Below are 72089 nucleotides of genomic sequence, written 5' to 3' on the forward strand. Positions count from 1 at the left end.
AATTCGCTACATGCAGAACACCTAAAACATCATTTTCCTTCATATCCATCACATTTCAAGTTATTCTGAGTAACAAATTTGTTTGTCAACATGAACTTCACGTTAAATCAAACTTCATGACTCCTCTGCACTTCAGATGGTTGTGCTGTGCTGAAATGCACAGTTTGGTCTAATATGCTGTTCATGCAATTCCTTACATAAACAACACCTTAAACATCATCTGCCTTCATATTTATCACATTTCAAGTCATACTCATGAAGAAATTTGTGAGTCAACATGGACTTCACGTGAATGCTTGTTCATCCGATTCCTTCAAACCAAGTCAACTCAAACATCATTTGCCTTCCTACTGATCACATTTGAAATCATTCTGAAGAAGAAATTTGTGTGTCAACATGAAATTCACGTTAAATCAAAACTTCATGACTCTTCTGCACTTCAAATGCTGTTTCTGAGCTGAAATGCACAGTTTGGTCTAATATGCTGTTCATGCAATTCCTTACATAAACAACACCTTAAACATCATCTGCCTTCATACTGATCACATTTCAAGTCATACTGATGAAGAAATTTGTGAGTCAACATGAAATTCGAGTTAATGTAGCCTTCATGACTTGTCTGCTCTTCAAATGCTGTTTCTGAGCTCAAATTGACATTTTGCTCCAATAATGTTGTCCCTGCAAATCGTTACATCCAGAACACCTAAAACATCATCTGCCTTCACACTGATCACATTTCAAGTCATTCTGAAGAAGAACTTTGTGTGTCAACATGAACTTCACATCAATGTTGCCTTCCTGATTTTCCAGCTCTTCAAATGCTGTTTCTGACCTGAAATGCACAGCTTGGTCAAATATGCTGTTCATGCAATTCGCTAGATGCAGAACACCTAAAACATCATCTGCCTTCATACTGATCACATTTCAAGTCATTGTGAAGAAGAACTTTGTGAGTCAACATGAAATTCACGTCAATGTTGCCTTCCTGATTTTCCTGCTCTTCAAATCCTGTTTCTGAGCTGAAATGCATAGTTTGGTCAAATATGCTGTTCATGCAATTCCGTACTTACACCTTGAACATAATTTTCCTTCATATTTATCACATTTCAAGTCATTCTGAGTTACAAATTTGTTTGTCAACATGAACTTCACGTTAAATCAAACTTCATGACTCTTCTGCACTTCAAATGGTTGTGCTGTGCTGAAATGCACAGTTTGGTCTAATATGCTGCTCATGCAATTCCTTACATAAACAACACCTTAAACATCATCTGCCTTCATATTTATCACATTTCAAGTCATACTGATGAAGAAATTTGTGAGTCAACATGGACTTCACGTGAATGCTTGTTCATGCGATTCCTTCAAACCAAGTCAACTCAAACATCATTTGCCTTCCTACTGATCACATTTGAAATCATTCTGAAGAGGAAATTTGTGTGTCAACATGAAATTCGCGTTAATGTAGCCTTCATGACTTGTCTGCGCTTCAAATGCTGTTTCTGAGCTCAAATTGACATTTTGCTCCAATAATGTTGTCCCCGCAATTCGTTACATCCAGAACACTTAAAACATCATTTTCCTTCATATTTATCACATTTCAAGTCATACTCATGAAGAAATTTGTGAGTCAACATGGACTTCACGTGAATGCTTGTTCATGCGATTCCTTCAAACCAAGTCAACTCAAACATCATTTGCCTTCCTACTGATCACATTTGAAATCATTCTGAAGAAGAAATTTGTGTGTCAACATGAAATTCACGTTAAATCAAAACTTCATGACTCTTCTGCACTTCAAATGCTGTTTCTGAACTGAAATGCACAGTTTGGTCTAATATGCTGTTCATGCAATTCCTTACATAAACAACACCTTAAACATCATCTGCCTTCATACTGATCACATTTCAAGTCATACTGATGAAGAAATTTGTGAGTCAACATGAAATTCGAGTTAATGTAGCCTTCATGACTTGTCTGCTCTTCAAATGCTGTTTCTGAGCTCAAATTGACATTTTGCTCCAATAATGTTGTCCCTGCAAATCGTTACATCCAGAACACCTAAAACATCATCTGCCTTCATACTGATCACATTTCAAGTCATTGTGAAGAAGAACTTTGTGAGTCAACATGAAATTCACGTCAATGTTGCCTTCCTGATTTTCCTGCTCTTCAAATCCTGTTTCTGAGCTGAAATGCATAGTTTGGTCAAATATGCTGTTCATGCAATTCCTTACTTACACCTTGAATATAATTTTCCTTCATATTTATCACATTTCAAGTCATTCTGAGTTACAAATTTGTTTGTCAACATGAACTTCACGTTAAATCAAACTTCATGACTCTTCTGCACTTCAAATGGTTGTGCTGTGCTGAAATGCACAGTTTGGTCTAATATGCTGTTCATGCAATTCCTTACATAAACAACACCTTAAACATCATCTGCCTTCATATTTATCACATTTCAAGTCATACTGATGAAGAAATTTGTGAGTCAACATGGACTTCACGTGAATGCTTGTTCATGCGATTCCTTCAAACCAAGTCAACTCAAACATCATTTGCCTTCCTACTGATCACATATGAAATCATTCTGAAGAAGAAATTTGTGTGTCAACATGAAATTCGCGTTAATGTAGCCTTCATGACTTGTCTGCGCTTCAAATGCTGTTTCTGAGCTCAAATTGACATTTTGCTCCAATAATGTTGTCCCCGCAATTCGTTACATCCAGAACACTTAAAACATCATTTTCCTTCATATTTATCACATTTCAAGTCACTCCGAAGAAGAACTTTGTGTGTCAACATGAACTTCACATCAATGTTGCCTTCATGATTTTCCAGCGCTTCAAATGATGTTTCTGAGCTGAAATGCACAGTTTGGTCAAATATGCTGTTCATGCAATTCCTTACATAAACAACACCTTAAACATCATTTTCTTTCATATTCATCACATTTCAAGTCATTCTGAGAAACAAATTTGTCTGTCAACATGAACTTCACGTGAATGTGTGTTCATGCCATTCCTTCAAACCAAGTCAACTCAAACATCATTTGCCTTCCTACTGATCACCTTTGAAATCATTCTGAAGAAGAAATTTGTGTGTCAACATGAAATTCGCGTTAATGTAGCCTTCATGACTTGTCTGCACTTCAAATGCTGTTTCTGAGCTCAAATTGACATTTTGCTCAAATATGTTGTCCCTGCATTTCGTTACATCCAGAAGACCGAAAAGATCATTTTCCTTCATATTTATTACAGTTCAAGTCATTCTGAGTAAGAAATTTGTTTGTCAACATGAATTTCACGTTAAATCAAACTTCATGACTCTTCTGCGCTTCAAATGGTGGTGCTGTGCTGAAATGCACAGTTTGGTCTAATATGCTGCTCATGCAATTCCTTACATAAACAACACCTTAAACATCATCTGCCTTCATATTTATCACATTTCAAGTCATACTGAAGAGGAACTTAGAGAGTCAACATGAAATTCACGTCAATGTTGCCTTCCTGATTATTCTGCGCTTCAAATGCTGTTTCTGAGCTGAAATGCACAGTTTGGTCACAGATGTTGTTCATGCAATTCGCTACATGCAGAACACCTAAAACATCATTTTCCTTCATATCTATCACATTTCAAGTTATTCTGAGTAACAAATTTGTTTGTCAACATGAACTTCACGTTAAATCAAACTTCATGACTCCTCTGCACTTCAAATGCTGTTTCTGAGCTGAAATGCACAGTTTGGTCTAATATGCTGTTCATGCAATTCCTTACATAAACAACACCTTAAACATCATCTGCCTTCATATTTATCACATTTCAAGTCATACTCATGAAGAAATTTGTGAGTCAACATGGACTTCACGTGAATGCTTGTTCATGCGATTCCTTCAAACCAAGTCAACTCAAACATCATTTGCCTTCCTACTGATCACATTTGAAATCATTCTGAAGAAGAAATTTGTGTGTCAACATGAAATTCACGTTAAATCAAAACTTCATGACTCTTCTGCACTTCAAATGCTGTTTCTGAGCTGAAATGCACAGTTTGGTCAAATATGCTGTTCATGCAATTCCTTACATAAACAACACCTTAAACATCATTTTCCTTCATATTTATCACAGTTCAAGTCATTCTGAGTAAGAAATTTGTTTGTCAACATGAATTTCACGTTAAATCAAACTTCATGACTCTTCTGCGCTTCAAATGGTGGTGCTGTGCTGAAATGCACAGTTTGGTCTAATATGCTGCTCATGCAATTCGCTACATGCAGAACACCTAAAACATCATTTTCCTTCATATCTATGACATTTCAAGGCATTCTGAAGAAGAACTTTGTGTGTCAACATGAAAGTCAGGTCAATGTTACCTTTCTGATTATCCTGCGCTTCAAATGCAGTTTGAACTTAAATCAAAACTTCATGACTCGTCTGCGCTTCAAATGGTGGTGCTGTGCTGAAATGCACAGTTTGGTCTAATATGCTGCTCATGCAATTCCTTACATAAACAACATCTTAAACATCATCTGCCTTAATATTTATCACATTTCAAGTCATACTGATGAAGAAATTTGTGAGTCAACATGGACTTCACGTGAATGCTTGTTCATGCGATTCCTTCAAACCAAGTCGACTCAAACATCATTTGCCTTCCTACTGATCGCATTTGAAATCATTCTGAAGAAGAAATTTGTGTGTCAACATGAAATTCGCGTTAATGTAGCCTTCATGACTTGTCTGCGCATCAAATGCTGTTTCTGAGCTAAAAATTGATATTTTGCTCCAATAATGTTGTCCCTGCAATTCGTTACATCCAGAACACTTAAAACATAATTTTCCTTCATATTTATCACAGTTCAAGTCATTCTGAAGAAGAACTTTGTTTGTCAACATGAACTTCACGTTAACTCAAACTTCATGACTCTTCTGCGCTTCAAGTGGTCGTGCTGTGCTGAAATGCACAGTTTGGTCAAATATGCTGTTCATGCAATTCCTTACATAAACAACACCTTAAACATCATCTGCCTTCATACTGATCACATTTCAAGTCATTCTGAAGAAGAACTTTGTGTGTCAACATGAAATTCACGTCAATGTTGCCTTCCTGATTTTCCTGCGCTTCAAATGCTGTTTCTGAGCTGAAATGCACAGTTTGGTCAAATATGCTGTTCATGCAATTCCTTACATAAACAACACCTTAAACATCATCTGCCTTCATACTGATCACATTTCAAGTCATTCTGAAGAAGAACTTTGTGTGTCAACATGAAATTCACGTTAAATCAAACTTCATGACTCTTCTGCGCTTCAAATGGTGGTGCTGTGCTGAAATGCACAGTTTGGTGAAATATACTGTTCATGCAATTCTCTACATGCAGAACACCTAAAACATCATCTGTCTTCATATTTATCACATTTCAAGTCATTCTGAAGAAGAACTTTGTGTGTCAACATGAAATTCAGGTCAATGTTACCTTCCTGATTTTTCTGCGCTTCAAATGCTGTTTCTGAGCTGAAATGCACAGTTTGGTCTAATATCCTGTTCATGCAATTCCTTACATAAACAACACCTTAAACATCATCTGCCTTCATACTGATCACATTTCAAGTCATTCTGAAGAAGAACTTTGTGTGTCAACATGAACTGCACATCAATGTTGCCTTCCTGATTTTCCTGCGCTTCAAATGCTGTTTCTGAGCTGAAATGCACAGTTTGGTCAAATATGCTGTTCATGCAATTCGCTACATGCAGAACACCTAAAACATCATTTTCCTTCATATTCATCACATTCAAGTCATTCTGAGGAAGAAATTTGTTTGTCAACATGAACTTCACGTTAAATCAAATTTCATGACTCTTCTGCACTTCAAATGGTTGTGCTGTGCTGAAATTCACAGTTTGGTCTAATATGCTGTTCATGCAATTCCTTACATAAACAACACCTTAAACATCATCTGCCTTCATATTTATCACATTTCAAGTCATACTGATGAAGAAATTTGTGAGTCAACATGGACTTCACGTGAATGCTTGTTCATGCGATTCCTTCAAACCAAGTCAACTCAAACATCATTTGCCTTCCTCCTGATCACATTTGAAATCATTCTGAGGAAGAAATTTGTGTATCAACATCAATTTCACGTTAATGTAGCGTTCATGACTTGTCTGCTCTTCAAATGCTGTTTCTGAGCTCAAATTGACATTTTGCTCCAATAATGTTGTCCCTGCAATTCGTTACATCCAGAACACTTAAAACATCATTTTTCTTCATATTTATCACATTTCAAGTCATTCTGAAGAAGAACTTTGTGTGTCAACATGAACTTCACGTCAATGTTGCCTCCCTGATTTTCCTGCGCTTTGTTCGCCAGTCTAGCCTTTTTAACCCTTGCCTCAGGTTAAAATTGGTCCAGCTCTCCGTTTAAAGGGTTAGATTCTATCTGCCTATTAGTATTTCTCCTAACAAGTTTCAGCAGAATAAATTAAGCTGGAATCGAGAGACACTCGCCCAGGTTCTAACTGCCTTGCATCCGAATGTCTCACCCCTCTTATCTGATAAATGCTATCCCACCAAGCAGCCTTTCTAAGTAGTAGAATTGATCTATCATTCACATTCGTTATCGGTCAGCTTCTCTCTTAATGACTTGCCTGCACTTGGTGCTATTCCTGGGTTCGTTTTAGAGGTTTGGAAAGAACTAACCTCAGGGGTAATGTTTAAACACTCTCACTTTGGACTAAGTAACCTTTAAGAACCATTGGTTTGAATGCACACAATCAACTTAACTTTTTACCACTATGCAGATTTTCAGTGGTTTATAATAATTTCATTAGGCTTCTCTTTAAATGCAATACAGCGTTTTATTAAGCAAATTTTAGCAAGAGCACAGCATCAATTCTTGATTAAAATAATTAATTATTTCTGATTAAAAATGAGACTAAAGTAAATAAATTGAGCGTACCTGACAATCTTCTCTAATTATTAAATTTAGGAGAGAGAGCGAACAGCGTGGCCACTACCGTATCACTCGGTCTTGTCTTGCGTCTGGGAAAAGCACTCAGTTGTCCAGAGGACTCGGTACGATGTCTTCTTTGTGAACAAAAGAATCTTATCCCTCGGCAGGGGGGAGCGGAGGGGTCCTGTAAGCCAATCGTAGTCTGGCAGTTATCTTGGGAATCGGCTGGAACGTTAGTGCTTACGCCCCAGCTGTCTTCTCTGTGGTATGGTGGTGATGGAAAACCCTCGTCTGTTCAGGCTGTAGTGGGTCACTGGTCTCCCAGCCCCGGGGAGGGGAACAGCCCAGTGCTGTTGCCTCCTTTGCCTCTTCGGGTGTAGTCGGATCTTCCCTCTATTGGTTTCTTCTGGATAACTGCAGAACCTCTTAGGACTCTCCGTTTGGCAGAGTGTGGTCTTCGCTTGTTGAACAAAGTCAGAAAAAGACTTTGCTTCCAACGATGTCCTCAGCGATCTCTGGAGCCTAAGTCCCGCGTCGTCTTCCCGTCTCTCGGGCAAAAGAGGAAGGTGAAGATTCTTCAGAACTCTGGCCAAGTTCCCTTTGCAGCGCTTCTTAGCAGCTCCGGCGAACGACTCCCCGATAATGTCTCTGCTCTCCCATTCTTATACTTTCTCCAGACACACAAAACTGGCTAGGTACGCCCTCTGACACCGTCTAACTTATGCAATCAACTTTGTCATCACATACAGCAGTAATACAGAAGTCATGTTGTTACAGCAAATACACAGTGTCCACATTCTGTTCAACACACACACATTTCAGCCCACCCTTTTGGGTTTTTCCCAAACTTCCCTTTTTTTCTGAGGAGGCTGCAATGTCATTGTGGCTGCCGAGTCATGGTGACTGTTGTTTACTGCACTTCTGCTTTCTTAAGGCCTGGACACACAAGCTTATGAGGCCTGTACGCACACACAGAGCCTAAACAAGGATTACTTCACACAGAATCACTTCTTAAATCATTCTTCTCAATCTGAACATAATAAATCATCTGAATCATTACTTCAATCAAATCAACACTTCAAAAAAATATATATGTATTTTAGCAAGCATAATCATATGGTTAACTTATAATGTTTCTTCTTAAGACCTTTATTTGTCTGCTTCAGAACCTTTGTTACCTTAGGGCCATAATGAGCCTGAGTCCTCTCTGAGACCTCAACTTCTGCATCTTACTTGACAGCTTCAAATGCTGTTTCTGAGCTGAAATGCACAGTTTGGTAAAAAAAATGCTGTTCATGCAATTCGCTACATGCAGAACACCTAAAAAATCATCTGCCTTCATACTGATCACATTTCAAGTCATTGTGAAGAAGAACTTTGTGAGTCAACATGAAATTCACGTCAATGTTGCCTTCCTGATTTTCCTGCGCTTCAAATGCTGTTTCTGAGCTGAAATGCACAGTTTGGTCAAATATGCTGTTCATGCAATTCGCTACATGCAGAACACCTAAAACATCATTTTCCTTCATGTTTATCACATTTCAAGTCATTCTGAAGAAGAACTTTGTGTGTCAACATGAAATTCACGTCAATGTTGCCTTCCTGATTTTCCTGCGCTTCAAATGCTGTTTCTGAGCTCAAATTGACATTTTGCTCAAATATGTTGTCCCTGCAATTCGTTACATCCAGAACACCTAAAACATCATTTTCCTTCATATTTAACACATTTCAAGTCATTCTGAGGAAGAAATTTGTTTGTCAACATGAACTTCACGTGAAATCAAACTTCATGATTCTTCTTCACTTCAAATGGTGGTGCTGTGTTGAAATTCACAGTTTGGTCTAATATGCTGTTCATGCAATTCCTTACATAAACAACACCTTAAACATCATCTGCCTTCATATTTATCACATTTCAAGTCATTCTGAGTAACAAAATTGTCTGTCAACATGAATTTCACGTGAATGTGTGTTCATGCCATTCCTTCAAACCAAGTCAACTCAAACATCATTTGCCTTCCTACCGATCACATTTCAAATCATTCTGAAGAAGAAATTTTTGTGTCAACATGAAATTCACGTCAATGTTGCCTTCCTGATTTTCCTGTGCTTCAAATGCTGTTTCTGAGCTGAAATGCACAGTTTGGTCAAATATGCTGTTCATGCAATTCGCTACATGCAGAACACCTAAAACATCATTTTCCTTCATGTTTATCACATTTCAAGTCATTCTGAAGAAGAACTTTGTGTGTCAACATGAAATTCACGTCAATGTTGCCTTCCTGATTTTCCTGCGCTTCAAATGCTGTTTCTGAGCTCAAATTGACATTTTGCTCAAATATGTTGTCCCTGCAATTCGTTACATCCAGAACACCTAAAACATCATTTTCCTTCATATTTAACACAGTTCAAGTCATTCTGAGAAACAAATTTGTCTGTCAACATGAACTTCACGTGAATATGTGTTCATGCCATTCCTTCAAACCAAGTCAACTCAAACATCATTTGCCTTCCTACCGATCACATTTCAAATCATTCTGAAGAAGAAATTTGTGTGTCAACATGAAATTCGCGTTAATGTAGCCTTCATGACTTGTCTGCGCTTCAAATGCTGTTTCTGAGCTCAAATTGACATTTTGCTCAAATATGTTGTCCCTGCAATTCGTTACATCCAGAAGACCGAAAACATCATTTTCCTTCATATTTATCACAGTTCAAGTCATTCTGAGTAAGAAATTTGTTTGTCAACATGAATTTCACGTTAAATCAAACTTCATGACTCTTCTGCGCTTCAAATGGTGGTGCTGTGCTGAAATGACAGTTTGGTCTAATATGCTGCTCATGCAATTCGCTACATGCAGAACACTTAAAACATCATTTTCCTTCATATCTATCACATTTCAAGGCATTCTGAAGAAGAACTTTGTGAGTCAACATGGACTTCACGTTAAATCAAACTTCATGACTCTTCTGCGCTTCAAGTGGTCGTGTTGTGCTGAAATGCAGAGTTTGGTGAAATATGCTGTTCATGCAATTCCTTACATAAACAACACCTTAAACATCATCTGCCTTCATACTGATCACATTTCAAGTCATTCTGAAGAAGAACTTTGTGTGTCAACATGAAATTCACGTCAATGTTGCCTTCCTGATTTTCCTGCGCTTCAAATGCTGTTTCTGAGCTGAAATGCACAGTTTGGTCAAATATGCTGTTCATGCAATTCGCTACATGCAGAACACCTAAAACATCATCTGTCTTCATATTTGTCACATTTCAAGTCATTCTGAAGAAGAACTTTGTGTGTCAACATGAAATTCAGGTCAATGTTACCTTCCTAATTTTCCTGCACTTCAAATGCTGTTTCTGAGCTGAAATGCACAGTTTGGTGAAATATGCTGTTCATGCAATTCCTTACATAAACAACACCTTAAACATCATCTGCCTTCATACTGATCACATTTCAAGTAATTCTGAAGAAGAACTTTGTGTGTCAACATGAAATTCACGTTAATGTTGCCTTTTTCATTTTCCTGCGCTTCAAATGCTGTTTCTGAGCTGAAATGCACAGTTTGGTCAAATAATGTTGTCCCTGCAATTCGTTACATCCAGAGCACTTAAAACATCATTTTTCTTCATATTTATCACATTTCAAATCATTCTGAAGGAGAACTTTGTGTGTCAACATGAACTTCACGTCAATGTTGCCTTCCTGATTTTCCTGCGCTTCAAATGCTGTTTCTGAGCTGAAATGCACAGTTTGGTCAAATATGCTGTTCATGCAATTCCTCACATAGACAACACCTTAAACATCATCTGCCTTCAGACTGATCACACTTCAAGTCATTGTGAAGAAGAACTTTGTGTGTCAACATGAAATTCACGTTAAATCAAACTTCATGACTCTTCTGCGCTTCAAATGGTGGTGCTGTGCTGAAATGCACAGTTTGGTGAAATATACTGTTCATGCAATTCTCTACATGCAGAACACCTAAAACATCATCTGTCTTCATATTTGTCACATTTCAAGTCATTCTGAAGAAGAACTTTGTGTGTCAACATGAAATTCAGGTCAATGTTACCTTCCTAATTTTCCTGCACTTCAAATGCTGTTTCTGAGCTGAAATGCACAGTTTGGTGAAATATGCTGTTCATGCAATTCCTTACATAAACAACACCTTAAACATCATCTGCCTTCATACTGATCACATTTCAAGTAATTCTGAAGAAGAACTTTGTGTGTCAACATGAAATTCACGTTAATGTTGCCTTTTTCATTTTCCTGCGCTTCAAATGGTGGTGCTGTGCTGAAATGCACAGATTGGTGAAATATGCTGTTTATGCAATTCCTTACATAAACAACACCTTGAACATCATCTGCCTTCATACGGATCACATTTCAAGTCATTCTGAAGAACTTTCTGAGTCAACATGAAATTCACGTCAATGTTGCCTTCCTGATTTTCCTGCGCTTCAAATGCTGTTTCTGAGCTGAAATGCACAGTTTGGTGAAATACGCTGTTCATGCAATTCGCGACATGCAGAACACATAAAACATCATTTTCCTTCATATTCATCACAGTTCAAGTCATTCTGAGGAAGAAATTTGGTTGTCAACATGAACTTCACGTTAAATCAAACTTCATGACTCTTCTGCGCTTCAAATGGTGGTGCTGTGCTGAAATGCACAGTTTGGTGAAATATGCTGTTTATGCAATTTCTTACTTAAACAACACCTTAAACATCATCTGCCTTCATATTTATCACATTTCAAGTCATTCTGAGTAACAAATTTGTCTGTCAATATGAACTTCACGTGAATGTGTGTTCATGCCATTCCTTCAAACCAAGTCAACTCAAACATCATTTGCCTTCCTACCGATCACATTTCAAATCATTCGGAAGAAGAAATTTTTTTGTCAACATGAAATTCGCGTTAATGTAGCCTTCATGACTTGTCTGCGCTTCAAATGCTGTTTCTGAGCTCAAATTGACATTTTGCTCAAATATGCTGTTCATGCAATTCCTTACATAAACAACACCTTAAACATCATCTGCCTTCATACTGGTCACATTTCAAGTCATTCTGAAGAAGAACTTTGTGAGTCAACATTAAATTCACGTCAATGTTGCCTTCCTGATTTTCCTGCGCTTCAAATGCTATTTCTGAGCTGAAATGCACAGTTTGGTGAAATATGCTGTTCATGCAATTCGCTACATGCAGAACACCTAAAACATCATTTTCCTTCATATTCATCACATTTCAAGTCATTCTGAAGAAGAACTTTGTGTGTCAACATGAAATTCACGTTAATGTTGCCTTCTTTATTTTACTGCGCTTCAAATGCTGTTTCTGAGCTGAAATGCACAGTTTGGTCAAATATGCTGTTCATGCAATTCCTTACATAAACAACACCTTAAAGATCATTTTCTTTCATATTCATCACATTTCAAGTCATTCTGAGTAACAAAATTGTCTGTCAACATGAATTTCACGTGAATGTGTGTTCATGCCATTCCTTCAAACCAAGTCAACTCAAACATCATTTGCCTTCCTACCGATCACATTTCAAATCATTCTGAAGAAGAAATTTTTGTGTCAACATGAAATTCACGTCAATGTTGCCTTCCTGATTTTCCTGTGCTTCAAATGCTGTTTCTGAGCTGAAATGCACAGTTTGGTCAAATATGCTGTTCATGCAATTCCTCACATAGACAACACCTTAAACATCATCTGCCTTCATACTGATCACATTTCAAGTCATTCTGAAGAAGAACTTTGTGAGTCAACATGAAATTCACGTCAATGTTACCTTCCTGATTTTCCTGCGCTTCAAATGCTGTTTCTTAGCTGAAATGCACAGTTTGGTCAAATATGCTGTTCATGCAATTCGCTACATGCAGAACACCTAAAACATCATTTTCCTTCATGTTTATCACATTTCAAGTCATTCTGAAGAAGAACTTTGTGTGTCAACATGAAATTCACGTCAATGTTGCCTTCCTGATTTTCCTGCGCTTCAAATGCTGTTTCTGAGCTCAAATTGACATTTTGCTCAAATATGTTGTCCCTGCAATTCGTTACATCCAGAACACCTAAAACATCATTTTCCTTCATATTTAACACAGTTCAAGTCATTCTGAGAAACAAATTTGTCTGTCAACATGAACTTCACGTGAATATGTGTTCATGCCATTCCTTCAAACCAAGTCAACTCAAACATCATTTGCCTTCCTACCGATCACATTTCAAATCATTCTGAAGAAGAAATTTGTGTGTCAACATGAAATTCGCGTTAATGTAGCCTTCATGACTTGTCTGCGCTTCAAATGCTGTTTCTGAGCTCAAATTGACATTTTGCTCAAATATGTTGTCCCTGCAATTCGTTACATCCAGAAGACCGAAAACATCATTTTCCTTCATATTTATCACAGTTCAAGTCATTCTGAGTAAGAAATTTGTTTGTCAACATGAATTTCACGTTAAATCAAACTTCATGACTCTTCTGCGCTTCAAATGGTGGTGCTGTGCTGAAATGACAGTTTGGTCTAATATGCTGCTCATGCAATTCGCTACATGCAGAACACTTAAAACATCATTTTCCTTCATATCTATCACATTTCAAGGCATTCTGAAGAAGAACTTTGTGAGTCAACATGGACTTCACGTTAAATCAAACTTCATGACTCTTCTGCGCTTCAAGTGGTCGTGTTGTGCTGAAATGCAGAGTTTGGTGAAATATGCTGTTCATGCAATTCCTTACATAAACAACACCTTAAACATCATCTGCCTTCATACTGATCACATTTCAAGTCATTCTGAAGAAGAACTTTGTGTGTCAACATGAAATTCAGGTCAATGTTACCTTCCTAATTTTCCTGCACTTCAAATGCTGTTTCTGAGCTGAAATGCACAGTTTGGTGAAATATGCTGTTCATGCAATTCCTTACATAAACAACACCTTAAACATCATCTGCCTTCATACTGATCACATTTCAAGTAATTCTGAAGAAGAACTTTGTGTGTCAACATGAAATTCACGTTAATGTTGCCTTTTTCATTTTCCTGCGCTTCAAATGCTGTTTCTGAGCTGAAATGCACAGTTTGGTCAAATATGCTGTTCATGCAATTCCTTACATAAACAACACCTTGAACATCATCTGCCTTCATACGGATCACATTTCAAGTCATTCTGAAGAACTTTGTGAGTCAACATGAAATTCACGTCAATGTTGCATTCCTGATTTTCCTGCGCTTCAAATGCTGTTTCTGAGCTGAAATGCACAGTTTGGTCAAATACGCTGTTCATGCAATTCGCTACATGCAGAACACATAAAACATCATTTTCCTTCATATTCATCACAGTTCAAGTCATTCTGAGGAAGAAATTTGTTTGTCAACATGAACTTCACGTTAAATCAAACTTCATGACTCTTCTGCGCTTCAAATGGTGGTGCTGTGCTGAAATGCACAGTTTGGTGAAATATGCTGTTTATGCAATTCCTTACATAAACAACACCTTAAACATCATCTGCCTTCATATTTATCACATTTCAAGTCATTCTGAAGAAGAACTTTGTGTGTCAACATGAACTTCACGTCAATGTTGCCTTCCTGATTTTCCTGCGCTTCAAATGCTGTTTCTGAGCTGAAATGCACAGTTAGGTCAAATATGCTGTTCACGCAATTCCTTACATAAACAACACCTTAAACATCATCTGCCTTCATATTCATCACATTTCAAGTCATTCTGAGAAACAAATTTGTCTGTCAACATGAACTTCACGTGAATATGTGTTCATGCCATTCCTTCAAACCAAGTCAACTCAAACATCATTTGCCTTCCTACCGATCACATTTCAAATCATTCTGAAGAAGAAATTTGTGTGTCAACATGAAATTCGCGTTAATGTAGCCTTCATGACTTGTCTGCGCTTCAAATGCTGTTTCTGAGCTCAAATTGACATTTTGCTCAAATATGTTGTCCCTGCAATTCGTTACATCCAGAAGACCGAAAACATCATTTTCCTTCATATTTATCACAGTTCAAGTCATTCTGAGTAAGAAATTTGTTTGTCAACATGAATTTCACGTTAAATCAAACTTCATGACTCTTCTGCGCTTCAAATGGTGGTGCTGTGCTGAAATGACAGTTTGGTCTAATATGCTGCTCATGCAATTCGCTACATGCAGAACACTTAAAACATCATTTTCCTTCATATCTATCACATTTCAAGGCATTCTGAAGAAGAACTTTGTGAGTCAACATGGACTTCACGTTAAATCAAACTTCATGACTCTTCTGCGCTTCAAGTGGTCGTGTTGTGCTGAAATGCAGAGTTTGGTGAAATATGCTGTTCATGCAATTCCTTACATAAACAACACCTTAAACATCATCTGCCTTCATACTGATCACATTTCAAGTCATTCTGAAGAAGAACTTTGTGTGTCAACATGAAATTCACGTCAATGTTGCCTTCCTGATTTTCCTGCGCTTCAAATGCTGTTTCTGAGCTGAAATGCACAGTTTGGTCAAATATGCTGTTCATGCAATTCGCTACATGCAGAACACCTAAAACATCATCTGCCTTCATATTTATCACATTTCAAGTCATTCGGAAGAAGAAATTTGTTTGTCAACATGAACTTCACGTTAAATCAAACTTCATGACTCTTCTGCGCTTCAAATGGTGGTGCTGTGCTGAAATGCACAGTTTGGTCAAATATGCTGTTCATGCAATTCCTTACATAAACAACACCTTAAACATCATTTTCTGTCATATTTATCACATTTCAAGTCATTCTGAGTAACAAATTTGTCTGTCAATATGAACTTCACGTGAATGTGTGTTCATGCCATTCCTTCAAACCAAGTCAACTCAAACATCATTTGCCTTCCTACCGATCACATTTCAAATCATTCGGAAGAAGAAATTTTTGTGTCAACATGAAATTCGCATTAATGTAGCCTTCATGACTTGTCTGCGCTTCAAATGCTGTTTCTGAGCTCAAATTGACATTTTGCTCAAATATGCTGTTCATGCAATTCCTTACATAAACAACACCTTAAACATCATCTGCCTTCATACTGGTCACATTTCAAGTCATTCTGAAGAAGAACTTTGTGAGTCAACATTAAATTCACGTCAATGTTGCCTTCCTGATTTTCCTGCGCTTCAAATGCTATTTCTGAGCTGAAATGCACAGTTTGGTGAAATATGCTGTTCATGCAATTCGCTACATGCAGAACACCTAAAACATCATTTTCCTTCATATTCATCACATTTCGAGTCATTCTGAAGAAGAACTTTGTGTGTCAACATGAAGTTCACGTTAATGTTGCCTTCTTTATTTTACTGCGCTTCAAATGCTGTTTCTGAGCTGAAATGCACAGTTTGGTCAAATATGCTGTTCATGCAATTCCTTACATAAACAACACCTTAAAGATCATTTTCTTTCATATTCATCACATTTCAAGTCATTCTGAGTAACAAAATTGTCTGTCAACATGAATTTCACGTGAATGTGTGTTCATGCCATTCCTTCAAACCAAGTCAACTCAAACATCATTTGCCTTCCTACCGATCACATTTCAAATCATTCTGAAGAAGAAATTTTTGTGTCAACATGAAATTCACGTCAATGTTGCCTTCCTGATTTTCCTGTGCTTCAAATGCTGTTTCTGAGCTGAAATGCACAGTTTGGTCAAATATGCTGTTCATGCAATTCCTCACATAGACAACACCTTAAACATCATCTGCCTTCATACTGATCACATTTCAAGTCATTCTGAAGAAGAACTTTGTGTGTCAACATGAAATTCACGTCAATGTTGCCTTCCTGATTTTCCTGCGCTTCAAATGCTGTGTCTGAGCTGAAATGCACAGTTTGGTAAAAAATGCTGTTCATGCAATTCGCGACATGCAGAACACCTAAAACATCATTTTCCTTCATGTTTATCACATTTCAAGTCATTCTGAAGAAGAACTTTGTGTGTCAACATGAAATTCACGTCAATGTTGCCTTCCTGATTTTCCTGCGCTTCAAATGCTGTTTCTGAGCTCAAATTGACATTTTGCTCAAATATGTTGTCCCTGCAATTCGTTACATCCAGAACACCTAAAACATCATTTTCCTTCATATTTAACACAGTTCAAGTCATTCTGAGGAAGAAATTTGTTTGTCAACATGAACTTCACGTGAAATCAAACTTCATGACTCTTCTTCACTTCAAATGGTGGTGCTGTGTTGAAATTCACAGTTTGGTCTAATATGCTGTTCATGCAATTCCTTACATAAACAACACCTTAAACATCATCTGCCTTCATATTTATCACATTTCAAGTCATACTGATGAAGAAATTTGTGAGTCAACATGGACTTCACGTGAATGCTTGTTCATGCGATTCCTTCAAACCAAGTCAACTCAAACATCATTTGCCTTCCTACTGATCACATTTGAAATCATTCTGAAGAAGAAATTTGTGTGTCAACATGAAATTCGCGTTAATGTAGCCTTCATGACTTGTCTGCGCTTCAAATGCTGTTTCTGAGCTCAAATTGACATTTTGCTCCAATAATGTTGTCCCTGCAATTCGTTACATCCAGAGCACTTAAAACATCATTTTTCTTCATATTTATCACATTTCAAATCATTCTGAAGGAGAACTTTGTGTGTCAACATGAACTTCACGTCAATGTTGCCTTCCTGATTTTCCTGCGCTTCAAATGCTGTTTCTGAGCTGAAATGCACAGTTTGGTCAAATATGCTGTTCATGCAATTCCTCACATAGACAACACCTTAAACATCATCTGCCTTCAGACTGATCACACTTCAAGTCATTGTGAAGAAGAACTTTGTGTGTCAACATGAAATTCACGTTAAATCAAACTTCATGACTCTTCTGCGCTTCAAATGGTGGTGCTGTGCTGAAATGCACAGTTTGGTGAAATATACTGTTCATGCAATTCTCTACATGCAGAACACCTAAAACATCATCTGTCTTCATATTTATCACAGTTCAAGTCATTCTGAGGAAGAAATTTGTTTGTCAACATGAACTTCACGTTAAATCAAACTTCATGACTCTTCTGCGCTTCAAATGGTGGTGCTGTGCTGAAATGCACAGTTTGGTGAAATATGCTGTTTATGCAATTCCTTACATAAACAACACCTTAAACATCATTTTCCTTCATATTTATCACATTTCAAGTCATTCTGAAGAAGAACTTTGTGTCTCAAAATGAACTTCACGTCAATGTTGCCTTCCTGATTTTCCTGCGCTTCAAATGCTGTTTCTGAGCTGAAATGCACAGTTTGGTCAAATATGCTGTTCATGCAATTCGCTACATGCAGAACACATAAAACATCATTTTCCTTCATATTCATCACATTTCAAGGCATTCTGAAGAAGAACTTTGTGTGTCAACATGAAAGTCAGGTCAATGTTACCTTTCTGATTATCCTGCGCTTCAAATGCAGTTTGAACTTAAATCAAAACTTCATGACTCGTCTGCGCTTCAAATGGTGGTGCTGTGCTGAAATGCACAGTTTGGTCTAATATGCTGCTCATGCAATTCCTTACATAAACAACATCTTAAACATCATCTGCCTTGATATTTATCACATTTCAAGTCATACTGATGAAGAAATTTGTGAGTCAACATGGACTTCACGTGAATGCTTGTTCATGCGATTCCTTCAAACCAAGTCAACTCAAACATCATTTGCTTTCCTACTGATCACATTTGAAATCATTCTGAAGAAGAAATTTGTGTGTCAACATGAAATTCGCGTTAATGTCGCCTTCATGACTTGTCTGCGCATCAAGTGCTGTTTCTGAGCTAAAAATTGACATTTTGCTCCAATTATGTTGTCCCTGCAATTCGTTACATCCAGAACACTTAAAACATCATTTTCCTTCATATTTATCACATTTCAAGTCATTCAGAAGAAGAACTTTGTGTGTCAACATGAAATTCACGTTAATGTTGCCTTCCTGATTTTCCTGCGCTTCAAATGCTGTTTCTGAACTGAAATGCACAGTTTGGTCAAATATGTTGTTCAAGCAATTCGCTAAATGCAGAACACCGAAAACATCATTTTCCTTCATATTCATCACAGTTCAAGTCATTCTGAGGAAGAAATTTGTTTGTCAACATGAACTTCACGTTAAATCAAACTTCATGACTCTTCTGCGCTTCAAGTGGTCGTGTTGTGCTGAAATGCAGAGTTTGGTGAAATATAATGTTCATGCAATTCCTTACATAAACAACACCTGAAACATCATCTGCCTTCATCCTGATCACATTTCAAGTCATTCTGAAGAAGAACTTTGTGTGTCAACATGAAATTCACGTCAATGTTGCCTTCCTGATTTTCCTGCGCTTCAAATGCTGTTTCTGTGCTGAAATGCACAGTTTGGTGAAATATGCTGTTCATGCAATTCCTTACATAAACAACACCTTAAACATCATCTGCCTTCATACTGATCACATTTCAAGTAATTCTGAAGAAGAACTTTGTGTGTCAACATGAAATTCACGTTAATGTTGCCTTTTTCATTTTCCTGCGCTTCAAATGCTGTTTCTGAGCTGAAATGCACAGTTTGGTCAAATATGCTGTTCATGCAATTCCTTACATAAACAACACCTTGAACATCATCTGCCTTCATACGGATCACATTTCAAGTCATTCTGAAGAACTTTGTGAGTCAACATGAAATTCACGTCAATGTTGCCTTCCTGATTTTCCTGCGCTTCAAATGCTGTTTCTGAGCTGAAATGCACAGTTTGGTCAAATACGCTGTTCATGCAATTCGCTACATGCAGAACACATAAAACATCATTTTCCTTCATATTCATCACAGTTCAAGTCATTCTGAGGAAGAAATTTGTTTGTCAACATGAACTTCACGTTAAATCAAACTTCATGACTCTTCTGCGCTTCAAATGGTGGTGCTGTGCTGAAATGCACAGTTTGGTGAAATATGCTGTTTATGCAATTACTTACATAAACAACACCTTAAACATCATCTGCCTTCATATTTATCACATTTCAAGTCATTCTGAAGAAGAACTTTGTGTCTCAAAATGAACTTCACGTCAATGTTGCCTTCCTGATTTTCCTGCGCTTCAAATGCTGTTTCTGAGCTGAAATGCACAGTTTGGTCAAATATGCTGTTCATGCAATTCGCTACATGCAGAACACATAAAACATCATTTTCCTTCATATTCATCACAGTTCAAGTCATTCTGAGGAAGAAATTTGTTTGTCAACATGAACTTCACGTTAAATCAAACTTCATGACTCTTCTGCGCTTCAAATGGTAGTGCTGTGCTGAAATGCACAGTTTGGTGAAATATGCTGTTTATGCAATTCCTTACATAAACAACACCTTAAACATCATCTGCCTTCATATTTATCACATTTCAAGTCATTCTGAAGAAGAACTTTGTGTGTCAACATGAACTTCACGTCAATGTTGCCTTCCTGGTTTTCCTGCGCTTCAAATGCTGTTTCTGAGCTGAAATGCAGTTAGGTCAAATATGCTGTTCACGCAATTCCTTACATAAACAACACCTTAAACATCATCTGCCTTCATATTTATCACATTTCAAGTCATTCTACAGAAGAAGAACTTTGTGTCTCAACATGAACTTCACGTCAATGTTGCCTTCCTGATTTTCCTGCGCTTCAAATGCTGTTTCTGAGCTGAAATGCACAGTTTGGTCAAATATGCTGTTCATGCAATTCCTTACATAAACAACACCTTAAACATCATTTTCTTTCATATTCATCACATTTCAAGTCATTCTGAGAAACAAATTTGTCTGTCAACATGAACTTCACGTGAATGTGTGTTCATGCCATTCCTTCAAACCAAGTCAACTCAAACATCATTTGCCTTCCTACCGATCACATTTCAAATCATTCTGAAGAAGAAATTTGTGTGTCAACATGAAATTCGCGTTAATGTAGCCTTCATGACTTGTCTGCGCTTCAAATGCTGTTTCTGAGCTCAAATTGACATTTTGCTCAAATATGTTGTCCCTGCAATTCGTTACATCCAGAAGACCGAAAACATCATTTTCCTTCATATTTATCACAGTTCAAGTCATTCTGAGTAAGAAATTTGTTTGTCAACATGAATTTCACGTTAAATCAAACTTCATGACTCTTCTGCGCTTCAAATGGTGGTGCTGTGCTGAAATGCACAGTTTGGTCTAATATGCTGCTCATGCAATTCGCTACATGCAGAACACTTAAAACATCATTTTCCTTCATATCTATCACATTTCAAGGCATTCTCAAGAACTTTGTGTGTCAACATGAAAGTCAGGTCAATGTTACCTTTCTGATTATCCTGCGCTTCAAATGCAGTTTGAACTTAAATCAAACTTCATGACTCTTCTGCGCTTCAAATAGTGGTGCTGTGCTGAAATGCACAGTTTGGTCTAATATGCTGCTCATGCAATTCCTTACATAAACAACACCTTAAACATCATCTACCTTCATATTTATCACATTTCAAGTCATACTGATGAAGAAATTTGTGAGTCAACATGGACTTCACGTGCATGCTTGTTCATGCGATTCCTTCAAACCAAGTCAACTCAAACATCATTTGCCTTCCTACTGATCACATTTGAAATCATTCTGAAGAAGAAATTTGTGTGTCAACATGAAATTCGCGTTAATGTAGCCTTCATGACTTGTCTGCGCATCGAATGCTGTTTCTGAGCTAAAAATTGACATTTTGCTCCAATAATGTTGTCCCTGCAATTCGTTACATCCAGAACACTTAAAACATCATTTTCCTTCATATTTATCACATTTCAAGTCATTCTGAAGAAGAACTTTGTGTGTCAACATGAAATTCAGGTCAATGTTACCTTCCTGATTTTCCTGCCCTTCAAATGCTGTTTCTGAACTGAAATGCACAGTTTGGTCAAATATGTTGTTCAAGCAATTCGCTAAATGCAGAACACCGAAAACATCATTTTCCTTCATATTCATCACAGTTCAAGTCATTCTGAGGAAGAAATTTGTTTGTCAACATGAACTTCACGTTAAATCAAACTTCATGACTCTTCTGCGCTTCAAGTGGTCGTGTTGTGCTGAAATGCAGAGTTTGGTGAAATATGCTGTTCATGCAATTCCTTACATAAACAACACCTTAAACATCATCTGCCTTCATACTGATCACATTTCAAGTCATTCTTAAGAAGAACTTTGTGTGTCAACATGAAATTCACGTCAATGTTGCCTTCCTGATTTTCCTGCGCTTCAAATGCTGTTTCTGAGATGAAATGCACAGTTTGGTCAAATATGCTGTTCATGCAATTCCTTACATAAACAACACCTTAAAGATCATTTTCTTTCATATTCATCACATTTCAAGTCATTCTGAGTAACAAAATTGTCTGTCAACATGAATTTCACGTGAATGTGTGTTCATGCCATTCCTTCAAACCAAGTCAACTCAAACATCATTTGCCTTCCTACCGATCACAATTCAAATCATTCTGAAGAAGAAATTTTTGTGTCAACATGAAATTCACGTCAATGTTGCCTTCCTGATTTTCCTGTGCTTCAAATGCTGTTTCTGAGCTGAAATGCACAGTTTGGTAAAAAATGCTGTTCATGCAATTCGCGACATGCAGAACACCTAAAACATCATTTTCCTTCATATTCATCACATTTCAAGTCATTCTGAAGAAGAACTTTGTGAGTCAACATGAAATTCACGTCAATGTTACCTTCCTGATTTTCCTGCGCTTCAAATGCTGTTTCTGAGCTGAAATGCACAGTTTGGTCAAATACACACGTGGACAAAATTGTTGGTACCCCTCAGTTAAAGAAGGAAAAACCCACAATTCTCACTGAAATCACTTGAAACTCACAAAAGTAACAATAAATAAAAATTTATTGAAAATTAAATAATCAAAATCAGCCATCACCTTTGAATTGTTGATTAACATATTTATTTTAAAAAACAAACTAATGAAATAGGGCTGGACAAAAATGATGGTACCCATAACTTAATATTTTGTTGCACAACCTTTTGAGGCAATCACTGCAATTAAACGATTTCTGTATTTGTCAATGAGCGTTCTGCAGCTGTCAACAGGTATTTTGGCCCACTCCTCATGAGCAAACAGCTCCAGTTGTCTCAGGTTTGATGGGTGTCTTCTCCAAATGGCATGTTTCAGCTCCTTCCACATATGTTCAATGGGATTCAGATCTGGGCTCATAGAAGGCCACTTTAGAATAGTCCAACGCTTTTCTCTCAGCCATTCTTGGGTGTTTTTGGCTGTGTGTTTTGGATGGTTGTCCTGTTGGAAGACCCATGACCTGCGACTGAGACCAAGCTTTCTGACACTAGGCAGCACATTTCTCTCCAGAATGCCTTGATAGTCTTCAGATTTCATCGTACCTTGCACACTTTCAAGACACCCTGTGCCAGATGCAGCAAAGCAGCCCCAAAACATTACTGAGCCTCCTCCATGTTTCACCGTAGGGACAGTGTTCTTTTCTTCGTATGCTTGGTTTTTGAGTCTATGAACATAGAGTTGATGTGCCTTACCATAAAGCTCCAGTTTGGTCTCATCTGTCCAAAGGACATTCTCCCAGAAGCTTTGTGGCTTGTCAACATGCATTTTTGCAAATTCCAGTCTGGCTTTTTTATGAGTTTTTTTCAGCAGTGGTGTCCTCCTTGGTCGTCTCCCATGAAGTCCACTTTGGCTCAAACAACGACGAATGGTGCGATCTGACACTGATGTACCTTGGCCTTGGAGTTCACCTTTAATTTCTTTGGAGGTTGCTCTGGGCTCTTTGGATACAATTCCAACGATCCGTCTCTTCAATTTGTCATCAATTTTCCTCTTGCGGCCACGTTCAGGGAGGTTGGCTACTGTCCCGTGGGTCTTGAACTTCTGAATAATATGAGCCACTGTTGTCACAGGAACTTCATGCTGTTTAGAGATGGTCTTATAGCCTTTACCTTTAAGATGTTTGTCTATAATTTTTTTTCGGATGTCCTGGGACAATTCTCTCCTTCGCTTTCTGTTGTCCATGTTCAGTGTGGTACACACCTTTTCACCAAACAGCAGGGTGACTACTTGTCTCCCTTTAAATAGGCAGACTGACTGATTATGAGTTTGGAAACACCTGTGATGTCAATTAAATGACACACCTGAGTTAATCATGTCACTCTGGTCAAATAGTTTTCAATCTTTTATAGAGGTACCATCATTTTTGTCCAGGCCTGTTTCATTAGTTTGTTTTTTTAAATAATTATCTTAATCAACAATTCAAAAGTAATGGCTGTTTTTGATTATTTAATTTTCAATAAATTTTTATTTATTGTTACTTTTGTGAGTTTCAAGTGATTTCAGTGAGAATTGTGGGTTTTTCCTTCTTTAACTGAGGGGTACCAACAATTTTGTCCACGTGTGTATGCTGTTCATGCAATTCGCTACATGCAGAACACCTAAAACATCATTTTCCTTCATGTTTATCACATTTCAAGTCATTCTGAAGAAGAACTTTGTGTGTCAACATGAAATTCACGTCAATGTTGCCTTCCTGATTTTCCTGCGCTTCAAATGCTGTTTCTGAGCTCAAATTGACATTTTGCTCAAATATGTTGTCCCTGCAATTCGTTACATCCAGAACACCTAAAACATCATTTTCCTTCATATTTAACACATTTCAAGTCATTCTGAGGAAGAAATTTGTTTGTCAACATGAACTTCACGTGAAATCAAACTTCATGACTCTTCTTCACTTCAAACGGTGGTGCTGTGTTGAAATTCACAGTTTGGTCTAATATGCTGTTCATGCAATTCCTTACATAAACAACACCTTAAACATCATCTGCCTTCATATTTATCACATTTCAAGTCATACTGATGAAGAAATTTGTGAGTCAACATGGACTTCACGTGAATGCTTGTTCATGCGATTCCTTCAAACCAAGTCAACTCAAACATCATTTGCCTTCCTACTGATCACATTTGAAATCATTCTGAAGAAGAAATTTGTGTGTCAACATGAAATTCGCGTTAATGTAGCCTTCATGACTTGTCTGCGCTTCAAATGCTGTTTCTGAGCTCAAATTGACATTTTGCTCCAATAATGTTGTCCCTGCAATTCGTAACATCCAGAGCACTTAAAACATCATTTTTCTTCATATTTATCACATTTCAAATCATTCTGAAGGAGAACTTTGTGTGTCAACATGAACTTCACGTCAATGTTGCCTTCCTGATTTTCCTGCGCTTCAAATGCTGTTTCTGAGCTGAAATGCACAGTTTGGTCAAATATGCTGTTCATGCAATTCCTCACATAGACAACACCTTAAACATCATCTGCCTTCAGACTGATCACACTTCAAGTCATTGTGAAGAAGAACTTTGTGTGTCAACATGAAATTCACGTTAAATCAAACTTCATGACTCTTCTGCGCTTCAAATGGTGGTGCTGTGCTGAAATGCACAGTTTGGTGAAATATACTGTTCATGCAATTCTCTACATGCAGAACACCTAAAACATCATCTGTCTTCATATTTGTCACATTTCAAGTCATTCTGAAGAAGAACTTTGTGTGTCAACATGAAATTCAGGTCAATGTTACCTTCCTAATTTTCCTGCACTTCAAATGCTGTTTCTGAGCTGAAATGCACAGTTTGGTGAAATATGCTGTTCATGCAATTCCTTACATAAACAACACCTGAAACATCATCTGCCTTCATACTGATCACATTTCAAGTAATTCTGAAGAAGAACTTTGTGTGTCAACATGAAATTCACGTCAATGTTGCCATCCTGATTTTCCTGCGCTTCAAATGCTGTTTCTGAGCTGAAATGCACAGTTTGGTCAAATACGCTGTTCATGCAATTCGCTACATGCAGAACACATAAAACATAATTTTCCTTCATATTCATCACAGTTCAAGTCATTCTGAGGAAGAAATTTGTGTGTCAACATGAAATTCACGTTAATGTTGCCTTCTTTATTTTACTGCGCTTCAAATGCTGTTTCTGAGCTGAAATGCACAGTTTGGTCAAATATGCTGTTCATGCAATTCCTTACATAAACAACACCTTAAAGATCATTTTCTTTCATATTCATCACATTTCAAGTCATTCTGAATAACAAAATTGTCTGTCAACATGAATTTCACGTGAATGTGTGTTCATGCCATTCCTTCAAACCAAGTCAACTCAAACATCATTTGCCTTCCTACCGATCACATTTCAAGTCATTCTGAAGAAGAACTTTGTGTGTCAACATGAAATTCACGTCAATGTTGCCTTCCTGATTTTCCTGCGCTTCAAATGCTGTTTCTGAGCTCAAATTGACATTTTGCTCAAATATGTTGTCCCTGCAATTCGTTACATCCAGAACACCTAAAACATCATTTTCCTTCATATTTAACACAGTTCAAGTCATTCTGAGGAAGAAATTTGTTTGTCAACATGAACTTCACGTGAAATCAAACTTCATGACTCTTCTTCACTTCAAATGGTGGTGCTGTGTTGAAATTCACAGTTTGGTCTAATATGCTGTTCATGCAATTCCTTACATAAACAACACCTTAAACATCATCTGCCTTCATATTTATCACATTTCAAGTCATACTGATGAAGAAATTTGTGAGTCAACATGGACTTCACGTGAATGCTTGTTCATGCGATTCCTTCAAACCAAGTCAACTCAAACATCATTTGCCTTCCTACTGATCACATTTGAAATCATTCTGAAGAAGAAATTTGTGTGTCAACATGAAATTCGCGTTAATGTAGCCTTCATGACTTGTCTACGCTTCAAATGCTGTTTCTGAGCTCAAATTGACATTTTGCTCCAATAATGTTGTCCCTGCAATTCGTTACATCCAGAGCACTTAAAACATCATTTTTCTTCATATTTATCACATTTCAAATCATTCTGAAGGAGAACTTTGTGTGTCAACATGAACTTCACGTCAATGTTGCCTTCCTGATTTTCCTGCGCTTCAAATGCTGTTTCTGAGCTGAAATGCACAGTTTGGTCAAATATGCTGTTCATGCAATTCCTCACATAGACAACACCTTAAACATCATCTGCCTTCAGACTGATCACACTTCAAGTCATTGTGAAGAAGAACTTTGTGTGTCAACATGAAATTCACGTTAAATCAAACTTCATGACTCTTCTGCGCTTCAAATGGTGGTGCTGTGCTGAAATGCACAGTTTGGTGAAATATACTGTTCATGCAATTCTCTACATGCAGAACACCTAAAACATCATCTGTCTTCATATTTGTCACATTTCAAGTCATTCTGAAGAAGAACTTTGTGTGTCAACATGAAATTCAGGTCAATGTTACCTTCCTAATTTTCCTGCACTTCAAATGCTGTTTCTGAGCTGAAATGCACAGTTTGGTGAAATATGCTGTTCATGCAATTCCTTACATAAACAACACCTTAAACATCATCTGCCTTCATACTGATCACATTTCAAGTAATTCTGAAGAAGAACTTTGTGTGTCAACATGAAATTCACGTTAATGTTGCCTTTTTCATTTTCCTGCGCTTCAAATGGTGGTGCTGTGCTGAAATGCACAGATTGGTGAAATATGCTGTTTATGCAATTCCTTACATAAACAACACCTTGAACATCATCTGCCTTCATACGGATCACATTTCAAGTCATTCTGAAGAACTTTCTGAGTCAACATGAAATTCACGTCAATGTTGCCTTCCTGATTTTCCTGCGCTTCAAATGCTGTTTCTGAGCTGAAATGCACAGTTTGGTGAAATACGCTGTTCATGCAATTCGCGACATGCAGAACACACAAAACATCATTTTCCTTCATATTCATCACAGTTCAAGTCATTCTGAGGAAGAAATTTGGTTGTCAACATGAACTTCACGTTAAATCAAACTTCATGACTCTTCTGCGCTTCAAATGGTGGTGCTGTGCTGAAATGCACAGTTTGGTGAAATATGCTGTTTATGCAATTCCTTACTTAAACAACACCTTAAACATCATCTGCCTTCATATTTATCACATTTCAAGTCATTCTGAAGAAGAACTTTGTGTGTCAACATGAACTTCACGTCAATGTTGCCTTCCTGATTTTCCTGCGCTTCAAATGCTGTTTCTGAGCTGAAATGCACAGTTAGGTCAAATATGCTGTTCACGCAATTCCTTACATAAACAACACCTTAAACATCATCTGCCTTCATATTTATCACATTTCAAGTCATTCTGAAGAAGAACTTTGTGTGTCAACATGAACTTCACGTCAATGTTGCCTTCCTGATTTTCCTGCGCTTCAAATGCTGTTTCTGAGCTGAAATGCACAGTTAGGTCAAATATGCTGTTCACGCAATTCCTTACATAAACAACACCTTAAACATCATCTGCCTTCATATTTATCACATTTCAAGTCATTCTGAAGAAGAACTTTGTGTCTCAACATGAACTTCACGTCAATGTTGCCTTCCTGATTTTCCTGCGCTTCAAATGCTGTTTCTGAGCTGAAATGCACAGTTTGGTCAAATATGCTGTTCATGCAATTCCTTACATAAACAACACCTTAAACATCATTTTCTTTCATATTCATCACATTTCAAGTCATTCTGAGAAACAAATTTGTCTGTCAACATGAACTTCACGTGAATGTGTGTTCATGCCATTCCTTCAAACCAAGTCAACTCAAACATCATTTGCCTTCCTACCGATCACATTTCAAATCATTCTGAAGAAGAAATTTGTGTGTCAACATGAAATTCGCGTTAATGTAGCCTTCATGACTTGTCTGCGCTTCAAATGCTGTTTCTGAGCTCAAATTGACATTTTGCTCAAATATGTTGTCCCTGCAATTCGTTACATCCAGAAGACCGAAAACATCATTTTCCTTCATATTTATCACAGTTCAAGTCATTCTGAGTAAGAAATTTGTTTGTCAACATGAATTTCACGTTAAATCAAACTTCATGACTCTTCTGCGCTTCAAATGGTGGTGCTGTGCTGAAATGACAGTTTGGTCTAATATGCTGCTCATGCAATTCGCTACATGCAGAACACTTAAAACATCATTTTCCTTCATATCTATCACATTTCAAGGCATTCTGAAGAAGAACTTTGTGAGTCAACATGGACTTCACGTTAAATCAAACTTCATGACTCTTCTGCGCTTCAAGTGGTCGTGTTGTGCTGAAATGCAGAGTTTGGTGAAATATGCTGTTCATGCAATTCCTTACATAAACAACACCTTAAACATCATCTGCCTTCATACTGCTCACATTTCAAGTCATTCTGAAGAAGAACTTTGTGTGTCAACATGAAATTCACGTCAATGTTGCCTTCCTGATTTTCCTGCGCTTCAAATGCTGTTTCTGAGCTGAAATGCACAGTTTGGTCAAATATGCTGTTCATGCAATTCGCTACATGCAGAACACCTAAAACATCATTTTCCTTCATATTTATCACATTTCAAGTCATTCGGAAGAAGAAATTTGTTTGTCAACATGAACTTCACGTTAAATCAAACTTCATGACTCTTCTGCGCTTCAAATGGTGGTGCTGTGCTGAAATGCACAGTTTGGTCAAATATGCTGTTCATGCAATTCCTTACATAAACAACACCTTAAACATCATTTTCTGTCATATTTATCACATTTCAAGTCATTCTGAGTAACAAATTTGTCTGTCAATATGAACTTCACGTGAATGTGTGTTCATGCCATTCCTTCAAACCAAGTCAACTCAAACATCATTTGCCTTCCTACCGATCACATTTCAAATCATTCGGAAGAAGAAATTTTTGTGTCAACATGAAATTCGCGTTAATGTAGCCTTCATGACTTGTCTGCGCTTCAAATGCTGTTTCTGAGCTCAAATTGACATTTTGCTCAAATATGCTGTTCATGCAATTCCTTACATAAACAACACCTTAAACATCATCTGCCTTCATACTGGTCACATTTCAAGTCATTCTGAAGAAGAACTTTGTGAGTCAACATTAAATTCACGTCAGTGTTGCCTTCCTGATTTTCCTGCGCTTCAAATGCTATTTCTGAGCTGAAATGCACAGTTTGGTGAAATATGCTGTTCATGCAATTCGCTACATGCAGAACACCTAAAACATCATTTTCCTTCATATTCATCACATTTCAAGTCATTCTGAAGAAGAACTTTGTGTGTCAACATGAAATTCACGTTAATGTTGCCTTCTTTATTTTACTGCGCTTCAAATGCTGTTTCTGAGCTGAAATGCACAGTTTGGTCAAATATGCTGTTCATGCAATTCCTTACATAAACAACACCTTAAAGATCATTTTCTTTCATATTCATCACATTTCAAGTCATTCTGAGTAACAAAATTGTCTGTCAACATGAATTTCACGTGAATGTGTGTTCATGCCATTCCTTCAAACCAAGTCAACTCAAACATCATTTGCCTTCCTACCGATCACATTTCAAATCATTCTGAAGAAGAAATTTTTGTGTCAACATGAAATTCACGTCAATGTTGCCTTCCTGATTTTCCTGTGCTTCAAATGCTGTTTCTGAGCTGAAATGCACAGTTTGGTCAAATATGCTGTTCATGCAATTCCTCACATAGACAACACCTTAAACATCATCTGCCTTCATACTGATCACATTTCAAGTCATTCTGAAGAAGAACTTTGTGAGTCAACATGAAATTCACGTCAATGTTACCTTCCTGATTTTCCTGCGCTTCAAATGCTGTTTCTTAGCTGAAATGCACAGTTTGGTCAAATATGCTGTTCATGCAATTCGCTACATGCAGAACACCTAAAACATCATTTTCCTTCATGTTTATCACATTTCAAGTCATTCTGAAGAAGAACTTTGTGTGTCAACATGAAATTCACGTTAATGTTTCCTTCCTGATTTTCCTGCGCTTCAAATGCTGTTTCTGAGCTCAAATTGACATTTTGCTCAAATATGTTGTCCCTGCAATTCGTTACATCCAGAACACCTAAAACATCATTTTCCTTCATATTTAACACAGTTCAAGTCATTCTGAGGAAGAAATTTGTTTGTCAACATGAACTTCACGTGAAATCAAACTTCATGACTCTTCTTCACTTCAAATGGTGGTGCTGTGTTGAAATTCACAGTTTGGTCTAATATGCGGTTCATGCAATTCCTTACATAAACAACACCTTAAACATCATCTGCCTTCATATTTATCACATTTCAAGTCATACTGATGAAGAAATTTGTGAGTCAACATGGACTTCACGTGAATGCTTGTTCATGCGATTCCTTCAAACCAAGTCAACTCAAACATCATTTGCCTTCCTACTGATCACATTTGAAATCATTCTGAAGAAGAAATTTGTGTGTCAACATGAAATTCGCGTTAATGTAGCCTTCATGACTTGTCTGCGCTTCAAATGCTGTTTCTGAGCTCAAATTGACATTTTGCTCCAATAATGTTGTCCCTGCAATTCGTTACATCCAGAGCACTTAAAACATCATTTTTCTTCATATTTATCACATTTCAAATCATTCTGAAGGAGAACTTTGTGTGTCAACATGAAAGTCAGGTCAATGTTACCTTTCTGATTATCCTGCGCTTAAAATGCAGTTTGAACTTAAATCACAACTTCATGACTCGTCTGCGCTTCAAATGGTGGTGCTGTGCTGAAATGCACAGTTTGGTCTAATATGCTGCTCATGCAATTCCTTACATAAACAACACCTTAAACATCATCTGCCTTCATATTTATCACATTTCAAGTCATACTGATGAAGAAATTTGTGAGTCAACATGGACTTCACGTGAATGCTTGTTCATGCGATTCCTTCAAACCAAGTCAACTCAAACATCATTTGCCTTCCTGCTGATCACATTTGAAATCATTCTGAAGAAGAAATTTGTGTGTCACCATGAAATTCAGGTCAATGTTACCTTCCTGGTTTTCCTGCGCTTCAAATGCTGTTTCTGAACTGAAATGCACAGTTTGGTCAAATATGTTGTTCAAGCAATTCGCTAAATGCAGAACACCGAAAACATCATTTTCCTTCATATTCATCACAGTTCAAGTCATTCTGAGGAAGAAATTTGTTTGTCAACATGAACTTCACGTTAAATCAAACTTCATGACTCTTCTGCGCTTCAAGTGGTCGTGTTGTGCTGAAATGCAGAGTTTGGTGAAATATGCTGTTCATGCAATTCCTTACATAAACAACACCTTAAACATCATCTGCCTTCATACTGATCACATTTCAAGTCATTCGGAAGAAGAACTTAGTGAGTCAACATGAAATTCACGTCAATGTTGCCTTCGTGATTTTCCTGCGCTTCAAATGCTGTTTCTGAGCTGAAATGCACAGTTTGGTCAAATATGCTGTTCATGCAATTCCTTACATAAACAACACCTTAAACATCATCTGCCTTCATACTGATCACATTTCAAGTCATTCGGAAGAAGAACTTAGTGAGTCAACATGAAATTCACGTCAATGTTGCCTTCGTGATTATTCTGCGCTTCAAACGCTGTTTCTGAGCTGAAATGCACAGTTTGGTCAAATATGCTGTTCATGCAATTCGCTACATGCAGAACACCTAAAACATCATTTTCCTTCATATCTATCACATTTCAAGTCATTCTGAAGAAGAACTTTGTGTGTCAACATGAAATTCAGGTCAATGTTGCCTTCCTGATTATCCTGCGCTTCAAATGCTGTTTCTGAGCTGAAATGCACAGTTTGGTCAAATATGCTGTTCATGCAATTCGCTCCATACAGAACACCTAAAACATCATCTGCCTTCATATTTATCACATTTCAAGTCATTCTGAAGAAGAACTTTGTGTGTCAACATGAACTTCAAGTCAATGTTGCCTTCCTGATTTTCCTGCGCTTCAAATGCTGTTTCTGAGCTGAAATGCACAGTTTGGTCAAATATGCTGTTCATGCAATTCCTTACATAAACAACACCTTAAACATCATTTTCTGTCATATTTATCACATTTCAAGTCATTCTGAGTAACAAATTTGTCTGTCAATATGAACTTCACGTGAATGTGTGTTCATGCCATTCCTTCAAACCAAGTCAACTCAAACATCATTTGCCTTCCTACCGATCACATTTCAAATCATTCTGAAGAAGAAATTTTTGTGTCAACATGAAATTCGCGTTAATGTAGCCTTCATGACTTGTCTGCGCTTCAAATGCTGTTTCTGAGCTCAAATTGACATTTTGCTCAAATATGCTGTTCATGCAATTCCTTACATAAACAACACCTTAAACATCATCTGCCTTCATACTGGTCACATTTCAAGTCATTCTGAAGAAGAACTTTGTGAGTCAACATTAAATTCACGTCAATGTTGCCTTCCTGATTTTCCTGCGCTTCAAATGCTATTTCTGAGCTGAAATGCACAGTTTGGTCAAATATCCTGTTCATGCAATTCGCGACATGCAGAACACCTAAAACATCATTTTCCTTCATATTCATCACATTTCAAGTCATTCTGAAGAAGAACTTTGTGTGTCAACATGAAATTCACGTTAATGTTGCCTTCTTTATTTTACTGCGCTTCAAATGCTGTTTCTGAGCTGAAATGCACAGTTTGGTCAAATATGCTGTTCATGCAATTCCTTACATAAACAACACCTTAAACATCATTTTCTTTCATATTCATCACATTTCAAGTCATTCTGAGTCACAAATTTGTCTGTCAACATGAACTTCACGTGAATGTGTGTTCATGCCATTCCTTCAAACCAAGTCAACTCAAACATCATTTGCCTTCCTACCGATTACATTTCAAATCATTCTGAAGAAGAAATTTGTGTGTCAACATGAAATTCGCGTTAATGTAGCCTTCATGACTTGTCTGCGCTTCAAATGCTGTTTGTGAGCTCAAATTGACATTTTGCTCAGATATGTTGTCCCTGCAATTCGTTACATCCAGAAGACCGAAAACATCATTTTCCTTCATATTTATCACAGTTCAAGTCATTCTGAGTAAGAAATTTGTTTGTCAACATGAATTTCACGTTAAATCAAACTTCATGACTCTTCTGCGCTTCAAATGGTGGTGCTGTGCTGAAATGCACAGTTTGGTCTAATATGCTGCTCATGCAATTCGCTACATGCAGAACACCTAAAACATCATTTTCCTTCATATCTATCACATTTCAAGGCATTCTGAAGAAGAACTTTGTGTGTCAACATGAAAATCAGGTCAATGTTACCTTTCTGATTATCCTGCGCTTCAAATGCAGTTTGAACTTGAATCAAAACTTCATGACTCGTCTGCGCTTCAAATGGTGGTGCTGTGCTGAAATGCACAGTTTGGTCTAATATGCTGCTCATGCAATTCCTTACATAAACAACACCTTAAACATCATCTGCCTTCATATTTATCACATTTCAAGTCATTCTGAAGAACTTTCTGAGTCAACATGAAATTCACGTCAATGTTGCCTTCCTCATTTTTCCTGCGCTTCAAATGCTGTTTCTGAGCAGAAATGCACAGTTTGGTCAAATATGCTGCTCATGCAATTCCTGACATAAACAACACCTTAAACATCATCTGCCTTCATACTGATCACATTTCAAGTCATTCTGAAGAACTTTCTGAGTCAACATGAAATTCACGTCAATGTTGCCTTCCTGATTTTCCTGCGCTTCAAATGCTGTTTCTGAGCTGAAATGCACAGTTTGGTCAAATATGCTGTTCATGCAATTCCTTACATAAACAACACCTTAAACATCATCTGCCTTCATATTTATCACATTTCAAGTCATTCTGAAGAAGAACTTTGTGAGTCAACATTAAATTCACGTCAATGTTGCCTTCCTGATTTTCCTGCGCTTCAAATGCTATTCCCGAGCTGAAATGCACAGTTTGGTCAAATATGCTGTTCATGCAATTCGCTACATGCAGAACACCTAAAACATCATCTGCCTTCATATTTATCACATTTCAAGTCATTCTGAAGAAGAACTTTGTGTTTCAACATGAAATTCACGTCAATGTTGCCTTCCTGATTTTCCTGCGCTTCAAATGCTGTTTCTGAGCTGAAATGCACAGTTTGGTCAAATATGCTGTTCATGCAATTCCTTCCATAAACAACACCTTAAACATCATCTGCCTTCATACTGGTCACATTTCAAGTCATTCTGAAGAAGAACTTTGTGAGTCAACATTAAATTCACGTCAATGTTGCCTTCCTGATTTTCCTGCGCTTCAAATGCTATTTCTGAGCTGAAATGCACAGTTTGGTCAAATATGCTGTTCATGCAATTCGCGACATGCAGAACACCTAAAACATCATTTTCCTTCATATTCATCAAATTTCAAGTCATTCTGAAGAAGAACTTTGTGTGTCAACATGAAATTCACGTTAATGTTGCCTTCTTTATTTTACTGCGCTTCAAATGCTGTTTCTGAGCTGAAATGCACAGTTTGGTCAAATATGCTGCTCATGCAATTCCTTACATAAACAACACCTTAAACATCATTTTCTTTCATATTTATCACATTTCAAGTCATTCTGAGTAACAAATTTGGCTGTCAACATGAACTTCACGTGAATGTGTGTTCATGCCATTCCTTCAAACCAAGTCAACTCAAACATCATTTCCCTTCCTACCGATCACATTTCAAATCATTCTGAAGAAGAAATTTTTGTGTCAACATGAAATTCGCGTTAATGTAGCCTTCATGACTTGTCTGCGCTTCAAATGCTGTTTCTGAGCTCAAATTGACATTTTGCTCAAATATGCTGTTCATGCAATTCCTTACATAAACAACGCCTTAAACATCATCTGCCTTCATACTGGTCACATTTCAAGTCATTCTGAAGAAGAACTTTGTGAGTCAACATTAAATTCACGTCAATGTTGCCTTCCTGATTTTCCTGCGCTTCAAATGCTATTCCCGAGCTGAAATGCACAGTTTGGTCAAATATGCTGTTCATGCAATTCGCTACATGCAGAACACCTAAAACATCATTTTCCTTCATATTCATCATATTTCAAGTCATTCTGAAGAAGAACTTTGTGTGTCAACATGAAATTCACGTTAATGTTGCCTTCTTGATTTTCCTGCGCTTCAAATGCTGTTTCTTAGCTTAAATGCACAGTTTGGTCAAATATGCTGTTCATGCAATTCCTTACATAAACAACACCTTAAACATCATTTTCTTTCATATTTATCACAGTTCAAGTCATTCTGAGTAAGAAATTTGTTTGTCAACATGAACTTCACGTTAAATCAAACTTCATGACTCTTCTGCGCTTCAAATGGTGGTGCTGTGCTGAAATGCACAGTTTGGTCTAATATGCTGTTCATGCAATTCCTTACATAAACAACACCTTAAACATCATTTTCTTTCATATGTATCACATTTCAAGTCATACTGATGACGAAATTTGTGAGTCAACATGAACTTCACGTGCATGCTTGTTCATGCCATTCCTGCAAACCAAGTCAACTCAAACATCATTTGCCTTCCTACTGATCACATTTGAAGTCATTCTGAAGAAGAAATTTGTTCGTCAACATGAACTTCACGTTAAATCAAACTTCATGACTCTTCTGCGCTTCAAATGGTGGTGCTGTGCTGAGATGCACAGTTTGGTCTAATATGCTGCTCATGCAATTCGCTACATGCAGAACACCTAAAACATCATTTTCCTTCATATCTATCACATTTCAAGGCATTCTGAAGAAGAAGTGTGTCAACATGAAAGTCAGGTCAATGTTACCTTTCTGATTATCCTGCGCTTCAAATGCAGTTTGAACTTAAATCAAAACTTCATGACTCATCTGCGCTTCAAATGGTGGTGCTGTGCTTAAATGCAGTTTTTTTCTAATATGCTGCTCATGCAATTCCTTACATAAACAACACCTTAAACATCATCTGCCTTCCTACTGATCACATTTGAAATCATTCTGAAGAAGAAATTTGTGTGTCAACATGAAATTCGCGTTAATGCAGCCTTCATGATTTGTCTGCGCTTCAAATGCTGTTTCTGAGCTCAAATTGACATTTTGCTCCAATAATGTTGTCCCTGCAATTCGTTACATCCAGAACACTTAAAACATCATTTTCCTTCATATTTATCACATTTCAAGTCATTCTGAAGAAGAACTTTGTGAGTCAACATGAAATTCACGTCAATGTTGCCTTCCTGATTTTCCTGCGCTTTGTTCGCCAGTCTAGCCTTTTTTAACCCTTGCCTCAGGTTAAAGTTCGTCCAGCTCTCCGTTTAAAGGGTTAGATTCTATCTGCCTATTAGTATTTCCCCTAACAGGTTTCAGCAGAATAAATTAAGCTGGAATTGAGAGACACTCGCCCAGGTTCTAACTGCCTTGCATCCGAACGTCTCACCCCTCTTATCTGATAAATGCTATCCCACTGAGCAGCCTTTCTAAGTAGTAGAATTGATTTATCATTCACGTCCGTTTTCGGTCAGCTTCTCTCTAAGGACTTGCCTGCACTTGGTGCTATTCCTGGGTTCGTTTTAGAGGTTTGGAAAGAACTAACCTCAGGGGTAATGTTTAAACATTCTCAATTTGGACTGAGTAACCTGTAAGAACCATTGGATTAAATGCACACAATCAACTTAACTTTTTACCACTATGCAGATTTTCAGTGGTTTATAATAATTTCATTAGGCTTCTCTTTAAATGCAATAGAGCGTTTTATTAAGCAAATTTTAGCAAGAGCACAGCATCAATTCATGATTAAAACAATTAATTATTTCTGATTAAAAAATGAGACTAAAGTAAATAAATTGAGCGTACCTGACAATCTTCTCTAATTATTAAATTTAGGAGAGAGAGCGAACAGCGTGGCCACTACCGTATCACTCGGTCTTGTCTTGCGTCTGGGAAAAGCACTCAGTTGTCCGGAGGACTCGGTACGATGTCTTCTTTGTGGACAAAAGGATCTTATCCCTCGGCAGGGGGGAGCGGAGGAGTCCTGTAAGCCAATCGTAGTCTGGCAGTTATCTTGGGAATCGCCTGGAACGTTAGTGCTTACGCCCCAGCTGTCTTCTCTGTGGTATGGTGGTGATGGAAAACCCTCGTCTGTTCAGGCTGTAGTGGGTCACTGGGTCTCCCAGCCCCGGGGAGGGGAACAGCCCGGTGCTGTTGCCTCCTTTGCCTCTTCGGGTGTAGTCGGTTCTTCCCTCTATTGGTTTCTTCTGGATAACTGCAGAACCTCTTAGGACTCTCCGCTTGGCAGAGTGTGGTCTTCGCTTGAACAAAGTCAGAAAAAGACTTTGCTTCCAACGATGTCCTCAGCGATCTCTGGAGCCTAAGTCCCGCGTCGTCTTCCCGTCTCTTGAGCAAAAGAGGAAGGTGAAGATTCTTCAGAACTCCGGCCAAGTTCCCTTTGCAGCGCTTCTTCGCAGCTCCGGCGAACGACTCCCCAATAATGTCTCTGCTCTCCCATTCTTATACTCTCTCCAGACACACAAAACTGGCTAGGTACGCCCTCTGACACCGTCTAACTTATGCAATCAACTTTGTCATCACATACAGCAGTAATACAGAAGTCATGTTGTTACAGCAAATACACAGTGTCCACATTCTGTTCAACACACACACATTTCAGCCCACCCTTTTGGGTTTTTCCCAAACTTCCCTTGTTTCTGAGGAAGCTGCAATGTCATTGTGGCTGCCGAGTCATGGTGACTGTTGTTTACTGCACTTCTGCTTTCTTAAGGCCTGGACTCACAAGCTTATGAGGCCTGTACGCACACACAGAGCCTAAACAAGGATTACTTCACACAGAATCACTTCTTAAATCATTCTTCTCAATCTGAACATAATAAATCATCTGAATCATTACTTTAATCAAATTAACACTTCAAAAAAATATATATGTGTATATTTTAGCAAGCATAATCATATGATTAACTTATAATGTTTCTTCTTAAGATCTTTATTTGTCTGCTTCAAAACCTTTGTTACCTTAGGGCCGTAATGAGCCTGAGTCCTCTCTGAGACCTCAACATCTGCATCTTACTTGACAGCTTCAAATGCTGTTTCTGAGCAGAAATGCACAGTTTGGTCAAATATGCTGTTCATGCAATTCGCTACATGCAGAACACCTAAAACATCATCTGCCTTCATATTTATCACATTTCAAGTCATTCTGAAGAAGAACTTTGTGTGTCAACATGAACTTCACGTCAATGTTGCTTTCCTGATTTTCCTGCGCTTCAAATGCTGTTTCTGAGCTGAAATGCACAGTTTGGTCAAATATGCTGTTCATGCAATTCCTTACATAAACAACACCTTAAACATCATCTGCCTTCATACTGATCACATTTCAAGTCATTCTGAAGAAGAACTTAGTGAGTCAACATGAAATTCACGTCAATGTTGCCTTCCTGATTTTCCTGCGCTTCAAATGCTGTTTCTGAGCTGAAATGCACAGTTTGGTCAAATATGCTGTTCATGCAATTCGCTACATGCAGAACACCTAAAACATCATTTTCCTTCATATTTATCACATTTCAAGTCATTCTGAAGAAGAGCTTTGTGTGTCAACATGAAATTCACGTTAATGTTGCTTTTTTCATTTTCCTGCGCTTCAAATGCTGTTTCTGAGCTGAAATGCACAGTTTGGTCAAATATGCTGTTCATGCAATTCCTTACATAAACAACACCTTAAACATCATTTTCTTTCATATGTATCACATTTCAAGTCATTCTGAGTAACAAATTTGTCTGTCAACATGAACTTCACGTTAAATCAAACTTCATGACTCTTCTGCGCTTCAAATGGTGGTGCTGTGCTGAAATGCACAGTTTGGTCTAATATGCTGCTCATGCAATTCCTTACATAAACAACACCTTAAACATCATCTGCCTTCACATTTATCACATTTCAAGTCATACTGATGAAGAAATTTGTGAGTCAACATGGACTTCACGTGAATGCTTGTTCATGCGATTCCTTCAAACCAAGTCAACTCAAACATCATTTGCCTTCCTACTGATCACATTTGAAATCATTCTGAAGAAGAAATTTGTGTGTCAACATGAAATTCGCGTTAATGTAGCCTTCATGACTTGTCTGCGCTTCAAATGCTGTTTCTGAGCTCAAATTGACATTTTGCTCCAATAATGTTGTCCCTGCAATTCGTTACATCCAGAACACTTAAAACATCATTTTCCTTCATATTTATCACATTTCAAGTCATTCTGAAGAAGAACTTTGTGTGTCAACATGAAATTCACGTCAATGTTGCCTTCCTGATTTTCCTGCGCTTCAAATGCTGTTTCTGAGCTGAAATGCACAGTTTGGTGAAATATGCTGTTCATGCAATTCCTTACATAAACAACACCTTAAACATCATCTGCCTTCATACTGATCACATTTCAAGTCATTCTGAAGAACAACTTTGTGTGTCAACATGAAATCCACGTCAATGTTGCCTTCCTGATTTTCCTGCGCTGCAAATGCTGTTTCTGAGCTGAAATTCACATTTTTCCCAAATATGTTGTCCCTGAAATTCGTTACATCCAGAACACCTAAAACATCATTTTCCTTCATATTTATCACAGTTCAAGTTATTCTGAGGAAGAAATTTGTGTGTCAACATGAACTTCGCGCAAATTCAACCTTCACGATTTTTCTGCGCTTCAAATGCTGTTTCTGAGCTTAAATTGACATTTTGCTCAAATATGTTGTCCCTGCAATTCGTTACATCCAGAACACCTAAAACATCATTTTCCTTCATATTTATCACAGTTCAAGTCATTCTGTGGAAGAAATTTGTTTCTCAACATGAACTTCACGTTAATTCAACCTTCATGATTCTTCTGCGCTTCAAATGGTGGTCCTGAGCTGAAATGCACAGTGTGGTCAAATACACACGTGGACAAAATTGTTGGTACCCCTCAGTTAAAGAAGGAAAAACCCACAATTCTCACTGAAATCACTGGAAACTCACAAAAGTAACAATAAATAAAAATTTATTGAAAATTAAATAATCAAAAACAGCCATTACTTTTGAATTGTTGATTAACATAATTATTTAAAAAAAACAAACTAATGAAACAGGCCTGGACAAAAATGATGGTACCTCTATAAAAGATTGAAAACTATTTGACCAGAGTGACATGATTAACTCAGGTGTGTCATTTAATTGACATCACAGGTGTTTCCAAACTCATAATCAGTCAGTCTGCCTATTTAAAGGGAGACAAGTAGTCACCCTTGTTACGGCCGTGGCCGTATTTGTTTTTTTGTTTTTTTTGTTGTTGTAGTTTCGAACTGTTTTATTGTCTGGGAGTGGGTGCTCTGTGGATTCTGTGTAAATCTTTGTGTGCAGGAGGCGTGGTTGGCGGACAATGCTGATTGGCTGGCTGTCATTTCAAATCCTGGCGGCCGGCAGTGATGGAGGAGCCACTTTGACAGCAGCACCCTTTGTGTGTCTCCCCAGCCTCCAAATATTTGAATTCGATTACAGTAGCGGAGTTTTGTTGTTTGGTTTAGTAGGGTTTTTTTTGCTTATTGTGTATGTATTTGGATTGGATATTTTCTTTTGTTTGAGAGCAAGAAATGCCTCTTTAGTTTGTATCCGTCTTTTGTTGGTTTTGAATGAACAGCCCATGCAGTGGCCTCTTTAAGTTGTAGTTATATTGCAAAATAAATTCTGGTATTTTTTTAGAACTTGTTAGACTGTTGTTTCTTTTGGGGACTGTGGAAATATTCGGGGTTATTTTTCTTCTTTTTTTTTTTTACTTTATGTTGTGCACCCTACCCCCTAGACAGGGGCATAACATAATTTGGGGGCTCGTCCTATCTGGTTTTTTCTCCTGTGCGTTCGTGGTGAGTATTTTTTCGGTTTTTTCTAGTTGGTTGGCAGTTTTTTCTTTGTGTGTTGGGGTATGGATCTGGATGCGTTTGCACAAACTCCTACCCTGGAAAAGTTAAATAAGTGCACCAAAGCAGATTTGTTATTAATTGCCAATTTGTTTAATGTTTCTCTGCCCTTTATGGCCAAGAAGGCAGAGATTAAGGCTCAGCTGACACAGCATTTGGTGAGGGAAGGCATAGTGGCGGCAGAGTCCGCGTCTGTCGGTGCTCCTGAGGAGGTGCCACGTCCGATGATGGCGGAGGCGACCACGGCTAAGCCGGTCCCCAGCGGCCTGGTGGATGTGGGAGCGGAGGCTGCCAAACCCGCTATGGCCTCTCCTGATCCTATCGCTCTCCTACAGGCTGGAGTCGATACAGAGGACCTGAAGCTGGCCCTTCGTTTGAAGGAGGTGGAGCTGGAGACAAGAACCCGAGAGGTTGAGCTCATGCACCTCCGTATAAGGGCGTTAGAGCTGGGCAGGGCTTCTCCTTTGTCTAGCCCTTTAAATCCTCCCGCCGCTGTCGCTGAGAAATTTGATGTTAGTAGACATATTGCTCTGGTGCCAACGTTTAGGGAAGCTGAGGTGGATTCTTACTTTAACGCTTTTGAGCGCATTGCAGCAACTCTTAGTTGGCCCAAGGATGTGTGGAGTTTGCTGCTCCAGTGTAAACTAGTGGGGAAAGCTCAGGAAGTTTGTGCATCCTTATCCATTAATGAAAGTCTGGATTATGCTATTGTTAAGGCTACTGTGTTGCGGGCCTATGAATTAGTACCGGAGGCTTATCGCCAAAAATTTCGCAACTGTGAAAAATCTGCCAACCAAACCTACGTGGAGTTTGCGAGAGAGAAAACGCTTTTACTGGACAAGTGGTGTGCTGCCAGTAAGGTCTCTGATTTTGCACAGCTTCGTGAACTGCTCTTATTGGAAGAGTTTAAGTCGTGTCTCCCTGATAAAATTGTTGTTTATTTAAATGAACAAAAGGTCGACACACTGTCCAAAGCCGCTGTGCTTGCAGATGAATTTGTGTTAACACATCGTGTCTCTTTTCCTCCGATACGACGTGACGTCTCCTTTGGCGGTGTGGGCAAACCCCAGCGCACATCACCTAAGACTCCTCCACGCACAAACGCCGCATCCGCTGAGACACGTGAGTGCTTTTACTGCCGTGTATCTGGGCATGTGATTTCGGACTGCCCAGCTCTGCAGCGGAAACGACAGAACCTAAATATTAAAAACCCTAAAAGTGTTGGTTTCGTTCAGCCCGCTCCTGGTCCCTCCCCGTCCAGCACAGGTGAACCTGCTGAGGTGGATAAAGCTTACCGCCCATTCATCCTCAAGGGTTCGGTGTCGCTGGCGGGTCAGGAGGAGAACCAGGTTCCCGTCACTATTTTGCGCGACACGGGGGCTACACAGTCCCTTATTCTTCAGAGCGTTTTGCCGTTTTCAAACGAATCTTTTTGTGGTTCTGATGCTCTTCTGTGGAGTGTTAAAATGAGCGTGTTACGAACACCGCTGCACACTGTTTTTTTGCGCTCACCTCTCGTCTCTGGCCCAGTTAAAATTGGCGTTCGTTCTCGTTTACCGGTGCGTGGTGTTGCGCTCATTCTTGGAAACGACTTAGCGGGTGAAAAGGTTTTTCCGACGCCCGAAGTGATCGAACATCCTATTGTGGATTTTTCTGCCCCTGCTGCTGTCAGTGACTCCTCTGTGTTCCCGGCTTGTGCCGTTACGCGCGCCCAGGCGCGCAAGTTTGGTGATGTATTGGATCTATCTGATTCTTTTATGTGTGCTGATGATGTTCCTGTGAGAACAGAAAAAAATGTTGGAAAATCTGATAAATGTGTAGCCGAATACTTGCTGCCAACTGATGCTAACCTGTCCTTTGTTGTTGATAGGGCTGAGTTTGCTCTTTCACAGCAGACTGATCCATCTCTGACAACCTGCCTCTCATCTGCTGCCAGCGCAAACACCGATAAGCCCTCTGTGTACTGCATTGATAATGGTATACTAATGCGTAAGTACGCCCCCCCTTCTGGTGATCTGGGTTGGAATTCGGTTCAACAGGTGGTTGTGCCTCAAAAATTTCGTCCCCAAGTCCTTAGTCTTGCACATGACAACTTTTCTGGTCATTTAGGAATTAAAAAGACTTACCACCGTATCCTGCGTTATTTCTTTTGGCCAGGTTTGAAGAGTGATGTGTCCACCTTCTGTAGATCCTGTCATGTCTGTCAACTTAGCGGCAAACCAAATCAGGTTATTCCACCTGCTCCTCTGCAGCCAATCCCGGCTCTCGGTGAGCCATTTGAGCATATAATCATAGACTGTGTAGGTCCACTTCCCAAAACAAAGTCCGGTCATCAGTACCTGCTAACTCTAATGTGTGCAGCAACCCGGTACCTCGAGGCTATCCCGCTGCGCACAATCAAAACCAAAGCCGTCATAAAAGCCCTGGTAAATTTCTTCTCCACATTCGGTATGCCAAAATCCATCCAGACAGATCAAGGTACCAATTTCACATCCAAGCTGTTCGCTCAGGTTCTCTCCACTCTGTCCATAAAACATCGAAAAGCCAGTAGTTTTCATCCAGAATCTCAAGGTGCACTGGAACGTTTTCATCAGACGTTAAAGTCAATGTTAAAAATATATTGTCTCGAGTCTGGCAAGGAGTGGGATGAGGGGCTGCCTTTTATCCTCCTCGCGGCGCGTGAAAGTGTACAGGAATCTACCGGTTTTAGAACCGCCGAATTAGTGTTCGGTCACACAGTGCGTGGGCCTCTGAGATGGCTCCGTGAGAAATACCTGTCCGATATTCCAGGCCCACCTGTAAACGTGTTAGACTATGTGAGTTCTTTTAGGGAGCGCCTTCACAAAGCCTGCGATGCCGCGCGCAGCTCTCTTTCGGCATCCCAAAAGAAAATGAAAAAGCAATTTGACAAAAAAAGTGTGAAAAGAGAATTCCAAATTGGTGATAAAGTCCTGATTCTGCTTCCGACTCCTGGTTCCGCCCTTCAAGCAAAATTTTGTGGGCCCTATGCAGTGCAGAAAAAACTAAGTGAAACTGATTATGTGGTTGGAACCCCAGACAGGAGGAGGAAGACTCGTGTGTGCCACATCAATATGATGAAGGCGTATTATAACCGTGACTTAGATGTCACTTCGTCGTCCTCAGCCGTGCTCTCTGTTGCTAGTGCCCCTCTGCCTCCTTCTCAGTATTTCCCGGAGAGCGACGGCCTTCGTGTCTCTGTGGCTGACTCCTGTGCTCGTCTCCAAAATTCAGAGATTTTGGCAGACTTAAAAACCCACCTTTCCCACCTGAGTGACACCGCTATAAAAGATGTCTACAGTTTAATCAATGATCACCTGTCACTATTTTCAGATACTCCCTCCCGTACTACTGTTCTGTCCCATGATATTGACGTTGGTGATCATCCGCCCATTAAACAGCATGCTTATCGCGTGAACCCCACAAAACGCGCTCTGTTCCAGCAGGAGGTGGCTTACCTGCTGGAGAATGGCTTGGCAATCCCTAGCTGCAGCGCGTGGAGTTCTCCGTGCTTGCTCGTTCCGAAGCCGGATAAAACTCCTCGGTTCTGCACGGATTTCAGAAAAGTTAATAAAGCAACAAAGCCTGACTCGTATCCTCTGCCCAGGATGGAAGACTGTGTGGACCGCGTTGGCTCAGCCAAATTCGTAACAAAATTAGATTTGTTGAAAGGCTATTGGCAAGTCCCGTTAACCCCTCGTGCGTCTGAAATCTCTGCTTTCGTGACTCCCGACAGTTTCCTGCAGTATACGGTCATGCCTTTTGGCCTGCGGAATGCTCCTGCCACCTTTCAGCGTCTTATGCATAGAGTTCTATCTGATGTTCGTAACTGTGAGGTTTACTTGGATGATGTTGTTGCTTACTCCAGCACGTGGTGTGAGCATGTAAACACTCTTCGTGTTATTTTTGGCAGGCTGCAGAAAGCGTCTCTCACCCTCAACCTGGCCAAATGTGAATTCGGTAGGGCCACCGTGACTTACTTGGGTAAGGAGGTTGGCCAGGGGCAGGTGCGCGCTCTCTCCTCGAAGGTTCAGGCCATCCTTGATTATCCCGTGCCTCAGACCCGCCGCCAGCTCCGCCGTTTCCTCGGAATGGCAGGTTATTACCGAGGCTTTTGCAGGAATTTCGCTGATGTAGTTGCCCCTCTGACAAGCCTGACCAGTGTCTCTCGGCCATTCGTCTGGTCCTCGGTATGCCAGAAATCCTTCGAGTCAGCTAAGGCGCTCCTGTGCAGCACACCTGTCCTCTCAGCTCCTGACTTCGCGCGCCCCTTCAAGCTGGAGGTGGATGCCAGCGCACGTGGTGCTGGGGCGGTCCTGCTGCAGGAGGATGCCAGTGGTGTTGACCATCCGGTGGCGTACTTCTCAAAAAAGTTTAACAGACACCAGCTCCAATACAGCACCATCGAGCAGGAGGCGCTGTCATTGTTGCTTGCTCTGCAGCATTTTGAAGTGTACCTGGTGCTTAGTCCACTGCCCGTTCTGGTCTTCACCGACCATAATCCCCTGGTGTTTTTGGCGCAGATGAGCAACAAAAACCGCCGGCTGATGAGATGGTCACTGCTGGTGCAAGATTTTAACATTGAGATCCACCATAAGAAAGGCAGTGAAAATGTGATAGCCGATGCTCTGTCCCGTGTGCATCTCCCTCCCTGAGAGACAAACATTATGGGGGAAATGTTTGTTTCTTTGGTGATGGGGGTGTTACGGCCGTGGCCGTATTTGTTTTTTGTTTTTTTTGTTGTTGTAGTTTCGAACTGTTTTATTGTCTGGGAGTGGGTGCTCTGTGGATTCTGTGTAAATCTTTGTGTGCAGGAGGCGTGGTTGGCGGACAATGCTGATTGGCTGGCTGTCATTTCAAATCCTGGCGGCCGGCAGTGATGGAGGAGCCACTTTGACAGCAGCACCCTTTGTGTGTCTCCCCAGCCTCCAAATATTTGAATTCGATTACAGTAGCGGAGTTTTGTTGTTTGGTTTAGTAGGTTTTTTTTTTGCTTATTGTGTATGTATTTGGATTGGATATTTTCTTTTGTTTGAGAGCAAGACATGCCTCTTTAGTTTGTATCCGTCTTTTGTTGGTTTTGAATGAACAGCCCATGCAGTGGCCTCTTTAAGTTGTAGTTATATTGCAAAATAAATTCTGGTATTTTTTAGAACTTGTTAGACTGTTGTTTCTTTTGGGGACTGGGGAAATATTCGGGGTTATTTTTTCTTCTTCTTTTTTTACTTTATGTTGTGCACCCTACCCCCTAGACAGGGGCATAACACCCTGCTGTTTGGTGAAAAGGTGTGTACCACACTGAACATGGACAACAGAAAGCGAAGGAGAGAATTGTCCCAGGACATCCGAAAAAAAAATTATAGACAAACATCTTAAAGGTAAAGGCTATAAGACCATCTCTAAACAGCTTGAAGTTCCTGTGACAACAGTGGCTCATATTATTCAGAAGTTCAAGACCCACAGGACAGTAGCCAACCTCCCTGGACGTGGCCGCAAGAGGAAAATTGATGACAAATTTGAAGAGACGGATCGTTCGAATTGTATCCAAAGAGCCCAGAGCAACCTCCAAAGAAATTAAAGGTGAACTCCAAGGCCAAGGTACATCAGTGTCAGATCGCACCATTCGTCGTTGTTTGAGCCAAAGTGGACTTCATGGGAGACGACCAAGGAGGACACCACTGCTGAAAAAAACTCATAAAAAAGCGAGACTGGAATTTGCAAAAATGCATGTTGACAAGCCACAAAGCTTCTGGGAGAATGTCCTTTGGACAGATGAGACCAAACTGGAGCTTTTTGGTAAGGCACATCAACTCTATGTTCATAGACTCAAAAACCAAGCATACGAAGAAAAGAACACTGTCCCTACGGTGAAACATGGAGGAGGCTCAGTAATGTTTTGGGGCTGCTTTGCTGCATCTGGCACAGGGTGTCTTGAAAGTGTGCAAGGTACGATGAAATCTGAAGACTATCAAGGCATTCTGGAGAGAAATGTGCTGCCTAGTGTCAGAAAGCTTGGTCTCAGTCGCAGGTCATGGGTCTTCCAACAGGACAACGATCCAAAACACACAGCCAAAACACCCAAGAATGGCTGAGAGAAAAGCCTTGGACTATTCTAAAGTGGCCTTCTATGAGCCCAGATCTGAATCCCATTGAACATATGTGGAAGGAGCTGAAACATGCCATTTGGAGAAGACACCCATCAAACCTGAGACAACTGGAGCTGTTTGCTCATGAGGAGTGGGCCAAAATACCTGTTGACAGCTGCAGAACGCTCATTGACATATACAGAAATCGTTTAATTGCAGTGATTGCCTCAAAAGGTTGTGCAACAAAATATTAAGTTATGGGTACCATCATTTTTGTCCAGCCCTATTTCATTAGTTTGTTTTTTTAAATAATTATGTTAATCAACAATTCAAAAGTGATGGCTGATTTTGATTATTTAATTTTCAATAAGTTTTTATTGTTACTTTTGTGAGTTTCAAGTGATTTCAGTGAAAATTGTGGGTTTTTCCTTCTTTAACTGAGGGGTACCAACAATTTTGTCCACGTGTGTAGATGCTAATTCTCTCTCTCTTTGTCTCTCTCTCTCTCTCTCTCTCTCTCTCTCTCTATATATATATATATATATATATATATATATATATACACACACACAAGTTAGGCTTTATAACTACTATTGGTAGTATTGGTGGTATTAATGAAATAGAGAGTGAATATGAGTTATATTGTGTGTGATTGTGAGTGTGTTTACATACAGTTTACATGTGCCATTCTTCACTGTTACATTGGCACATATAGTTTTTATAGTATGGATACATACCTCTGGGCAGATGTGCCATTCTTGACTTTTATTGACACTGTTATTGTGTAATAGTGAGTGACTTAGTGTTTGAAGCTTCCATGGGCCATTCTTCACTGTTACATTGGCATATACAGTTTTTATAGTCGGGTACCTTTGTGCAGATGTGCCATAGACTCTTATTGACACTAGCTGTTGGCTGATGTGCCATTCTTGACTCTTTGTTACTGTTATTCCCAATAGTGAGTGAGTTAGTGTTTGAAGCTTTCATGTTTCAAGCTTTCAATAAAATAGTTGACTCTATTTAGAATTGTGTATTTGTTCAAATACAAGTAAATAAATGACTGTGCAGTTAATCAGCTTTTGCTAGTTATATGAATTATGAATAAATGAACAAAAAAAATCTTTATATTCACAAAACCAAAATTTAATAGTAGTGACTATTCGCATAATAGCATAAATATAATTAGTACAACGATGAATTGTCACATGTACCAATTACACTTACGCTGATATGTGAATTGTGTCAACAATTTGCTGTCATTGTCCTAACCATAAAATTTCAGTTAGGACAATGAAAGCAAATGGCTGACTCAATTCAAAAGTCTTCCTGCAAAAGGTTGCCTTGAAATTTTAAGTTTTCTCCATTATTCTTTTTTTACGGTGCACCTACTTCCACCCCTTTTTTAAGCCTGTTTGTACAAAGTTGTATTTTATTTTGTTGTGAAAACAATGTTATGAAGTTCATTTTATTATGTCAAAGTAGCCTGCCTGTACTCCCCCCTCCACTAAAATCTGTTGTCAGCTAAGATTTCAGCTCGATCTCCGAAATCAGTCCTTGTATTTGATAGATCGCTAGTGTTTTGTATATCCAATGCAGCCAAACTTTTTGTCTCCACTTATTCTTGGCTTTTGTATATCTCGTTTCACTCTCTTTCCTTGGCAGTACTTAGCGTGGGTTAGTTCTGTACCTGTTTTCTGATTTAATTCTGGTGTTGTTAGTTATTCTGCCAGCCCACTAGAGGGATCTGCCTGAGTGAGCTCTAAATCAGTTCCTTGTCTCCGAGTTGCCTTCTTAGTAGTCTGACTAGGTCTAACGGTAGTCCTTTAAGTTTTGTATTTTGTCTGTATTTTAAATTGTTTATTTTGTCTATACTCTGTTGCCGTGTCTCATTGCTCTGCATGTGAGTCTCCGTCAGTGGCCCGTGTAACATTTTTTTAGTGGAGATTAAACAATTGAATAAAATTAAGAGAAGTATATTTTCTCTTAATTTTATTCAAGCAGCAAATAACTAGTCAACATGCGTTTTATTTCCTCCACATTTATGAAAAATGACTGAGGTGTTTCAGCAACAGATAACCATTAAAACTGGTATATCTGGTACTCGAACTGAATTTGGCAGATCATATTTCTTGTCTTACTTCAACTAGAGCCACCATGTTTCTACCAAAGCTAGGATGCTTCTACTGGAACCTCCACTAAGAGTGAAGATTAGTAGGATATCAGCAGGTATGAATGAAATGAACAAACATGGGATCTGAATGCTGAGTTGCAGTATAGCTTGTTTATTAATGGTATATTTTGCATAGGGAACATATTCATTTCAAGTAATGAATTCATTAGAATTTTCTGATTAGCAAATATGGTTCAAAAGATGTTAATATCCCCACAACAGATGAATAGTTCAAACACACTGTTTCAGATGCCCATCACTCAAACTATGACACATTCAGACAAGAAAAGAAACTCCGACCACAGATCAATCCAGAACTGCTGATGTTTGACATTTGCAGAAAAATTACACAACAGAAACGTCTTGAGTGTTATTAAAGCTACCACAGACTACATCCAGTCCAGAATTGCAGCCATTTTCCACAGTAAATGACTTAATGTTTGCACTTCAGCTCTCCAAACCTTGAACATAATATGCTTACCTCTATCGCAACTATTATTTTCTTATATTGGTATGCCACTTGAACATTTCTCATTGGCTGGTGTGAAAACAGTACTTCGGGATGTCACTGAGTCAAATAATACAAGAAAGTTCTGGTATAGTCCTTAGTGAGACTATATTATGAGTAACCATAGCAATAGTAGCATCAGCACTATTTCTTTAATGTGTTTGAAAGGATGTGACCAACATAGGTAATAATGAATTCCGAGATGTTCAATATAGCCAATAACAGACTGGTGAAAGTGGACACTGCTCTGTGTCGCCACAACCTTGTCTGTTATTTTCAGGTTTTGGAGTCCCTCATGAATTATTTCTTACTAAATTAAGCATTATTGTTGTTAATCCAGACTTCATTAAAACAGATATTTACGTCATGTACAATTATTTATTTATCAAAAAGGCCTGTGGACTGTGATCATGTAATAGCTGGTGGAATCCGTTCATGCCTATGCTCTCTGTTGTAAGGGATATATATATCTGTAAAGTAAAGCACTCCTTTACTGTTGTATCTCAAAAGTCACCATGGAATAAATCTTGACAGATGTCCGAGAATCAACACTTTGGGTCATTGCAAACTGTACAGTAGTAATGTACCTGAAGATACAGAAATTACATAGTATGGCATCACTTTCACAGAAAAACTTGCAGCTCTACAATCAGCTTTTCAGTAACTCTAAGTACATTTTCCAATCTGCTGCAACTCTGGACTACAAGAAAGATTTTGAATGACCATTAAAAAATAAAGAAGCAAGTTGTAATTCAAGTAGGAAACAGCAAAAAAAACCCAAAAACAAACAAAAAACAAACAAAAAAACACATATTGGGGTTATCAAATAACTGGAGGTTTTCAGGCAGCAGCAGCTTTAAGGAAGAGCGTTGAATCACACTAACAGTTAGAAAAGAGCCCTCTATGAATATATTTTCCCCAAAACCAAAATCTAATTGTTTAGATATCCAACAGTCTCACACAACATTCAAAGATCCGATCAAATTCAGCTGCTAAACTAGAAAACAGGAATCACTGTCAGTAATGCAACTGTTTAGTCACTGTTTAGCTCTACAATTCTAGGCTAGGGCACATGCACACGCAGCGACCTGTCAGTGAATCTTGAATCTGTTCACCATGCTAAACAGAACCCCATTCTCACAATCAAAATGCAATTGTGACTCTTCTGTGATGTATCTTAAAAGGAATTGCCCAAAGACAGTATTTCAGCAGTTATTGTCTAAGCTATTAGACAATAATTGTGGTTATAACAGCACCTGGTTTTTACCACCAAGTAAAGAAAAACTTAGAAGGAACTTGAGACTAAAATACTTTTTTTTTTTAAAAATATACCACATCACTAATGATGTACTTTTATAGACGTTCACCTCAACTATTGTGCATATTTCCAAAAACTTTAGTATGACTTGGGATTGTTCAGTCAGCAATCAGGGCAAAGGTTCAGTAATGTCAGCTTCGCAGCTTCAGCCGTGTTCAGATAGGTTCTTTTAACTATGCAGCATCAAATGGGCCCTGATCAATGCTAAACTGTATCTGGGAGGTACACAATTTTGTAAATACTTAGGAAATGCTAACTGATACATATATAACTAAATAAACAAAAGATAGTCAATATGGAACTAATATAAGGTTCATATATGCTCATAACAATACACAACAATTTGTTCCTATTAATACTTATTTAACAGATTGTTCCTACACAACTTAAATACTGAAACAATGCTGAATCAAAGGCTAAATCTGTGAATAATATGTACACATTACTTCCTATTTTTACGTCGTTCAAGCCATGTAATGTATTACATTCAAAATTGTCTCTTGCCACACGTTATTGTTTCGATAATATGATAAATGGAATTAAGAATTAATGCGATCGTGTTGTGAATATAATACAACTGACATTGCTAAGCACCAGCATCCTTGTGTCATGTATTGCCCAGGTAAGCGATGCACACGCACCCAGCCATGAATGTGATGTAAAAGAAAATATAATTCATCAGATTAGGTCACCGTCTTCCATCACTCTGTGGTTCAGTTCTGATGATTGCGTGTCCATTGTTGGTGCTTTAGGCGGTGCACAGGGGTCAGCATGAGCACCCTGATTGGTCTGCAGCTATGTTTCCTCATACACAACAACTGTGATGCATTGTGTATTCCGACACCTTTTTTGATAGATACTGACCACTGCAGACTGGCCATTAGACCATTAGAGCTGCAGTTGTGAAGATGCTCTGACCCAGTCGTCCAGCTATCACAATTTGGCCCTTGTCAAACTGGCTCAAATCCTTACGCTTTCCCATTTTACCTGCTTCTAACACAAAAGAACAAATGTTCCCTTGTTGCCTAATATATCCAACCTCCAAACAGATTCCATGATGAAGAGATAGTCAGTGTTATTCACTCCATCTGTCAGTGGCCATAATGTTATGCCTGATCGGTATATAATGGGTGTGTAAACTGATTATTTGCATTTCAGCTCTGAAACCTACAAGTATTAGAAATGGCTAAAGATTAAGCCCTCCTCAAACAGCTGAGTGAAAGCTGTCTGATATGACAACAGCAACAAAAGAAGGAATTCGAGTATGTCTTTCTTGATTTCAGCAACTCACCAGTATTCCGACTTTGATTTGTCAAAATATCACTCGCAAAAAAGTTTATGAAATCATTACTTGATGTTAAAGACAAATTCGATAAAGAAACTCATCAAGACACTGGATCAAGAAACTGTTAGCTACTCAACTGTTTATACAAGCTGCTCATATGGCGACTACAATGACCTTTATAAAAGGCTTTCAGCACTTTATCTGCACTTAGAGTAATTTCAAATGCAACCTTGAAAGAATAGTCTGTCTTTTATGGCTTGTCATCTAAGAACTGACACTGGTTATTGCAATATTGTGTCGCAGTCATGAAGTGTTGCATAGTCTGTACAGCAAAGCGCTGCTTAGAAACACCTTAAATTAACCAAGCAGCATTGTATTTTTGGTAGCTCTTTTACTTGCTGTTAACCTGCTGGTTTATTTGAAGAGCAGATAAAGTGATACATTTACATGACAAACATTGTGCACACCCAAGAAGAGGACAGAAAACTACTTGAGTTTCCAAATAATCTATTCTAAATTCTATTATTGTTAATGATTTAACAATGATGTCTTGGGGACTGTTTGTTTGGTTTTGGTATTTTATTTGTGGAAATGAAATTTGTCTATTACATTTTGGAGACATTACACAAGCTTAAAAAACTTTCACCTGAGTTAGGACAGCTATCACACCTTCAGTGGTCTGTAGATTAGTTATCCATTCAGCAGGCTGGGTATAACTGCTACTATTTTTTTTTCTTGACTTTTCTATTGTCACGATGCTTGTCAGTATTCTGACAACAGGATACTGACAAGTATATTGTACTATAACAACATACAGAGAAAAAATGAAGGGGATGCACACTGCTTCATACTTTATCACACTATTTTGTATGTAAGCCTCCTGACTTACATACAAAAAATGACAAACTACACTTCTTTGAAGCTATCTGCCTTTAAACAGTGCAAACATTTTCCCTACAAAGGAAAATTTAAAGTGTAAATAGTAAAAAGCTTCCAGAATACAATTTACAAATTTTGGTAATCAGCTGAAAGAGGCGAAGAACCACAAAACTGTAACTGTAATCCACAATACAATACACCATACAATATCCTTAACCTTTTCACATCTTGCAAAACTTGTTCTACTGTAGGAGAGGGGTGATTTCAATCCAAATTTTGACTGTAGATTTTTGTCTTTATTGGGTTATGTCCACCCTATACACCTGGAATGTTCAAAAACGGGAGATCCAAAAGTGACTTTGCTCTCACTTCCATTCATGTAGCACATATGCTATTGGCCATGTCAGCCATGTCACAACTTAGCAACAGTCACTCCCATCATGGACTAATTCTGTGCATAATGTTTAAACATTTTAAGACAGATACTGTTTTTATCAGTCCTTACAAGTGAAGCAAAAAAGTTCTCCCACTTAAAATGATGACAGAGGCCTGAAATTTTCACCATAGGTACACTTCAACTGTGATAGACAAAACGTGAAAAAAATCCAGGAACTCACATTGTAGGATTTTTAAAGAATCTGGTTTGTAAATTATAGTGGACAACAAGTATTTGATCACCTACAGATCTGTTGCTCTCACAGACCTGTACCTTCTTTTTTAAGAAGCTCTTCTGTCCTCCACTCATTACCTGTATTAATGGCACCTGTTTGAACTCGTTATCTGCATAAAAGACACTTGTCCACTGCCTCAAACAGTCAGACTGCAACTCCACCATGGCCAAGACTAAGGAGTTGTCCAACAAAATTGTAGAACTGCACCAGGCTGCACCAGGCTGGGAAGAGTGAATCTACAATAGGCAAGCAGCTTGGAGAGAATAAATCAACTGTGGGAGCAATTATTAGAAAATGGAAGACATACAAGACCACTGACAATCTCCCTCGATCTGGGGCTCCACACAAGATCTCATCCCATGCGGTCAAAATGATCATGGGAATGGTGAGCAAATATCCCAGAACAACACGGGGGGACCTGGTGAATGACCTGCAGAGAGCTGGGACCAAAGTAACAAAGGTAACCATCAGTAACACACTATGTCGACAGGGAATCAAATCCTGCAGTGCCAGACGTGTTCCCCTGCTTAAGCATGTCCAGGCCCTTTTGAAGTTTGCCAGAGAGCATATGGATGATCCAGAAGAGGACTGGGAGAATGTCATGTGGTCAGATGAAACCAAAATATAACTTTTTGGTACAAACTCAACTTGTCGTGTTTGGAGGAAGAAGAATGCCGAGCTGCATCCCAAGAACACCATACCTACTGTGAAGCATGGGGGTGGAAACATCATGCTTTGGGGCTGTTTTTATGCAAAGGGGACAGGACGACTGATCCGTGTTAAGGAAAGAATGAATGTGGCCATGTGTCGTGAGATTTTGACCCAAAACCTCCTTCCATCAGTGAGAGCACTGAAGATGAAACATGGCTGGGTCTTCCAGCATGACTATGATCCCAAACACACCACCCGGGCAACGAAAGAGTGGCTCCATAAGAAGCATTTCAAAGTCCTGGAGTGGTCTAGCTAGTCTCCAGACCTCAACCCAATACAAAATCTGTGGAGGGAGTTGAAAGTCCGTGTTGCCCGGCGACAGCCCTAGAACATCACTGCTGTTGAGGAGATATGCATAGAGAAATGGGTCAAAATAGGCCAGGTTTGCACATGTGTGTGCAACAGCTTGTGCAAACCTGGTGAAGACCTACAGTAAACGTTTGACCTCTAACTGACCAAATACTTATTTTCCACCATAATTTACAAATAAATTCTTTAAAAATCTTACAATGTGAGTTCCTGGATTTTTTTTTCTACATTCTGTCTCTCACAGTTGAAGTGTAGCTATGATGAAAATTATAGACCTATGTTATCATTTTAAGTGGGAGAACTTAAAATGGCCCAGATTTTAACGTATGGTCAACTCAATCTATATTTACATATTGACTTAAAAAAATGTGCTGAATTGAAGATGGTCTGGTGTGGGATACTGAGGCAGACTGTCCCACCAGCACTGTTATGCTATTTAAGGAGTTCCTCCAGTCCCAATATCTTTTAGAGAGTGATTGCAAATCTGAAATTATTAGCAGTAAGCCTAATACCCAATAATCTAGTCATTTGCTTTCAAGATTTAAATTAAAGACAGTAGTAAAATCAACGTCACCCAAAGCTGCTGCTGCTCTTCAGTGGATATAAAGCTCTGTATTGTTACTTCTGTCAAACAGCTTGTGTTTTTGATCCTACGCAATTGAACACATTTCAATTAACTTTTGTGGATTGAAGCAAGTATGTTTCGGTTATGTAGCTGAAATGCAGCCCGGTATTTTTGGACCAACTCTGACCACAACATCAACAACAGCAAAACAACAACACATCAGTGTTTATCACTTGTTGTGACTGTGTACTTGTCACACAGCCATTCATAGATTTTTCTAAACAGTGTTTCTTATTAAAGTAGCACATTTAGAGGATTTTGTATCCTTCAGAGAGGTATACACTTTGTGTGCATTGCAATTAATAAATTTACTTTATTTCCTGACCAAGACTATCTCTCTTCTTTACCATTTTTCCTCATCATTTGTCATCACATTGCTAGTCTTTTTCACTGACTCGTCTACAATTTGTCCTATTGCTTGGGTTCACTCACTCCGCAACTTGGTCACAAAGTTAAGAGAGTTTAATTAAAATGGAGAACACAACATTTTATACCTCCTCTTTATAACTAATAAGTTAATGTTGTACATATTTTATACACATTGCTGTGTTAAAAGCTATAATCCTACAAGCAACATAACAATGACAACTTAAGAAATACCTAAAAAGAAAAAAAAACTAAAAATCAAACTTATGCAAAAGTAGTGATAAGTGCATGCAACTATATAAAAGTGAGTGTCATCTATGGCCTTTTGTTGTATATTATCACATGATGACTCACAATGTCAAAGTCATCATACAGGCATATGGACAGTGTTCTCACTGTCAGTCACAGAGCTGCAGAACCTGCAAGTCTAAACCTAAACTTCTTTAACATGTCTCCTTAAAACTGGATTAGTGGCTTGGCCACTATAGTTAAATGTCTGACAAAATAATCACAATATCGTGAAATACCTGTAACTGCAACAAGTATGATCAAATGTGTTATCACTAAATATCAAACATGATGTGGTAAAAGCTGTGCAGCATCTCTGAAAATGGCTTCTGTCTGTATCGTTAACATTTAGGATTAACTTACTGAGAGACTATACTTTATGAACCAATGTTTCAACCTTTGCAAAATGCAATTTTCTAATCAAAAGTAGCCATAATGTAACCATGCGCCAAAACATTTCATTTTGGTTAAAAGACATGTACGTTAAAATTCATCAGTGTGTGAATGATGTTATACACACAGCAACACAGAATGTTCACACCTCCATCAACATGTCAATTTTACACAGCAAAGCCACTGTATTCGATTTCCTCTACGAGTGTAATCAACACCTGAGTATGGCAAATAAAATCTGAAAAATCCCCACTCAGAGGAACAGTCTAACATTTTGGAAGTGGTGCTCCTTTTCTAAACATTTATCTTAACTCAGTGTCCTCCTTGCTGCTTTTTCAGAGCTGTCTGTTCTATCAAATTTGGTATAGGAGTCACATGATAAGAAGGTTTCGTATCTGGAGTGTGGATCACAAACCTTCATGCCAACCTTGCAACAGTAAACAATCTCCCCCCCTTTATATATAGCCACTTCAAATTATGAATAAAAGAACAAAAATTAAAGACAAAGGAATAATTGGGCTTGAGTTAATATCAGTGTTGTAAGGGTAGTGTTTAGGCTAGCTTCATAGAAAGCTGGGCAAAACGTGTTTGCATTGTGTGTGTGTAATTGGTCGAGTGTCTGTAAACTGCTGCAGAAGGTAATAAAAGAGTGTCTCTCCCATGTGAAAGCAATTCAGTTTACTTCCAAAAGTGTCAGACTGTTCCTTTTACACTGTAAAACAAACAAACAAAAAAAAAACCTTTTGTCTTTAGCTGAATGAAAGATCAATATTGTCCCAGTCTCTGCTGAAACTAACGAGGGCTTTCACTTTTACACTCAAACTAATTTCTTAGTTGGCACACTGCCACAACCTAAAACTATGTACCTGGTTAATGCCAAGCAATCACACATGCAGCTTTTTTTGTGGTTTTGTAAGTGCTACCAGCTGTACCATGAAAAGTATGATAACTTTTCTAAAAAGTATTATTGTTCTTTAACTAAAGGCAAGGCACGTACTGTGTTTTATGAAATATCGTGCAAATAGAAGTTTAACAAGAGGGCTATTATTAAAATTCAAAGAAACAGACAGCCCTTCCATCCACTGCCCTCTGATGTATTATAGAGCACAGTGAGGACGAGGAGAAGGAGGAAGAGCAGGATAGAAACGGAGAGGTATCATCAAGTTGAGCCATGCATTCTTTAGGTCAGCACAGCGACCAGGGCAGCACCATGCAGTATACATTAGCTTTACGCCAACTCTAACCAAACCAAAACCTAGCTTTCACTCCCAAATTTAAAGTCATTGTAGGCATCAACTTACATAATTCAACCTCAATCTCAAACCTTTGGATAGGAAAAGAAAAAGAGGCGACCTGTGTTCAAGACATAAAGAAATTTTAGGTGCAGCCTGACTGCCTATATACAGAGTTGATAGATGGTTGGCCAAAAATATGCAAATTCTTGGTGGCACAAAATCATATGAAAGACACTTTTATATGAGTTAAAAAGAAATCCTAAGTGGGTAAAAAAAAAGGCACAATCAATACTGACTGACACAAAAATGTCTAAATCCAAAGAGACAAGAGAAAAAAAAAAACAACAACTGTAAAGTAAGTGATTACCAGTATCAGACTGGAGATGCTGTTCCACATCTGAATTGCCACACAAAAACATACAACTGCTCTCCAAACATACGGCCGGTGCATGTTGTAAGCAAAACACTGCGAGTTGCAAAATGTTATCTTTCAATGCTGCTTGCTGCATCTTAAAAAGTATTTTTGTTATCCCCAAAATGTTTGCTTTCTGCCCAGAATAATAGCTTTCTACAGCCAAAACCTGTAAATGAGTCCAACATTTCGGTTAACTCTACTGTGCTGCCTCTTCAACAGATGTGAAGTCCACGCCATAACTATTTACATAGTAATATATTATCTATTCTTCGGACTCTTGGCCATTACATCTTTGTAAAATTTGGAATGCAAGATTAAAACACCAAGGCATACATTTTTTTTGAATCGGCTTACAGAAGCATAGAAACAACTATTTGGGGGCTATAACCCTTTAAACATAGTGCTGAACATGTAACATTGGAGATTTAATTAGACCTCTACAGTCAACCTTTTGCTTTTGTCAGCAAAGAAATCCTCAATAAATGTCAGTAAATGTCAATATGTGCCAGTTACAAAGGCAGTCACATGACATGGCCAAAGTAAAACAGAAGTACTGCCATGCTTGACAGATGGCATACTTAAGGTCATGTCATGTTGCGATTTTCCTCTACACTTTACAGTTTTCTTCATTTTGATAGACCCTGAGTTTTGTTTGAGCAGTCCAGAGAAACATTTTGCATTTTGTGCCACTGCAATCAACCGTTTTTGTGTTATGCTATAAAGATCACGTGTCCATGCTATGTCAATCAAATGTCAATGTGTCCATGCTATAAAGATTTGGCTGTTTTGTTTTTGAATTTCATCTTGAATCACAGAGCCTGAGTTATGAAGCTATACTGTGCATCTTTTAAACATCGGTTTCCTCCCTTTAAGAACATTTGTTTTTCCTGGGCAGATAGAAAACATTTGTGGACTAATGAAAACAGCCAGTTAGCAAGGTAAAGAACAATGTTTTGACTTTTCTCCTTTATGTATATGGAACACAAGTAAAGAAATTATGGAGTAACATCCACAGACTGCAGATACACTCCAGCAGACAATTTCCTGTGATTAAGCTATTCCAAAATTTACTTGGCATTAATCTGATGTGGTGAACTCAGCAACACCAGTCCTTTAGCTGATTTACATCAACAATCAAAAAATGTCAATAGTCTGCTTTATATCTGCAAAGCCTGAAAGGTAAATTATGTTATGGATTATAAAATATAATTCCTTAAAAATCTCACTTATATTTATTGTTTTCATCTCAACAGCAAGAGATGAGATGGTATAAAATATATCAAAGGCCATGCTGCACAAGCCACCTACAACAAAGTACTACTTAGCCCCCAAAAAGCAAAATAATCATGCAAAACATTGCATCAATGTTGGACACAAACACAACTGAGTTAACAACTTCTCAGCTAGTTGTGAATGCTTAATTTTTGTCCAGCTGTGGTAAATTATCAAGGTTTGACCTAAGCCAGTCTTTCATTCAACTGTCTGTCTCACCGAGCCTCAACTCCAAACCATACTGAAGTTGGGCTGGGGTTGAGCTACTTCAGAGGAAATCCTTACTGCTTACAGCTTACTTGACTATAGCTTGGGAGTAAAAACTGTTATTCTCATTTTAGCCTTTTCTTAGTTTTGAATTTGTCTGATATGTTTCTCATATTTTTCCTGTGAAACTCACAAGAAAATTATCACAAGAAATACGTAAGATAGAAGGAGGGCAACTAGCAACAGGAGTAAGTCAAATTTGAGACTGGAAAAACATTCCTTCTCAACCTCAGTAAGCGGCTCCATTTTTTTCTCAGTTGAGCGACAATGTCAGCTATATATAAGCTTTATTTTAAGCAAATATAAAAAAAACAACTCTACTGAGTTATATTGAGAAGGTCTTGTTTTGTCAAAACTATTTCATAGATAGATAGATAGATAGATAGATAGATAGATAAGTGATTTTTGCTATAATTTTGTCTCCCAAGATATAAAAGACCAAGCTTTGAGCAGAAAGGTTTTCCTCTGGGACAAACTTCAGCACCTGTCTAGGAACACCACACATTCTAGAACTGGACAAGACACCTGAATTTTGCGCTCAGTTCAAGTCAGTATGCACATGACCTGCTGATTAGTATCAACAATTAAAAAAAAAAAAGACTCTACAAACCTAATGTGCCCCATGACTACACCACAAAGAAAAATGAATTGTATGTTTATCTTCTCTTTCTAATCAACCTACATACAAGTACAAATCCTGTCACTGGGTTCTCTCAGACACATAAAAAAATCTGCACAACATTTCCTCAAAACTGAGTATGTGGATGTACATATTCACATTTTGACACACACATGGGTTCCCACCTGGACATACACACAAACAAACACAAGCACAGACATTAGGGCTGCTATTAACCATTACTTTCATCCTTGCTTGTTATGTGAATTATTTTCTAAATAAATCAATTAGTGGTTTGGGCTGTAAAAGATCAGAAAATGGTGAAAAATGTTGATAAATGCCTCTCCAAGCTGAAGACAACAAATGCCTTGCTTTGTCCAAAGCTGAAAGATATTTAGTTTAAGATGATAGAGGAAAAAACTAAAAATATTCATATATAAGTAGCAATCAGAAAATTTAGACAGTTTTACCTTAAAATTACTGCCATTATCACAACATTTGGCAATTAACTTAGTTGACAACTAATCAAGTGATAACGGTAGCTGTAACAAGCAAACATGAATGTACCACACCACACACTGAGAATTGTGTTGTTTCCTTGTGGCAGGTGCAACTCAAAATAGTGCACCTTTGGCCATTTGAAAAAATGACATCATGGCCCTGTCAGGATCCCCAACCCAGTAGAAGTTCAACTGGGTCTGGCTCTGTAATAGTATCTAACTATGTAGCACTGCATGGTGTGTTGGTATATTCCACTTACTTGTTTTTTTTGGGGGTAAAAAGCACAAACAGTCTAAAAAACACGAGCCTCGCTTGTAAAGCAACTCAATGGTATCAGGCAGATGATTGTCAATAAAAAAGACAAAGCTTCTGTCTTTTGGTGGGAAGAGACAAAAAACAGTGCTGTTCCAGCCAGTATTTTTTTCAGACATATCAATAACAGATAAAAAGTGCGAAGAAACAGATATGAACAGGATCTCTCAGAAAATACGGGGGGCTTACTTGCATATATTAAAAGCAGCACCTGCAGCGGAAAGGGGCATTCTGGGTGTTAACAGGGAGGTGAGGTTTATATAGGCATTGTACTGGATTTAGTGTAGAGACCAAAGGTACAGGCTGACATCCATCCCAAGGAAACAGGCCCTTCCTGGGGACTGGCTTCTTGGGATGCAATATGCTGATGGCCGGTTCTGGTCTGTAGTTCATCTGGACCAACTAGATTTCTGCAACAATCCATTGCTAATACTTGAAAATCACAACTTATGTCAGTGGCCATTTCTGACAGCCATGTAGCATCATATGGTATAGCTCATTCTGGAGCTGTGAAATGGCTGAATAAGAGCAGCACCTGTCTTCTATCCAGGCAGACTCTTCTGGCTACAAACACATATATAAATATACTACAATATATATTTATATATATGTATGACCATGCATTATTTTTCTACAAAGCTGAATATATTTTTCCTCTGGCAATGTCTTCACAACATTTTCTCCTTTCTTCCAGAACAGCACTGCCATGACAATCAACTTTCGTCCAGAGTTCTCTCAGTTGCCCAGGTACCAAGACTGGAACAGAGACAAAGACAAAATGAAAATTCACAGGTTAGAATTGTATAATCTCAAATGGCAGCTCTCTCAAACGAAAGTTTTTTTTTTTTTGACAAACTTGTGTATCAACAGCTCTCTAATCAAATGTAATTTAGATTATTCATGTATAAATAAATAGAAATGTCGACCCTACATCAGGACATTAAAATGAATGATAAATCTGCCATCAAAGCTAATGCCCATGTCTGTAAAACAACTGCATGAATATGTGTCTACTCTATTCTGTTCCTGCATACCGTACAGTATTTGTTTATCCACATTAATACCTTATTTAAGTGATTAGCTCATTTATGAACAGTGTTAGACAAACTTAAAGAGAACTTATTTGTTCTAATAATTTACCTGTTGTCACAATTCAGAGGTGTGAACCCAAGCAGCAGGCACAGACAGGTGGATGAAATTAATAATGATTTAATATCAACAGGAGAAAATGAACAGAAAAGCTCCTAATAACAGCAACAGGACGGAAACCAGGGGAGGAGAACACAACTAACCTAAACCAAGGGCGGACCCGAAGGCCGAGATAAAATTGATAAATAAACTAAATACGGGGAAAGAAGACTCACGAGAGGTCCAGAGAATCTGTCCAGAGTTTGACGGGCGGCAAGATGGGCAAAACTGGCTGAGTAGAGGGTGATAATTGGCGAGGGTAGGTAACAGTCCAAAAGGGGAAATAGTGTCCGGTAAACGGCATACAGGAAACGGAGAACGGTGCGCAGGGTTTGGCGGAGTGCGTCGTGGTCTTGGCAGGTGAACATGGAGCAATGAACCGGCAAAGAGATGTGCAGGAAGGCAGGCTTATATGCAGCGGCGATTGTCAATTCCTGTCAGCTGCGCTTCTCTGCACAGCCGTTCATGATCAGGCTGATTGCATAATCGCACCGGCGCAGGCGGAGCATGACAGTACCCCCTCCTCAAGGTGCGCCTCCTGGCGCACACAGGCCTGGTTGGGGTGCCGGCAGGTGACTTCTTGCAGGAGGGACCGCTCTGGAGGGCGGCCTGAGGGACGGGTGGGCTGGGATCGGGTGGGTGGGCTGGGATCAGGTGGGTGGGCTGGGCAACGACGGAGGAAGGTCCAGGGGCTAGACAGACTGGAGCCGGACAGGCTGAAGGGACTGCTGCTCAGGACGGCCCGAATGCCAGGCTGACGGAAGTCCTCCGGCGGCCGAGCTGGGAACCGGCAGCTGCGTCGGTTGGGGCCTTCTGGAGGTCAGGCTGGGAACCGGCAGCAGGCCCAACGATAACCTTCTGGAGGCCGGGCTGGGAACCGGCAGCAGGATCGACGGGAACTCTCTGGAGGCCGGGCTGGGAACCGGCAGCTGGATCGACGGGAACTCTCCGGAGGCCGGACCGGGAACCGGCAGCAGTGGAACCCTTCCGGGGATCGGGTCGGTTGCCGGCAATGGCGGGACCCCTTCAGGGGATGGACTGGAACCAGAGACCCCTCCAGGGGATGGATTGGAACCAGAGAAGGGGAGTTGCGGTGTCTTCTACAGCTTGTGCGACCAGGTTTTCTGATGGCAGACTCTGTGGCTAACGGGGAATCAGGGATAGGTGGGTCATCAAGCTGGAGACCGATGTGGTGAGATTCGGGGATTGGAGGGGTGATGTGGGGCACGGGAGCGTTTAAAAAATCCCGGATATAATCGGGAAGGTGGTCAATAAGCCTGGGTTTCTGGGCAGCCAATCGCTGGCCTTGGATAACCAGAACATTTCTGTGGTCCCCCCACCAGTCCCAGTACAGGTCGCTAAGGGCATAGAAAAATTGCTTATTTTCCTCACAAGAAAAAATATCTCCAAGTGCCTCCCTGGAGATTCTGGCCGGGAACCCTTCCTTTGGGAGCCGCGTCGTCTCCGGGATGGCAGCTTAATTGCCAGCCGGGTTCCCCAAAATGGGGGAGTTCTGGTCTGAGCTGACATTGCATGAATCGGGGAGAACGGAAAAAAAATCTGGGGTGCCTGCTAGGTTCTTGGGTGGCCGGTTCATTCTGTCACGATTCAGAGGTGTGAACCCAAGCAGCAGGCACAGACAGGTGGATGAAATTAATGATTTAATATCAACAAGAGAAAATGAACAGAAAAACTCCTAATAACAGCAACAGGAGGGAAACCAGGGGAGGAGAACACAACTAACCTAAACCAAGGGCGGACCCGAAGGCCGAGATAAAATTGATAAATATAACTAAACTAAATACGGGGAAAGAAGACTCACGAGAGGTCCAGAGAATCTGTCCAGAGTTTGACGGGCGGCAAGATGGGCAAAACTGGCTGAGTAGAGGGTGATAATTGGCGAGGGTAGGTAACAGTCCAAAAGGGGAAATAGTGTCCAGTAAACGGCATACAGGAAACGGAGAACGGTGCGCAGGGTTTGGCGGAGTGCGTCGTGGTCTTGGCAGGTGAACATGGAGCAATGAACCGGCAAAGAGATGTGCAGGAAGGCAGGCTTATATGCAGCGGCGATTGTCAATTCCTGTCAGCTGCGCTTCTCTGCACAGCCGTTCATGATCAGGCTGATTGCATAATCGCACCGGCGCAGGCGGAGCATGACACCTGTACGTCAAAAGAAAACTGACAACCTGATTTTCACCACAGGACTTAGGAGAGTAAGCTGCAAATTTGTGCTGTGGTGCTGTATGTTAACTTCAACTGCTGTGTCTACTCATCTCATCATCCATTTGTCTGCAGCTTAATCCACAACTGGCTGTTTTACGCAATGACCTTGACAATAATCTTGATTGCCAGTGACACTATCATTAGGTACAGTGGTATGCAAAAGTTTGAGGACCCCTGATAATTTTCAAGATTTTCCTTTATAAATCACTGGTTGTTTGGATCAGCAATTTCAGTTAAATATATCATATAGCAGACGAACACAGTGATATATGACAAGTGAAATGAAGTTTATAGGATTTACAGAAAGTGTGCAATAATTATTTAAATAAAAGTAGGCAGGTGCATACATTTGGGCACCCTTGTTGTTTTATTGATTTGAATACGTTTATCTAATATATATATCCTATCTAATATATAGCTATTATATATTTACCAGTTTAGGCAAATATCTTAATTTTGTCATGCCCTCCACTTCCACCTCTGCTTAGTGGCAGCTTTTCCCTCTTTTCCCTTTTCCCTCTTGTGGGTGTGACTGAGGTGTGTGTGGAATGTGCACAGGTGCAGGATATTTGATAATCACCTGAGTGAACACACCTGTGGCGAAGAGTGGTCCACTTGCAACTCATCATACCTTCACCATAAAAGCCAGGCTCAGACCACTACCTCGTAAAAACCAAAATCATGGAGCGTCACCGTCCACAAATAAAACAAGGAAAATTACCGCTTCTACAACTGAACATGAAAAATAGATTGGCTTGGCACTGAAAAAATGAACGAGAGATCTGCTTTCTCTCACGTACACAGATAATTGTAACAGCAAGTGTGCTATTTTTTTTACTCATGTTGACACAAATTAATGACTACTATATCCATTTTAGGGCCCTCTTAAATTGTTGGGCCCCCTCGAGTATTTTACATCTCCTACATTATTAACTGATACAAAGCTTTCACGGCCCGAATTGCACAGACACATACTTTCAGATTAAAGCTGCCAGTTAACAATAGTGTTAGTGTATTCTTATATACTGTTGAAACCTAAAGGGGGCCAGTAAATCCTCCAACCCCCAACCAAATAAATTAATTGATTGTCAGAGAATCACTGGACACCCAGCTCTCCGTCTAACGGGTCCGGTTCTACAGTCCAGTGGGGTCTGACCCAGATGGGTTCTGAAGAACATTTAAGCTGGTATTCGAGGGAAATTCACCTAGCTTCTAACTGCCTTCATCCAGCCACCTAATCCTGCTTCCTCTGATAATTAATTTAACTGAGTAGCCACTTTCAAATGGTCAAACTAACTACCAGTCACGTCTGTTAACGGCAGCTTTTCCTCTCATGGATTTGGCATTTGGTAAGGTGCTAGGTTAAAGTTTAGAGGTTAGGAAAATCCCAAGGATATGTTTGTAATAGGCCACCCTCGGCCCCAAAGACTAGTAACCTTTCAGAACCTTTTTTAGATGTAATGCACACTATAACCTGACTTTTTACTACCAGAGAAAATATTCAGAATTAATTATTGGTATAGGGATAAAGTGAATTTCCAATCTCTTAACTTTAATTGCAGGAAAAATGTTTATTATAATATTTTAGTAAGGACATAGCAATAGCTCTTAATCATCAGATAATTAATCCAACATCCATATTCTTTCAACTGCTCAACACAACTCATAAGTGGAACTATGCTTTCATAAAAGCGAAGTAATAATCACCCAGATTATTATAATTTGGAGGGGGAGAGCAGTCGACTTGGCCGTAGTCAGCTGCTCACCTGAAACCCGACAAGCCTTTGAGACCCCGCCGGGGTCCAGGGGGAAGTGGATCGGGGTCCGGACCAGATTTAGATCTGCATGTATCCAATTTGTTTGTTTGGGCCAGTAAAACCTTGTTGATCCATTCTGGTGTTGTTCCTCACGGGGAAAATAGAGTTCAGTAATGTTTCAGTCAACATTATTTTTAAATCACAGTTCAGCAAACTTCAAAAAGCTCAGAAAAAGCAGTACTTTTGTCCATAATTCCAATAGAACAGTTATTCCTTTGCAGATCATGTTGAATCCCCCGTCCGAAGTTGCTTGATAAAATCCTCTCTGCTCAGGGCATTTCTACCCTGGTTTGCATCGAGCGACTACCACCCAACAACTCCCAACTTGTGTCTCGAACAGGTGTACAATAGTGTTGCTTATTTAAACCGACAATTCAGAAAAGTTGTATTACCTTTGCTGACATGTTTCGACAGCTTCTGCTGTCTTCTTCACAGCGTCATCTGACGTTTGGTGACGTCAGATGACGTCATGGCACACCATCCTCCAGAGACCACCGGACAGTGGGAGGCGTGGTCAGTTTGACAGATTCTGACAGATCTGTCAAACCGGCTACGTGATAAAAAGGACACGTCATCAAATGTCAGATGACGCTCTGATGAAGACAGCAGAAGCTGTCGAAACATGTCAGCAAAGGTAATGCAGCTTTTCTGAATTTTCGGTTTAAATAAGCAACACTATCGTATAGTAATAACGACAAAATGAACCTAGTCCAACTACAAATCGAACAGGTGTAATTCATAGTGAACTGAACCTTTTGCATATGCAATGAGAGCACCCTTAATTAACATAGCAATGATCTTTTACTAAATTAACTTGCACACTTCTACCATTCACCGACCGCATGGACACCTCCACTCTTAAGGAACTGAAACTATCTACCTGTGATATCCTTGTCATTGAAGGATTGCCGGACAACATGGTGCAGTTACTTCTGTTTTTTTAATAAACATTTTTAGCCGGGCCGGTCAACAACATTAGCCTGCTACTGCTCTTCTTCTAGCCTTGTCAGCCTAAAGCTTAACCTGTAATGCCACCTATTTGTCAGGGGTAAAAATGTCATTCCCATCTACTACATTCCTCACCCCTTAGGTTTTCACTTTTCACATGAACAATGTACTAATTAAGTAGTTCTGAACCTTTCTACCTCGTAACAAAACTAATTCACTTTATATTCAGTGTCAATTACTAAACAGTAGAATGAACATGACAAAAAATTACACTATGCATTTTTTTCTTCTCTCTTTTTTAAACATGCATAGTCTTTCAAGTAGCTTGGTTTAGACACAGTTTGTTGAGACTGACGTGCAGGTGCAACTGCCTGTTGTGATGGTGCTTCATTTCCCGTGATTGGGAATGGACTGTTTGTCACTGAAGGTTTTGCATGGTCTTGTACAGTCCCTTCAGAAGCACAGCTGTTCCGCACTTCTACTGGTTTTTGTGACACTGCTGCCGATGACATAGGCACTGTAGGTATTTCTGGGATTTTGAGTTCTATCACATCCTTTTTTTCAGGCCTCGCTAGTACCTGGTTAACATGTCATCGTACGATGGTTCCATCTCCGAGCATGAGTTTGTACGACACTGGTCCTGTGACTTTTGTAACAAACCCCGGGATCCACTTAGGTCCATATCACCAGAGGTGATCACCAGAGTTTCTGGTGATCACCGCATCTCCAACTCTGAAACTTCTCTCTGATCTTTGCTTGTCATGATACTTCTTTTGAAGGCCCTGTTTCTGCTCCACCTTGGATCTGAGATCAGGATGCACCAGATCCAGTGTTGATCTTAACCTACGGCCCTGCAACATTTCAGCAGGTGACAGTCCTGTGGTTGACTGCGGAGTAATACGATAGTTAAACAGGACTCTTGACACTTTGGTAGTGATGTTACCTTCACCTGCCTTTTTCAACATGGACTTAAATGTCTGGACTGCTCGCTCAGCACAGCCATTGGAAGTAGCATGGTATGGAGCTGAGATGATGTGTTCGATACCATTTTTGTTCATGAATTCCTTAAACTCAGCACTTACAAAACATGAACCATTATCTGAAACAATCATCTCAGGTAGTCCCTGATTGCTGAAACTCTTCCGCAGACATTCAATAGTGTTGGCTGACGTTGCTGAGGTTACTGGATAAGCGTCCATCCATTTGGAATAAGCATCCATCAGGATCAAAAACATATGACCCATAAAAGGTCCTGCATAGTCAATATGTAGCCTTTGCCACGGCTTGCTTGGCCTCTCCCACGGGTGAAGTGGTGCTGAAGCTGGTAAGTTGCGGTGTTCTTGGCATGTGCTACATCCCTTCACCACTACTTCAATGTCAGAGTCTAACTTTTGGCCACCAGAAGTAGCTCGTGCTAATGCTTTCATTCTTGTGATGCCTGGGTGACCATGATGTAATTGGCATAGCAAAGCTTCACAACCTGGTGGTGGTACTACGACGCGTGACCCCCGCAAAACAGAACCATTTTGCACACTTAGTTCTGTTTTCCTCACTGTATAAGGTTGGAAAGCTGGGTCTAACTGCTGTGGTGGCCAGCCGTGTTGGATAAACTGCCCTACTCGGGACAGCACTGGGCCCTTGTATGTCCACTGACTCATTTCACTTGCTAACACCAGTGTGACATCCTCCATCATCAGCACACGTTCCTCCTGCTCTCTCTTTGAGGACTGCTGAGGTAGGGGAAGACGGCTCAAAGTGTCTGCATTGCTGTGGTGTTTTCCTGGCTTATAGACAATCTCATATTTGTATGCTCTCAAAGTCACTGCCCAACGCTGAATGCGAGGAGACGCCATTTGAGGTACTGCTTTCATCTCACTGAAAACTGCCAGCAATGGTTTGCGATCTGTACAAATGACAAACCTCCTTCCATATATGTACTTATGGAAGCGCTGAATGTCGAACTTCACTGCCAGTCCTTCTTTGTCCAGTTGCGAGTAGTTTGATTCCGCTGGCGTGAGTGTCCGTGACATTAAACCGATGGGTCGCTCTTGTCCGTCTGGCATGCAGTGCGACAGCACCGCCCCTACACCATAAAGTGACGCATCACAGGACAGTATTAAATCTTTATGGCTGTCATAGTGCACTAACACTTCTGACGACTGCATTAGTCTCTTAGACTCTTGAAAAGCACTCTCTTGCTCCTTCTGCCAACTCCACTTTGTATCTTTTCTGAACAGTCTATGCAATGGAGCTAACAATGTCGACAGGTTTGGTAAGAATCTGTTGTAATAGTTGAGTAAGCCCAAGTAAGCTCTTAGTTCTGTGACATTGGTGGGTGCTGGTGCCTGTTCTATGGCCATTACCTTGTTTGGCAGAGGATGAAGCCCCGAAGCATCCACTTTGTTTCGGAGAATCTCAGCCTCTCTCTCCATGAAGGCATAGTTGTTGCGCTTGAGTCGAAGTCCTGCCTCTTTTAGACGCCTCAGCACCTCGTTCAAAGTCTCCAAGTGCTCGTGGTCACTCCTACCAGTCAGCAAGATGTCATCTAAGTACACAGCCACATTAGAAACTCTTGTCACCAGACTTTCCATCATCCTTTGAAAAATGGCTGGACTGGAGGAGACACCGAACGGTAGGCGATTCCCCTGAAAGAGCCCTTTGTGTGTGTTGATAGTGACGTATGGCTTTGAAGCCTCATCCAGAATGACTTGTTGATACACATGACTGAGATCCAGTTTGCTGAACTTCTCACCTCCAGTCAGCTTTTCAAACAAGTCCTCCAACTTCGGTATTGGATACTGCTCTAGCTTAGAGACTTTCTTTCTCATGGCATAGGGTACCGGTCTTGGCTTGTAGAACTTTGGAATAACGTTCTCTTTTATGTATGTTTTTGCTGGCGGGCCTCTCCAGGTCCCCAGTTCTTCTTTGAACACCTTTTCGCTCAGCTGAAGTACATTCTGCAAAGTCAGCTGAGCCTGTTCCATCCTATTGACACATACACAGTTCATATCCAAGTCCTTTAGCAATGCTCGGCCTAGCAGGTTTGGTCCACTGCCTGCTACCACAACAACTGGTAACTGCTTAACTTTGTCTTTGTACATTACAGTGGCATTTGCCATTCCTAGCGTAGCAACTCTTTCACCAGTATATGAAGAGTTCATTTGCAAAAACAGATAACTCCATTTTCATAAATTTTCAGAAAAATTGTATTTTGTTTACTTGAGATAATATCAATCAAACTGAAGTTGAGTGGATTTGACCCAGTAGAAAAATACATGACAAAATACAAAAAATAAATTATTAGTGTTATTGTTAATATTATCTCAAGTAAACAATTTAAAAAAATGAGTTTTCTGAAAATTTCTAAAACGGAGTTACCTGTTTTTGCAAATGAACTCTTTGTATGTTTTCAAAGTCAACAAGCAGTTTTGCAGCTCCTGTGCATTTCCAGCTATCCATAACTTGCCATATTCAGCTTTTGTCAAAATCGTCACACTGCATCCTGTATCCGCTTCAAATGTTACAGCCTTCCCATTAATGTCAAGCGGTGTAGTAATGGGATCTACTTTTGCCATTTTTTCATCTTTCACCTTGTGCAGTGTAAACACTTCTTCCTCACTCGACTGTGGATCTGAGTACTCACTCATATGATGTGTGTATTGCCTTTTTTCTTTACGGATATCCTTTCCATCCTTTACAACCTTCTTCCCTCCTCCCTTAGCCTGCTGGTCATTAGGAGACATGGACCTGCACGTCTTCTTCACATGCCCTTTTTTACCGCAGGCATGACACTTTTCATTTAGAAA

At 39.3% G+C, this 72089-nt stretch overlaps 1 protein-coding gene and 1 long non-coding RNA gene across 8 annotated transcripts in view; both read right to left on the reverse strand.

The window, feature by feature from the left end:
* Positions 1–7829: 7829 nt before the first annotated feature.
* Positions 7830–18308, reverse strand: LOC127533683 (uncharacterized). Its single transcript, XR_007941442.1, has 2 exons — positions 16892–18308; positions 7830–10200 (listed from the first exon to the last, which is right to left on the reverse strand). It is a non-coding gene; the product is annotated as an uncharacterized LOC127533683 (long non-coding RNA).
* A 31916-nt stretch (positions 18309–50224) lies between these two features.
* nfic (nuclear factor I/C) overlaps positions 50225–72089 on the reverse strand; it is a 185846-nt gene continuing 163981 nt past the window's right edge. For all 7 annotated transcript variants that reach the window (XM_051947307.1, XM_051947302.1, XM_051947303.1 and 4 more), the window contains one exon: positions 50225–62863. In XM_051947307.1, coding sequence (XP_051803267.1) covers positions 62821–62863 — 43 coding nt within the window. In that variant the 3' untranslated portion in view covers positions 50225–62820. The remainder of the gene's footprint in view (positions 62864–72089) is intronic.

This window comes from Acanthochromis polyacanthus, chromosome 4, assembly GCF_021347895.1.
Source record: "Acanthochromis polyacanthus isolate Apoly-LR-REF ecotype Palm Island chromosome 4, KAUST_Apoly_ChrSc, whole genome shotgun sequence".
NCBI lineage: Eukaryota > Metazoa > Chordata > Actinopteri > Pomacentridae > Acanthochromis > Acanthochromis polyacanthus.